At 42.5% G+C, this 72089-nt stretch overlaps 1 protein-coding gene across 1 annotated transcript; it reads right to left on the reverse strand.

Annotated features, from left to right (window-relative positions):
• Window positions 1-8087: 8087 nt before the first annotated feature.
• Window positions 8088-32300, reverse strand: LOC132400328 (uncharacterized). Its single transcript, XM_059981287.1, has 7 exons — window positions 31841-32300; window positions 22873-23008; window positions 18123-18301; window positions 16379-16554; window positions 15601-15745; window positions 13859-13998; window positions 8088-10200 (listed from the first exon to the last, which is right to left on the reverse strand). The coding sequence occupies exons 1-7, from the start codon at window positions 31893-31895 to the stop codon at window positions 9139-9141; spliced, it is 1893 nt and encodes a 630-aa protein (XP_059837270.1). The 5' UTR covers window positions 31896-32300; the 3' UTR covers window positions 8088-9138.
• Window positions 32301-72089: the final 39789 nt, after the last annotated feature.

Below are 72089 nucleotides of genomic sequence, written 5' to 3' on the forward strand. Positions count from 1 at the left end.
ACCAATTACTCCAAAAGACTGGTAGTCGAGTAAATACTGAAAGGCTTTTATTAACAGTAAGACAGATCCGCGTCCATACTGTATGTCTGTCCTGGACTGTGGGAGGAGCAGTGACACAATCACCTTTATCCAGGGGTCTGTGGGAGGAGCCACAGGAGCAGTCAGCAGAGGGGGCGTCCAGGCACGTCCAGACAGATAACCCAGATAACATGGTTTACCACAGAGCTCAGCTGGTAGTGAATCATTGCTGCCATTCATGCTATTGGGTTTCACTTTGTAGGAAGTAATGTCCTGCAAACCCTGCCAGAGTGGACGTGCATCTGATGTTGCCTCCAACCTCATTCAGATTTGTTCCTTAGCTCTTGAAATAGCCCTCCATAAGTCACACCCGGTTTTCTTGTACCGACCTGGGTCGTCAGATTTGAATGCCTCAGAACTAGCCCTTAGTAGACTATGGCCCTCCTGGTTCATCCACGGCTTTTGATTTGGCTATGTGTAATATGTTCTCAAAGGCACACACTCATCCACACAGGTTTTAATGAAGTCGGTAACAACTGTAGCATTCTCATTCAGACTCAGAAATGAATCTCTGAATACAGTCCAGTCCACTGCTTAAAAGCAGTCCTGTAAACACACCCCTTTTCCACACCTCCTTGGTCCTCACAACTGATGCTGCCGTCTTCAGTCTCTGTCTATACTGTCGGAGCAGAAATGCAGCCGCGTGATCAGACTTTCCGAAGTGTAGGGTGGGATAGCACAGTAAATGCTCTTGCTGGTGGTGTGACAGTGGTCAATGTGTTGGTTCCTCTGGTGCTACAAGTGATTTGTTGGTAAATAATTGTTCACAGCATTTAAAAATTTACAATAATGCTACGCTTCAAATCACATCAGTTGTAAGATGATTCACATCAGGCAGTGCCCAGCTGAACTTCCAGTGTGGTCTGAAATTATCCAAAAATGGTCACTGATGTTTTACTCTGGAAACAACAAATCAATTTTCAGCAAAAAGACAGTGAATAATGTAATATCATTTCTCAGTAATAATGTATAGACCACAGGCTTAAAATACCTACCAGGTGATTATTGCTTGATGCTTGTTTTTCATAGTGAAAATGACATAGGAATTTCTCTTGACAGTATAGTGTGACTCACTTTACGGAGGAATGAGTAGCAGACTGGTTTATCTAGTAATGCTCTCTCCTGCGGCCAGCAATTAATCCTGTCGCTTAAAACCATGGTTACAAAAATATTAGGGAAAATAACCTGTGTCAGTTGAACTGCTTCAGGCAGCTAGGGGTGTCCGTGGTTGGATATGAAGACAGATGTCCACAAACCTAAGAAGGCAAGGAGAGGTCTTTGTGACATTGTACTGGGAATTCTATGCAATTGCATTGCCATGGAGAAGCAGTGTTAGGGATAAATGACTGAATGTTGACCAGGAAAGTAGAAAAATATTCATACTTGAAATGCAGCCTGGGTAACAGGCAGCTATATGTAAAATATGACACTTGAATACTAAAGAAAGCTCAAAACTGCTGCAGTGTTCTTGGTCTAGGCATCTTTGGCTGCACCATTAATGGCTCTCCTCCAGGAAGAGTCTGAAGTAAGGATTCTCACTGATAGCAGAATATTCGGAGCCTCACAGACAAAATGCCAGAGGAACTCAGCAGGTCAGGCAGTATCTATGGAAACGAATGAACGGTCAACGTTTCAGGCCAAGTCTCTTCATTAGGGCTGGAAATTAAGGGGGAAAACACCAGAATAAAAAGGTGAGGGGGGATGCAGAGTGGATGGAGGACAAGCTAGAAGGTGATAGGTGAAGCCAGTTGGGTGGGAAAGGCAAAGGACTGGGGAAGAAGGAAACTGATAGGAGAGGAGAGCGGACCATGGACAAAAGCGAAGGAGTAGGGGACACAGGAAGAGGTGAAAAGGCAGGTCAGGAGAAAAGGTAAAGAGACCAAAGTGGGGAAATAGAAGAAGAGGGAGGGGGAAAAAAGAGGAAAAAAAATACCAGAAAGAGAAATCGAAGTTCATGCCATCAAAGTTCGAAGTTATTTTATTCTTAAAATACATATACGCCACCTTATGCAACCCTGAGATTCATTTTCTTGCAGGCATGCTCAATAAATGCATAATAGAATAATAACCATAATAGAATCAATGAAAGACCACATCAACCAGTGCCAACAAAAGACAGTAAACTGTGTAAATAAAATAAGTAAGAAATAATAATAATATTATTAAATAACTAAGCAATACATATAGGAAATTTCAGTGATGGGACAAGTGAATTTGAGTAAAGGTATCTCCACTGGTTCAAGAACCTGATGGTTGAAGGATATTATCTGTTCCTGAACTTGCTGGTGTGGGTCCTAAGACTCCTGTACTTTCTTCCTGATGACAGGAGAGAGAAGAGAGCACGATCTGGGTGGTGGCGGTCCCTGTTGCCGGATGCTGCTTTCCTGTGACATCACTCTGTGTATGTGCTCAATGATGGAAAGGACTTTACCTGTGATAGACAGGACCATGTCCTCTACATTTTGTAGGATTTTGTGTTCAAGGGCATTGGTGTTTCCATACCAGGCTGTGATGTAGCCAGTCAATATACTCTGCACCACACACCTATAGAAGTTTGTCAAAATTTTAGATGACATGTCAAATCTCTACTAACTCCTAAGGAAGTCGAGCTGCTGCCATGCTTTCTTCATAATTGCACTTACATGCTGGACGCAGGACAGGACCTCTGAAGTGATAACACCGAGAAATTTGAAGTTGCTGACCTCTCCAGCTCCGATCCCCCAATGAGGACTGGCTCATGGACATCTGACTTCCTGCTCCTGAAGTCAATAATCAACATTTTGACTTTGCTGACGTTGAGTGAGAGGTTGTTGTTGTGGCACCACTCAGCCAGATTTTTCAATTTCCGTTCTATATACTGATGCATCACCACCTTTGATTCAGCCTATGACAGCAGTGTTGTTGGCAAACTTGAAAATAGCATTGGAGCTGCGCTTAGCCACATAGTCATAAGTGTAACGTGGGCAGAGCAGGGAGCAAAGCTCACAACCTCGTGGTGCACCTGTGCTGATGGAGACTGTGGAATAAATTTTGTTGATTGGAGGCTACCTAGACAGAATATGAGATGTTGCTTCTCTACCCTGAGAGTGGCCTCATTGTGACAGAAGAGAAGGCCATGGACTGACATGTTGGAAAGGGAGAATATTCATATCTATTTGAAATGTCTCAGCAAGTGAAACTACCTGCGCCTAGTGCAGCAAGACCTAGACAACTTTCGGCATGAATTCGTAAGTATAAGTAACGTTCTAGCCAATGGCCTTCCTCAATAAGAGACTCTATGCAGTAGCCTATACCTTAGCATTGCTCAGTGCACGATTATCAACACTGAGGGGTGAGCGTTGAACAGAAATTGAACTGGACCTGGCTGACACATAAACACCTAACTCCCAGTGCAGCTGAGATTTGACATATGCACATCCCTGACACCCCAAAGTCATTCTCGTATCTTCACAGCACAGGTCAGGAGCGTGGTGGAATACTTTCTTCTTTGGGTGTGGCCACAACTCTTAAGAGATGCAGCACAGTCTAGGACAAAGTGGTCTGCTTGACTGGCACCCCGCCATCAATCACTCCATTCACTCTCTCCAAGAGACAAAGGCTGCAGTTTGTTCCATCTGCAGAATGATCCACAGCTATTCACCCAGACTACTCCAACAGCACCTCCCAAACCCACAACTTCCATAAGCAAGGGGGGCAAGAGAAGCAGAGCCATGGGATCATCCTGCAGGTGTCCTTCAAGCTTTGCATATCAACACTTAAAAATCTATCACTGCTCCTTTAAATCCTCAGGCTCACCACCTCAAAATACTGCGAGAGCATCTTCACCAGAAGTTACTGCAGTGACTGAAGATAAGGCTCCTACCACCTTCTCAAGGACAATCAGAGATTGTCAATAAATATTGACCAACTGGCAACAACCAGATCCAGGTACTGATTTTTAAAGAATTGCTTCCTTGTTTACCACTAACGTCTAACTTTTCAGGCCAAGACTAACCCTGTAGGCAGAATCCTACCCAAATTCATAGATTTTGATCTGTGATGGTATTTCAAACAATTTTCATTATTCAAAAAGGTAAATGACTTCCAACAGTGCAACCTGGATGTATTTAAGTGATTTTTAAAGTGGAAATGGTAGTTCTGAAACTATCTCAAGTGAGAAACTACCATGTGAACAATCCCCTTTCTGGTACATGAAAGCCCAATGGGCCTACCCTTAGCTTGTCTGGCTAGAAGGATGAACCTTACACAATGAGCACACAGTGTCATTATTAACAAGCACACTATCAAAAGGACAGGACCTGCACAAAAATGCACCCTAATGATAAACAGGACAATCTGTGGAATCTGCAGTCCATTGTGCCTGGTCTGAGCAGGAATCTCTGCCCATGCTTCTGAGGCTTGGACTGCCTCGAGCAGAATGTGCTGATATAGTGGTCAGCACAACCCCTTACAGCGGCAGCAATCAGCGATTGGGCTTTAGTCTCTGCCACCGTGCGGAAGGAGTTTGTTTGGTGTTCTCCCCGCGGGGTTCCTCTGGGCGCTCTAGTTTCCTCTCACATCTCAAAGATGTACAGGTTAGGGTTAGTACGTTGTGGGAATACGACATTAGTGCTGGACAATTGCGGGCTGTCCCCAGTATATCCTCAGACGATATTGGTTGTTAGCCCAAATGATGCATTTGTTTTTGCATTTGATGCGTGGTTTGATGTTTTGATAGACATGTGACAAATAAAGCTCATATTTCTTTCTACCTATAGCAGGCACTTCATGGCATGTTTCAAAACACCAGCACCGTCAGCTGTATTTATTGGCCCATCTCTGGCTTGAAAAGAATCCAAAATCAGCAACCTTTGCCAACACACCCAGCTTCAAAATGTAATTGCATTAGTTTGGTTTCACGAGCTAAACACTCTGATAAAGACTCTCTATTCCAATCTCTGTCATAGAACATGGTTATTAGCTGGAAAGAGGAAACAATTCAAAGATTTGTTCAAAGCCTCTTTAACTCCTAGGGATCCCTGATTATTGTCAGCTCGGAGAGGGAGGGGGCATTTGGGAAGAAACTGAGAGATGGTGATCCTCGTATAGGAGCAAACACAAACCCAGAGTAACTGCAGAAGAAGCACATTACCTCACTACTGCCCCACCAAAACCATCCTGCCTACTGCAGGTCTCATCAGCACTTCAAAACCCTCAAACCTGGAGCTGAAGCAAGTCATTCTTAAACTCGAGGCACTGCCTAAACAGTAGGGGTCCACTCAGGTTTTATCTGTCATTTTGCTCACCAAAATATGTTGGTTTCAATATTTTCCTCACTGTTTTGATTCTATAACCAGTATGTCATTTCTTTCTTTTTCAAAGTGCAGAAAAGGCAAATGGTGTCAAATATATCACCGAAGCAATTGTGATGTTTGAAAATGATATCACTAACACCAGAACATTTGTACATAACAATTAACTGATGAATTGCATACCTCAATATATTATCAAACCTTTACTCAGAATCAAAGATTTGCAAGAAAGGACACAATACAGTTCATTGTGTCTGCACCTGTCAAGGAAAACACACATTACCAGTCACCTCAAACAGTGAATAAATGCTTGGATATAAAAAAGTTTGCCCACTTCTAGCCTTGGGCAAATATAAAGTGGAATTCACGAGAATAAAGCAAAAAAAAGGCAGTTCACACAAAATGCTGGAGAAACACAGCGGGTCAGGCAGCATGAATAAAGAGTCAGTGATTCGGGCTGAGACACTTCACTGGGACTCGACCCAAAACTTTTATTCCCCTCCATCAATGTGCCTGACTTTCTGTATTCCCCCAGCATTTTGTACGTGTTGCTCAAGAGTTCCAGAATTTGCTGACTTTTGTGTTTATAAAGGCTGTTTTCCTGATCAGAGTTCATTGTTTTTATCAGTACCAATGAATTCATTGAAGTGGCTCCAGAGGAATCAGTTCAGTACTCTGTTAATTATTACTAAATGTTGCTGTTCTGATGAAGGGCTTTCTCTCTGATTGCCATATCCACTTCAGATATTAAATGACTATCAGATTTTATTTTTAAATTCCAATTTTACTAAATGTGGTCGATTATATTGGTAACATATTTTGCTGTTTACCCTTCTGTTAAATGGTATCTCTGCAAATGGATTTGTAGCACTTCCAACAAACTCTGGCTTTCAGTGGGTAGCTATTTGTACCTAGATTTTCAGAAGGCATTTGATAAGGTGCCACATAGGAGATTGGTGAGTAAAATCAGAGCTCATGGCATTGGGGGCAGGGTTTCAACATGGATAGAAAACTGGTTGGCAGATAGAAAGCAAAGGGTAGCAGTGAATGGGTGTTTCTCAGACTGGCTGGAGATGACTAGTGGGGTACCACAGGGCTCTGTATTAGGACCACAGCTCTTTACGATTTATGTCAATGATTTAGATGAGGGCATTGAAAATTATATCAGCAAGTTTGCTGACGATACTAAACTGGGTGGCAGTGTGACATGCGAAGAGGACGTTAGGAGAATACAGGGAGACTTGGATAGGCTGGGTGAGTGGGCAGATACTTGGCAGATGTCATTCAATGTGAATAAATGTGAAGTTATCCACTTTGGAAGCAGGAACAAGAGGGCAGAGTATTGGCTGAACGGTGTAGAGTTAGGTGAGGGAGAAATGCAAAGAGACCTAGGAGTCCTAGTTCACCAGTCAATGAAGGTGAATGAGCAAGTGCAACAGGCAGTGAAGAGGGCAAATGGAATGTTGGCCTTTGTTACAAGGGGAATTGAGTACAAGAGCAAGGATGTCCTTTTGCATTTGTACAGGGCCCTGGTGAGACCACACCTGGAATATTGTGTACAGTTTTGGTCTCCAGGTTTAAGGAAGGACATTCTGGCAATTGAGGAAGTGCAGCGTAGATTCACTAGGTTGATTCCTGGGATGGCAGGGCTGTCTTACACAGAGAGATTGGAGAGATTGGGCTTGTACACGCTGGAATTGAGGAGATTGAGAGGGGATCTGATTGAAACATTTAAGATAATTAAAGGATTTGATAGGATTGAGGCAGGAAATATGTTCCAGATGTTGGGAGAGTCTAGTACCAGAGGGCATGGATTGAGAATAAGAGGTCAGTTATTTAAAACAGAGTTGAGGAAGAGCTTCTTCTCCCAGAGAGTTGTGGAGGTGTGGAATGCACTGCCTCGGAAGACGGTAGAGGCCAATTCTCTGGATGCTTTCAAGAAGGAGCTAGATAGATATCTGATGGATAGGGGAATCAAGGGATATGGGGACAAGGCAGGGACTGGGTATTGATAGTGAATGATCAGCCATGATCTCAGAATGGCGGTGCAGACTCGAGGGGCCGAATGGTCTACTTCTGCACCTATTGTCTATTGTCTATTATTGTCTATTGCTCTCTGTGGCATGATGAATGCAGATCTCATTTAACCAAGGTTCTCCCTTCAAAAGAGAGTGCTGCCTTTCAGATTATTCTTTTTTGTTTGCCCTTTCTGGTCTACTTTAAATATCCAAAGGCTCAAAACGGAAGAGAGGACTCTGACATCCGAGCCATATATCACTCCATTACTAGTGTTGTGAAATACAACAGGCAAATGCTGTTATTAGTGGTATTAGAAGATGAATGTTTACATGACATTCATTCTTTCAGAACTTATTCAAAACAGAATCAATTTTAAATGAAAGGGTTAAGTGCTTCTTTCATATATAATAGTAAATGTCTAACATTCAATGTTATTTTTAACCTGAAAACAATCTTAGTTGTATCTTGGAATCCCTTGTGTCCAGGAAAAGTTCTGGACTGTTGTTTTAAGAGCTGTACCAATGTAGTTTGTGCTGATCATTAAGTGTTTTGCTATGTATGGCGAACCTCTCAATTGTGACACTAAGATTTGTTTAAAATTTAATGCGCATTATAAGTAGCATAGCCATCTTTTTTAATAAATGTTTTTACAATTGAATGAATTTCAAAAACAGCTTATAAAATATAAAACCTCTAAAATATTCTGCACATATAAAAATACTTTTCAACAGTTTTAATGTGATGCATTGTCTATATTGACACTGTCCGTTTGTGTAACATATTGGTCTAACGGCGTATTATAATGTAGGATTGATTTTCAAGTTTGAAAACGGAAAATATTCTCTCCTCCATAAGGGCAGTAAGCAAAAAGTCCTTGGATGTTGTTTCCCGGTGCAAGTGTACAGAGGTTAAACTCCAGTCTTCCATAGCATAAACCAACTCCCTTCCAACATCTTGTAATTAGAGGTTGTTTAAGTTAAAGGAGGAGGGGCACTCGCATCTGGAGCATCTTAAAGTGGCACATTTCCATCAATTTTACTTTTGTCCTGTTTCCCTGTTTTCTTACATTGCAACTACTTTTAATGCTTTTTTATTTCTGAAGCCATTTATTCTGCTCCATAACGATATTGGAAGGAATGTATTGCCTGATCTCCTTCCATATTCTGCTTCCAGTGAACTCCATGATATTTCTGTGCCAAAGGGTTTCCTCCAAGGCTGATGTTGGCAGTGCTGTGAACTGACAACTAAACATTTCCATTGTAATTGATTATGGTTACATCTTTCTGTTGCTTTGCACTTATGTCTGGGTAGAATGTTAGTTACTGATAATGATGGTGATTTGGCTTGTGTATTCAAAGCTCCCACTTTGGACGGTGTAACAAGGAGAGAGGTAACAGCTATACACATTTCCATTATGTTTGGGTTAGCATTGACATTAAAAAGCATCAGAAATGAAATGCAATAGGAAAAAGAAGCTCAATTTCACAGACTTCATCTCTGCTGACCAGCAGTTGTGACAATTTACATTGCATCTTCTTTCCCATGAGCCACCAGGTTCCTGACTTCTGGTGTGCCGTGTGTCCCAGGACTCGCCTAAGGGGTGGAAGAGGCTAAGGAGAAAACTGTTTGGTTACTCTTCCAGCCAAAGAAGTGAGATAGCAGTGAATGATGAACAACAACAGGACATAGAGGAGATATAGAGCGATGCAATATGTTGCAAGAAACACACGAGGCTCTTGTGTACACATTACTATACTTGTACGCACAGTCCCCAGTGTTCCTGGAAACTTGATAAACAGGTTTCTTCTTCAGTTTTTAAGTACACATCTTGAGAAGTTTTTGTACAGACAGAGGACAGAAAATCACTCTGTTGCTCTATAGTTTCTGACAGGAAACCACTTTCCTCCAAATCTCTCCTAACACATAATGCAGATAAGGTCAGTTTGCAATTATTGAGGCTCCAGTCATCTGGCTCCTCCATCTCTTTCTGATGTTTTTGATTCAGTCTGTTGGTATCTAATACAATGGGACAATGGTCACCAACATCCACTGGAGGCTGTCCAGCTGGCTGTAGTTGAAACTGCGACTTATAGTTAATGTGTTCTTGTTCCAGTGCCATTTTCGACAGACAAACTCTTCCCTGTTGAGCTTTGTAAGATCCGACTTTAGCCCAGTCAGTGTTGTTCCCCGAGGTCTTCATGTTCAGATCATGGGCAAGAGGTTGTAACAGGTAACTCATCTCCTGTGGACTCTCAGCCTCCCCGCTTGATGAATGGAGGCTTGGTTCATATTTTGGGTTCAGATGTGTATCTGTTGTGAGAAACCCATACTCAACATGGTCCTGCACCTCCTCATTGATTAGAATTGGTGATGGCATTTGAGATTTGTACCCTGCTTGTAGGGATTCACTTAACTGATGAATGTTCTGCAGCTCCTGTGAACAACTGGTGTTCTCCATTGCAATGTCTCCTTGCAAGATTTTCTTTTCATTTGAGAGACCGCTTTGCTTGGACTGATCAGACATGAACACAACACTCCCTTTGCCACCTGGATGGTTTTCTGTTGTTGGAGATCCAATGATTTGGGACTTGTAAGCATTTTTTTCATCTTTGGTTGCCAAGGAGGTGATCTCCCATTCATTAGTAGACTCATTGCTAAACTGCTTTGTTAAGGGAGTTTTGGAGTCATCAGCATCTTGACAACTGTGCACCGATGCTCTATTGCCACCATTTTCCAGAACCATAACATTAATGGTCAATGATTCAGGCAATAAAAACAGGAAAGTCTTCTTCGATGGGCAACCCTGTTGTAGCTGGGGAGAAAAAGCATAAAAGCATTAGTGGTTTCAAATGAAGCACTTAGTGTTCAATTATTTATTTTTTGTATCATTAGCAGTCACAATCTATACAAAAATATATTGTGCATTGCTTCATAAATATTGTTCATCATCAATTAAATGAAATTGTGTTGTCAGTTCTCTAGAGTCATCGAGCCATAGTTATACAAGCTCTCTAGGGTTTAAAATTCCTGCTGGAAGTTCTTCTGAGGAAAAATGTCTTCAAGTCCATATTAATAAATAATTCTTAAACACAAATGGAAGAATAGAACTTTTATGACTGAACTATGGCCACAACTTTTTTCTTTGTGTCCTTCCATAAAAGTTTCATTCACCTAGTCAACAGATCAAATATTACTACAGTTTCCCATAAATGAAGGTAATGATAGAAAAATGTGGGCTATTTCCAAAGTGACCCCAAGCATTTGAGTCTTTTAAATCAAGATTTTGAAGAAGAATATACAAGATTTGCTGCATGAACCAAAATTTTGATGGTAGTCATAAAGTTTTATAGAGGTCTAAAATATTGTTTCATATTCCTTTGATGGAAAATGTATTCTGATGAAGAAATTTTGATCTGAAACATTCATCCTGTTTCACTTTCCACAGTTGCTATCTGATCTGCTCCATTTTCTCTTTTTTATTTCTGATTTCCAGCATCTGTGTCAGGTTCAGACTGGCACACAGGAATGCTTCCTCATTTACTTAGAGAGAGGAGAATAACCACAGGGAACTACTGTAAGAATAAATTACTTTCTTTAATTGTGAGAGCATTTAAAGTACTTTGTGTTGCAATACTTGTTCATTATTTTTGGGAAAAGAACTTGTAGATAGGAATGATTAGAAATGCATTTTGATGGTTGTTCAAGTGTCAAGGTCCTCTTCCATTTCTTCCTAACCATTCAAAGTAGAACTCCCTTTTCCTCTCACCCATAGTTCGTGCTGTGGTTTCTACTGTTATTTTATAAATTCCTGCCACAACTCTCCTTCACCACAACAAGTTATTCCTCATTCACACTTGTTGCAGCTTTAGGCAAGAACTCCCAATTCCATACAGCTGCTGAGAGAATTCCCATGCATTCAATCCTAAACTGTATTCGACAAGACTGGGAAGTGGGGTGTGGAGTGTGGAGAAATTAAAGAGCATGAGTGCATACACTGACTAGAATTCATTGGTTTCCGCTGCTAATATTGAGAATAAAAGCACTGTGTGCCCACGCCGATATAGCCATCTTCTGCTGCTCTTCATCGATACCATCTTCCTTGGAAGGAGGAGAAGTATTGTTGCACTACCGGCTGGAGATGAAACTGCTCATGTTAGTCTTCGGCTTAACCACAGGTCAAATTTGACCCATCCAACACCACCATTCCATTCTTTGCTGGAAAGACTAATTCAGGCCTTGAATGGTAGTGAGGGAGGGCTGAACGTAGCACTTGTTCTGCTTGCAAGGATAAGTGCCAGGAGGGAGATCAGTGGTGAGGGATGAATGGGCAAGGGAGTTGCATAGGGAGTGACTCCTTCACTGTTCCCCATCCCCATTTCCCTCTCACCTTATCTCTTTGCCTGCCCATCACCTCCCTCTGGTCCTCCTCCCCTTTTTTCTTTGTCTCATGGCCTTCTGTCCTTTCCTTTCAGATTCCCCCTTCTCCATCCCTGTATTTGTCACCAATCGACTTCCCAACCCTTCCCGCTCCCAGTTTCACCTATCACCTGGGGTTTCTCTCTCGCCTCCCCCCACCTTTTAAATCTATTCCTCATCTTTACTTCTCCAGTCCTGCTGAAGGGTCTCGGCCCAAAATATTTCCATGGATGCTGCCTGGCCTGCTTGGATTTCCAGCATCTGCAGATTTTCTCTTGTTCGTTTATGGCGTTTGTTCATAGAGCTTAATGTAATCCAGAAATCTGAATTAATGATTTAGTGGCAATTTCAAATCCCTTCAAGGTAACTGGGGAAGTTTAATTCAATGATTAAAATCAATAGTACTGACTGTGAGTTACTAATATCTTTTAGGAATCTGTTAATCTTATCAGGTCTGCCTTGACCATAACTCCTAAGTCACAGCAGTATGGCTGAGTCTCAACTGTTCCCTCAGGAGGGCTAATGAGTCCCACTCGGCGGAGTACTGTGAGTGCTTGCCTCATCATGTTGAGCCAGAGAATCAAACTAATTTGGGAAACCCATTCTCCTGCTACTTCAGTTGCACTTCTGGCCTTCTTCATGGTGAGATTGCAGACACTGCAGCCAGTGGTGAATGTGGACTGAGTACCAGTTAATCAGACTACTTTGTCCTGTCCTGAGCTCCCTGAGTGTTGTTACAGCCACACTTATTCATGCAAGGGGTGAGCATCCCAACGTGCTCCTAACTTCTGCCTGTAGACAGTGGGAAGGTTTGGCGTGGTCGAGGGAAGAGGCGCTTGCCACAGGACGTCCAGCCTCTCGCCTGCTCCTGTAGCCACTCTACCTGTGTGGCTGGTTCACGTGCATTTCCAGTTGATAGTGAACCTCAGATTATTAATGCCAGGGGACTTGCTGATGATAATGGCATTGAATATCAAGAGAAGATGGTTAAACTCTCTCTTGTTGGAGATGATCATCATCTGGCACACATCATGCGTACTGTGTTACTTGCCGGTTACTAGGCTGTATTTAAATACTATCTGTTTGCCGAAGAAATGTGAATTGAAACGAACATTGCCCGATCATCGGAGAGTATCACGCCTTCATCAGTGAAGATCACTCATTCATCAGTGAAGATTACCCCTTAACTCCTCAATAAGGAAGCCAACTGAAGAAAGCAACTGACAATATTTGACAAAGTGCCTTTGATGTGGTGAGCTTCTTTGCTGCTTTAAACTCTTTTTTTCTGGCATGCTACTGAAAAAAATGACTCAAGTTCTCGTATCTTTCCAGACGCTCCTTCTCTATCTTGGATTAATCAAGAGCTAGGGGTTCCTAAGAGCTGATGAAGAATTCCAGCACAAGGGACCTTGGGTGAGATCTCATAAAAGCTCGATCCAAATTCAACAGTGCTTTCTTACTTTTGCACTCTCGTTCCCTTTCAATAAAGTGCAACCTAACATCTCTACTCCAATTTGCGTGCTGCACCTGTTACTTCCCAGAACTTCCTGTACCACCACACCCAGATCTCTCTGCACGCAAAATACTTACCAGTTCCTCATCATTTTAAAAAATGTTGTTTTTACCATTCTTCCCTTGAAAATGAATAACCTAGTATTTTCCTCATTATACTCAAAATGCCACCATCTTTCCCTTTTAAACCCTATGCTCCACGTTTTTCTACCTTTGAAAAAAAATCTCTGAATGTGTCTAATTGTAATCTACCTTTTACATAATATACAGTTGTTGCACATCACCTTGTCTATAAATGTTGTTGTCAAATAGATAAAATATCATATACTTAATTGGATTAAGAGTGCTGTAAATAAATGCAGCATTAACTGTTCTGTTAAATCTACAGTGAGCAGGTTATTTATATACTTGTTGCTACACGTAAACTGTAACACAAAACATACACAAAAACAATGCAACTGTTGTTACAAGCCCTGCAAAGACGGTTCATTTTTATAGCACTCATAAAAACAGTTGTGTTGCAACTGTCAAAAACTCCTTACCAGGTTTATGGGTCGCTTCTGATCACTGGCATTTATGTATTTGTACATAAAACAGCACACCGACACGAACAAAAAAATAAAGAAGAAGATCGGCAAAACACATCCTAGCAGAATAATTTTTACCATTTGTTTTGATGGATCTGTCAAATAAGGAAAATGAAAATGCATGATTAACTTCATTAAAAAAGTGTAAATGTTCAGTGGGTCATGCAGGTGAAAAGGACAGATTTATTATTTACAAATGAGGCTTTATACCTGAACTGGGAAAGATTGGAAATAAAATCCCAGAAAGGGAAAAATGGGAGGCTGAAAAAGTCCACAACCTAATCCAGTTCAATAAAGATTAAGTAACAACAGGGACGATGATGCAAAATGAAACAGGTACAGAAATGAAGAATTGATCGAATGAAAGTAAGAGCATGAGCAATATGTGAAATGGTTGAGCTGAATGCTGAGTCTTGCCTTGTCAGGAAATAAAGGGCTGTTGCTCCACTGACATTGAGTTATTGAAAGTGGTAACAGACAGAAAGTTCACAGTCGATGTGAAATTGAGAATTAAAGTTTTTTTGTTGACAATTAAAGTGACAGGTAATTGGAAATTTAGAATCATGTAAACTGAATAGAAGTTTCACAAAGCAGATGTTTGATCTGTTTCTGATGATTCCAGGGAAGAGGAGACCATGTCCCAAGTACTGAGTATAGACTTAGCAAATCTATCATGTAATATTTCTCCAGGTATGTCATTGAAATTTGATTTTTACCCGAAATGAAACATAACAATGAAAAAATACGAAAATCCACAAGGGCAGAAGTTTAGAGGCAAGATTGAAAAGATTCCAAAATGAGCAGAGTTCTTTATAACATAATAACGAACAATTAATTTGTACAAACCATTATCTGGAAGCAAACCAATGGAAAAGATATTGTGATAATTCACTAGAGTGACACCAAAGAATATGAGTTGCAGGGTTGGTGCAGGAACAGATAAAATCAATATATGATTTAAAGATTTTCAACATCGCTTAAAAATGTAATATTTTATAGAAAGACAGAAAACCTACAGCACAATACAGGCCCTTTGGCCCACAATGCTGTGCTGAATGTACTTACTTTAGAAATGACCTCAGGTTACCCATAGCCCTCTATTTTTCTAAGCTCCATGTACCTATCCAGGAGTCTCTTATAAGACCCCATTGTATCCACCTCCACCACCGTCACTGGCAGCCCATGCCATGAACTCACCACACTCTACATAAAAAACTTACCCCTGACATCTCCTCTGTACCTACTTCCAAGCACCTTAAAACTGTGCCCTCTCGTGTTAGCCATTTCAGCCCTGGGGAAAAGCCTCTGACTATCCACACAATCAATGCCTCTCCTCATTCTGTCAGCTACCCCAGTGCAATAGAGCTCTGTGTATAACCCTTGCTGGATTCCTATTGTTATCAACACCTTCTGGGCGATGTGTGGAACAGGTTGGCGAGGCCGTAACTAAGAAGCAGAGCCTCAGCTGAAAAATATGTACATGTAGTGGATGATTAGAATACAGACTGAATTATTGTAAAAGACAGTTTGTCCCTTTAAAGTAAATCTATTTAAAGGAAAGAATGGAAAAGGCAGGGCTAGACAGTTAGAAGAGTTAAGAACAATGAACTATTATTTCTGTGATTGAGTATGCAACAACTTTACACGATACAATAGAATAAATAATCTTGAGCTGGTAGATTTGTATAGTTTCTCACCTTTAGGTGTTGTTGTACATTGAATTTCAGAAGGATCACTTTTTTTACCGGTGGAATATTCCACTGACCAGGCTATTACACAATATGTAGTGTCATGTTCCAGTCCATCTACTGTCTTAATCCCACCGTTTTCAAGGAATATACCCTAAAAGAAGCATCAGATGTATAATGATTGTTCTAAAAATGGTAAATATTTCTGCACAAACCTAATTATCCAGATTAGCCAATGAAACAATGGTTTCTTTAAACTTTGTGTACTAATTATTTACATACATGTGGCTACCCCAGTACAATAGAACTCTATATAACCCCTGCTGGACTCCTGTTATCAACACCTTCAGGGGGATGAGTGGAACAGATTTGCTGTCTCCCATGGTTAGCACACTGTTCCTGATCTCACAGTCTTAACCAGATTTTACAGGTGTCCCCCGCTTTATGAATACTCACTTTACGCCACTTCGCCTTTACAAAAGACCTACATTAGTAACCTGTTTTCGCATTACAAAGAGGATTTTCACTTTTTCCCATATAAATTAATGGTTCTTTGCTTTATGCCATTTTGGCTTAAGAAAGGTTTCATAGGACCACTCTACCTTTGTAAAAGGAGGGACACAATTTCTCAAACAAGAGAAAATCTTCAGAAGCTGGAAATCCAAACAACACATACAAAATGCTGGAGGAACTCAGTAGGCCAGGCAGCATCAATACAATTTCTGTCCAATATTCAGATCAATTAAAATACAATTATCATAAAACATAAAATAAAAATTTCCCTTACCGACTTATTGGTCTTTCTGTCGATAACAAGCACTTCAAATTTTAAATCATGGAAAATCTGAGTGAGTGGAATAGAGTGAACATGATGGTTATCTTGCCATTTTTTGGAGGGTGTCAAAATGATTGAGATGGAACAAACCCCAGCTTCCAGTTTTACTTCTGGGGAAGTGAAGTTTGCTGAAAGTCAAACAAAAATTAACTCTAAGCACACATTTGTCATTTAGACATAACTCAGTTACAGATGCTTGAAGTAAGAATCTAAGAGAAGTTTGCCACTCATTAGCCCTGTTGGTTTATTTGCTAATTTGTGAAATAAGTTGATACGTCTGGAGTTTTATCCTCAGAACTATGAATTTGGCAAGAAGTTGTCAGAGGAAACCAGTATATTATTTCTATTTTCTGCTTTCTGCTTTACTGTGTTTAAAGTACAAAAAATGGTTGGCTGAGATATGACCACAATTAAACTCCAAACATGAAAAGTCATCATTAAGATTAACGTAGGATTGTAATGTGTGTGGTTGGTGGTTGGTGCAGGCTCAATGTGCCAAAAGGTCTGTTTCTGGGCTGTTCAACTCTGACTCTGTCAGAAATAAAAATGTTAAAATTCATGACTGATCTTGCTGAGCCAGAAAGGAGAATGTGCTTCCTTTGCAAAGACTCAAATTTTATGTAATGATGAATTTTCATTTGTTAATGCTTTGATTTTTCTAACATTTACTTTCCTACTAAAGCCCTATAAATAAAATGGGTTAGAAAACTACCCTTTGTTGTTTGCACTCAGTGGATAATATGGAAAAAAAATGTTGTGCTCAACTTTTGAATCAAACTTCTCACCAAGGAAACTCTGTGAAGCCAGCACTCTATGCTAGGTTAGTATAACTGACCAAAGATAAAATAACAGCTTTGAAGCTGCAGAGCAATTTGTTATGAACCCACGAGATCCATGTGTTTGCTTTTTGTTAGTAGGCAGCCATCGATCCCAGCAGATCATGGGTTTGTGCCTCTGCTGGACTGTGCCCTATGGCAGGAAGATTTGAAGAACCAGCTGTTGCCCATATGGAGTTTTGTGAGCAGTTTTGAGCCCTGTATCTAAGAAAGGATTTGCAGGTATTGGAGAGGGCCCAGAGGAGGTTCATGAGAGTGATCCAGGAATGAAATAGTTAATATATGAGGAGCATTTGATGGCTCTGTGCCTGTACTTGCCTTTAAAATTAATGTGAATATATCATTATAATGACCTTGGAGCCTTAAAGACAAAGAGCTTGTGATATTGACTGTTGAGGAGAGTACAGTACAGGAGCTTGGCCTTCGGGTCATGTCTGTGCTGACCATGACCACAATCTGAGCTAATTCCATCGCCTGCATGCACCCATCACTCTCTACGAAACAAAAACCAGGCTCATAAAGCTCTTAAACCACTGATCTGACCTAAAGCATTTGACCCTTTTCCATTCTGGGAAAAGGACTCTGACTATCTGACCCCCTCTTAGTTTTGGACATGACTGTCAGGTTACCCCTCCGGTTCTGATGTTCCAAAGAAAACAATTCAAGTTTATCCATCATCTCCTTATACAGTATCTAATACTCTCTCATCCAGGCAATATCCTGGTGAACCTCTTCTCTAGTCTCAAGGAACAATTTCAAAGTCTATACAAATATTTCTCTAATATAGACAAACATAAAACCGTCACATCAGTTTTTCATGATTTGTATTCATTGGGGCAAGGGTGAAATGATACACTTACTTTCCATTTCCGGGTTGAATCTTCCACTTCTGATCCAATTTGAAAAGCCAGCTTCTGAAACAGACCTTACCCTGGCATAATAATGTTCTTTGTAATCATCTGTTTCATTTGAAAGGTCACAGTATGTTCTTGTAATATTCTGGCATTCAGTTTTGATCTTCCAATCTGGTTCTCCGTACCTGATTTTTAAAAATGCACAATTAAAGCTCTTAGCAAACACTAACTTTGCAATATCTTGCCCTGTAAAAGGAGGTATTTGAATATGCTTGTCATCTGCAAATGAAATTACTGTACATACAACCCATAACATCTTTTCACAGGCTCACTGTCATGGTTGTCTTCACTTAATTGCTCCAGATTTGATGGGGGCTGGATCAAGTGGTGGGTGAAGATAAAGTCATTACAATAGACATTGCTTGTCAGAAGTATGCATGGGGATGCCTGATAGACAAGGACTGAGTCAGGATCAGGACAACAGTATACCAAGGTTTAAATGTCTAAGGAATCATGTTCTTTTCACGCTTCAAAAAAACCTTCACTTTCAATGAATTCCCTACGTAAAAAGATAGTGAACCCTGGAACTACTCTGAAAAGAAAGCATACCAGTTGATAAATTCTCCTTTTAGTGGTCAAGTTCAAAGTACATTTATTATCAAAGCAGTATACCATATACAACCTTGAGGTTAAACTTCTTGCAGGCACCCAGAAAAACAATACAGTAGCATCCAAGAAAAGCCACACACAACAAAGGCTGGTAAGCATCCAATATGCAAATAAGGACAGATCATGCAAATAGTAAAAAATGTAAACAAGTAATATATAGAATATGAGCGGCAGAGTCCTCACGGGTGTCTTAAAGAAAATGTGAAGTGCAAGATTAGCAAATGAGATCAAACTGTTATCAAATGTCGGAGCAGGCAATGAAGGGAACAATATTCCTTTCAAATGAATCCACCTGCCCTTCACCTTCCTCCCCCCCCCCCCCACCCCGGTGCACCCTTTCCTCCCCTTTCTCCCCTGGTCCACTGTCCTCTCTATCAGATCCCTCCTTCTCCATCCCCTTATCTTCATCTCCCTTCCCTCACTCACCTGACTTCACCTATCACTTTCTAACTAGTCCACCCTCCCCCCCACCACCTTCCTATTCTGGCATCTTCCCCCTTCCTGATGAAGGGTCTCAGCCTGAAACGTCGACTGTTGATTCCTTTCCATAGATGCTGCCTGACCTGCTGAGTTCCTGCTGCACTTTACGCATGTTAGTCTGTTTCAAATACCCACTCAGGAGAAAAGGAACAATTAACAGCATAAGGGTTTTTCCCTTGTTTTTTTTATATCATAATCAAGAAATAAAAAATCATGAACTAGTTCCAGAAACAAAAGAGGGAATTGTGACAAATGCAGTCACTGAACATTGTAATTAATCCAAAGCCATACACAAAATTTATAATTAGCACCTAATTTATAATTAGGAAGAATCTTGAATCTTCCAGTAAGGTGTTTTATTTCTTGCTGTCGAATACAGCTGACAGCTGGTCGTGGGGCAAATGCAATCAAAGAAAATGCTGGGTTAATACTGATTTGCACCGTAAGATATTGTAATATCTGTTATACATGCAGGACAAGGTAGTTGAACTCATATAACCAGTAATAAACAGTCTGCAGATGCTGGAAATCCAAAGTGACACACTGTATCTCGAGATAACCAGGTTGCCACACATCGTGCACTCTGCGGTAGTGTTCTATGAAATATCAATTTCTGGAATATGAAAACGGCAGAGATAATATATTGTCAATATTAAATGAAACAAGCTTAAAATCCACATCAGTGTGAATGAAAGGTGAATGTAAGGAAGCCTTGTAACAAATTTTTAATCCAATATATTAATTATATGAGGATTAATGAATTACAGTTTCTACCAGGTAAATTATAGACTACATCTCACTCCTTCTTATTAGATATTCAAACTATGCCACAGATGCGTCATGAATAAAATGACCAGGTCTATGTAACCACCCCCTTTTCACAGCTTTTCAATGATTTGATTGCTATAATACTTCTAAATCTCCAGCTTGCTGCCCTAAATAGATACTCGGCCTACCCTGTTTCACCATGCTTTGCTTTTATTGCCCCCACAGAACATTGAACCACGGGTTTCTAAAAGGCATTTTAATTCCATCCTCAGTACTGACTTGCTCATGTCATCACTCCTAGAGCCAATTTCTTTCGCAGTAACTGACTACACTGTGATGATATCTGGGAATTTATAAATACTTTGGAGTGAAACTGAACGGTTGTGGTTTAATGTTTTCAAATACTTATATTTTCTAATCGTATTTGAAACAAAAAGACATATTCATATCATTCAACCACAAAATGCTGAAGGAACTCAGTGGGTCAGGCAGAATCAATGGGGAACAGAAATAGAAACATGGAATCTACAGCACATTACAGACCCTTTGGCCCACAATGTTATGCCAACCATGTAACCTACTCCAGAAACTGCCTAGAATTTCCCTGCTGTATAGCCATCTATTTTTTTAAGCTCCACGTACCTATCTAAGAGTCTCTTAAAAGACCCTATCGTATCCACCTCTATCACCACCACTGCCAGCAGTGCATTCCCCACACCCACCACTCTCTGTGTGAAAAACTTACCCCTGACATCCCCCGTGTACCTGCTTCCAAGCACCTTAAACCTATGCTTATTTGTGTTAGCCATTTCAGCCCTGGGAAAAAGCCTCTGGCTATTCATATGATCAATGCCCCTCATCATCTTGTACACCTCTATCAGGTCACCTCTCATCCTCCATCGCTCCAAGGAGAAAAGGCCAAGTACACTCAACCTCAAAAGGTATGCTCCCCAATCCAGGCAACATCATTGTAAGGAATATTTATATCATATGTTTTTTAGACAGGATCTAAGTATTTTCTTTTGTATTGAATATAAATCTACTGCATGCTTTATTTTGTGAGATAACTGTTTATATTTGCCTCTCTAAAAGTTAACATGCACAGGATGAGTTATTTGGGAGATTAAGAAACCTATTTAAACAATAATTTAGATTAGGCCAGAAGAAATAATTCAGCTTTGCATACAAATTGATGCGCAAATAGATAACAAATGTATGTAAAGTGGAAAGTGTCTTTGTGCTACTTCAGTGTGGAAAATGTGGTTAGTATGAGAAGCTGCAGCTGCAAATACGTGGTTTTCTTCTCTGTGTTGTTTCACATTGCCCCAATGCGCTACTCTAAATATTAATTCCAATCACATCGTACCAATAAAACAGGAGTAACACAATTAAAATTAATGCTACTGATTAAGACAAGTTTCCCACCTTATAGAAGTTAAAAAGTACATGATTCAAAGATTAACTGACTTCAACAACACAGTAGTCTAAGGCTGCTTAATATAGATCACTAGAAGTCAAAACAGCCATTGTATAGTATTTTGAATATCACATAATAAGTATGAATTCTGTTTGCAAATATCACATGTACTGTGGTTACCAAAACATCTACATTTCGGAATGGGGTTGCTGAATTCAATTTTATGGAAGGGGACAGTAACTCTCACTTTTTTAGGGATTTTGTTGTTAAGTCATGGTACATATTAAATAATGCTCTGAGATTTTCTACACAACATTTCACAGTGATTTAGGAAACATTCTTAGAAAAATGAAGAGCCGGTCACATGTTGTAGCAGCATTCCTTCTAAAAATCGGTCCCTAATCATGAGACAAATATTTCTTCCTGATCCCTGTGACTAATCCAGCTATTTAAAATTGATCTGGGAAATTCCAAAATGTCACAAGGTGATGAATAAATTGCAGTTTAGTAGACAGAAAAAGAGATCACTAAAATACCTCATTTGGTAGGCTACCACAAGTGTGTCTTGATGACTGAGAGGAATATAAAGGATAGACCAGTAGTGGAATTGTATGCACATGGAAATGATAAAATATTATTTCTATATATATATATATATATATATATATATTTCATTTCTGATTAGCATAACAGCAAAATTGTTTTTAAAAAATCACTTCCTACCTGATTTTTTTTAAAATCCCTGCTCTTTATTATTATTGGGCCAATTGTTAGAATTGCCAGGAATTTTTCCATACAATACTTTAGTGGGAAAGGAAATCAGAAATGCTGGAATAATCATTAGATTGGACAGTGTCTTTCTTTCTTTCTTTTTCAATCTTTTTATTGAATTTCATATATAAAAAAAAACATAATATAATAATGAATAGGTTATAAGGACAGTGTCTATGGAGAGAGAAAGAGTTAAAGCTCCAGCTCAATTGTCTATTATCAGAACTCCAAACAATTAAAAGGCATGTCTTGAGGTGCAGAGAAGGGGAAAATTGTGGAGAGAACAAAGGATTAGGGTGCAGACCAAGAGAAAATGGATGACGCAGATTACTGTTGCCTGAGAGGAAGAAGAAGGTTTGCTGACAGCAATGAATCTGTCTCAAGGTGTAAGTAGAGAGAACACAGAGAAGGGGAAAAATCTCCAAGAATAAAAATTGGACCAGATCTGTGAGCTACAACATGCCCGGGTTGAAAGTAAATCTGAAATCAAAGAGACTGCTGGAAAAGTCCAATAGGCTGGGCATCATCTGTGGAGACAGAAAAACTGAGCTCCATCAAAATAGGCAAAGGGTTAACAAACCAAAAATGAAGTTGCTGGAACATTAAGTTCTAAAAAGCAATGTGAGGAGAGCGAACGAGAATAGAAATTACACTTTATAATGTACGCTGAACAGTTGCTTCCCAGACTCTCTCCTGGTAGGCCGCTCCCAGTGTAGGACATTCTGCAAGTTTACGGACAGGAAATGCACGTTTCTAGGTGCAGGAAGAGAGCTTTCCTTAGAATTCTCTGAAAAATAAAACCAAAAGGAACAATGTTAGACTGTATACAGCAGTCAAATAAAATTGCACAAAGATGATCAACATGCAAAATAAACCATAAAATCGTCTCTACTTTGGAAAGGTCGGGGAGGCTCTCCGGATGCTGACTGACCTGCTCAGTTCCTCTAGCAGCTTGGTTTTGCTCTGGATTTCAGCATCTGCATGTCCTGAACCTCAGTTTAACTGCCCAGCTCCACAATTCTATTGATGAAGCTCAAGTAGTGTTTCCCTTATTAATCACGTTCTCAACCTGCACAGCTACTGTAATGATGGATGCTCCCATGCTGCCACTTTGTTCTACAGCTGACCTCACTCTAGAATAGTGCCGTTTTGGTGATCAGATAAAGTCAACAGATCAATAGGTTGGTGTGCAGGGTCCTGTCACCAGCAGCAGTGTTTCAGATCCCAAGGGGGTGGGATCAGGTAAGTGGCAAATTCACAAGCCAACCTGTGACCTGTTTGATTCAATCTCCTTTAAGTAATGTTGAAGTAAGATACAGAAGCATTGCTAGCCATGCATGTGTGGATGAGAACTGACGAGCTGCCAGGCCTGACATGTACATAAGGTCAGTGGAAGTATGTGGTCAGTGCATAGAAAGTCCCTGTCAGGACTTCCCAGTCTCCACTCAGCCAACAGGAGTCACCTGGCACTCGTTTCCAACTCATCACCTGCAGCCTATTTAAACCCAGCTCTCATCCCCAGTCCTTGCTCCACTGCTCTGCATTTGGGTTAGTAGACCTTCATCAAGGTTGGATGAAATACTGGGGAAAAGCAGAACCTACTGTATGAAACCAGCAGCTTTTGAAAAAAGTGGGGAATATTAAAAGAAAATGGTAAAAATATTCAAAAATATGGGATAATAAATTTCATTTAGGTTCATCCTGACAATTCAATGTTGAGGCCCTGACTGTCTTTTATTAGATTTGCTGTTAATGCACTTTCAGCATCAAAGAGCTGTGCTGTGTAGTGAATAACGGCATCTACTGCAGCAGACAACACACGGAGTACAGTCAGAGACTCACTCACCACCCTGCTAATGAATAAAACATGAGATTCCCATTATGAATAGAAAATATGGAAAGCATCAACCCAGATTGTCTTGTCCATAGTATCAGTTTTAGCTGCAAACTGTAAATTAAACATGTTCTGAATTGTGAGGTTGGTTGCAGGATACAATGGCGATTGACAGTGACTTAGGGTCAGACAACATAAATACTTACTCAGCTATAGACAGTATTGTAAAGAGCAATAAAATTAAGAGTGATGAAAATCTATTCACAAAAGTCTGGATTTGAAGTTCCTTCCCCCTACATTGTATGTATGTTGCTCAGTAAAACCATGTCAATGCACACATTCTCACCAACATATCTCCAAACACATTACTGACTATCCTTTGAAATATGATAATAAATGGATACAAGTTCATCTGCATTCCTCCTGTACCTCCTGGGGTTTCATGTCAAACCTTAAACCTCAATGTGATAGCTAATTATTACTCCAAGATGAATTATGGACCCACCCTTCCACATTGTGGAGTCAGAGAGTGAAACGGTAGAGAAGAATGTACTCTGACCACCATGTCCATGGTGACTATGGAGTACCCGGCTGTACTAATCCCATTTTCCAGTTCCTGGATCATAGACTTCTGGAGTTTCAGGAGCTTGTCTAGGCATTTATTTACTGTTGAGAGAATCTCTGCCTCCAGTACCCACTCAGGCAAAGTGTTCCAGGAGCCAACCATTCTCCCGATGACTGGAGATTAAATCTTTACAGAACAGTCAGCATGGCACTCAGCATTAAAGAGAACTTGATCTGAAATTTCAGACAATGGTGTGCTTTGAAAATTAAACATGGACAAGTTGCTGTGACAGTGCTTTGAATTACTGGCTCTGGGTGTACAGGATTAACAAGATACGTACAGTACGTGCCTGTCAGTGGAGGTAGTGGGGGGGGGGGGGCTAATTGTGGATGGTAGTCATTGTATGAGGGGGGCGGTTTGAAGACTGTGCAGAAATAATGGAGCCAGTCTGAATCGGACGAATGGACTAAAATTTAGGGGCAGTCTCTATGTTGCAGTGTATGAGTTTCATCCAATTTTCTAAAATGATCACACACTCAAGTATAACAAAGAGAATACCTGCTTCAATACAATGACATTTTACATCAAGTCAAAAGCATTTAATTTAACATTTGGTGATTGCCAGAAGGATAGGCAGCATTAAAAAAAAGATGTCCTTAGCTAGCAATGAAATGTTTTTAAAATGCATAATACAATGCCTTTAGTGCCCTACAGGGCTTCTGCAAGTACTTCAAAGCTAACAAACAAACGTCACTTTACAATGCTCTTTCACAACACTTTAATGGCTTTTTCTCAGCCATTTAAGGTGTTGTCAAAAGGGAAACATTGCAGAAAAAGTATTCATCAAGGGTGTCATAATGCAATCAATTATGTGGTATTACACTGTGATCAGTTTTTTATCAAATTGGGAAATAACTTTATCCCGATATCAGAAAAATACATCAGATCTTCAGAAAGGAGTATCATCTATCACGGAGAGAACAAGTACATAAACATGTAATATCTGGGAAATTCAAAGGTTTCTGCTTTGTTTGAAATACGTTGACACCTGTAACTATCTGACTATTTTTCTATGTTCAGATATTCCCTGCTCAGACTTAAATTTGTGCTAGAAGAATGAGAAAGTTTGTGATAGGTTTTACTGATGGCGGAACTGAAAATGGTGGTAATCCTGAGGCCCGTGCAGCATCTGCAGAACGAGGGACTGGGTTAGCTTTTCTGGCTGACCTTTTCTTGGCTCTAATTGTGGTGGCAGGGTGGGGAAAGGTCAGAGAGGATATTTGTGACTAGGTGGAGTCAGAGGTTGTCCACGTGATGGATGAGCTATTGGTGTCATCTGATGAACGTTTGTGACTGACAGATGATCTGCCTGAGGGAAGACTAAATAGACAAAAATGAATGAGCACAATAAAGAGGGAAAACAAAGCTGGAAATGAGAGAAATAAAACAGTACAGATGCTGGGCAAAGGAGAATACCCAACAGATCAGACCACATCCGCGGCAACATTTAAAATGGAATTAAGTCCATTGACTTTACTTCAGAACCAGACAGCAGCCGATATCCACTATCTATTCCAAGCTCACAGACTCCAACAGCACCTTGTCCACATCTCTGCCAACTCACAGATGCCCTAACATTACTCTAGTTTCTCAGGCTCCATCAGAGTTGACCGTATGACTTTCCTCAGCAGTGCTTCCAAAATGTTTTGGAAATAGAACTAGGGGAGATTACCTCAAAATCTGGTGAGTAAATTTAGCTTGGAAATTAGGAAAAGCTGCTTTTCAGAAGGTAGTGAATCTGTGGAATTATTTGCTTAGGAAAGCATTTGCATAACAGACATTTGCATATCAGGGGAATGAAGGGGTTAGGGAAAAGGCAGGTAGGAGGAGCTGAGTCCATGGCCAAGCCAACCAGGAGTTTATTGAATGACCTACTGCTGCTCCTGTTTATTCTGTTCTTATGATTTTTGTTTCCTTATGTCTTTCTTTCTCCTTGACGATGGCTTCCCCTCTACAATAGTTGACAGGACCTGCTCTCTTTCTTGTGTTTCAGCTGTCACCACTCTTCTCCTAAGACAGAGCAGCACACACAAAATGCTGGAGGAACTGAGCAGGTGAGGCAGCCTCTATGGAGGGGAATAAACAGTCATCATTTCAGGGTCCCTTTCACCATCCCATCAGCTTCCTAATTCAATAGCACATTGGAACACAGAGGGAAATTGGAATAACCCAGACAGGCGTCACAGCTGCATGGATGAGCTGGGGTGGACAGGCCCACCCACATCTGTGATTTGATGCAAATCTTTTCAGGTTGAAGTTGGACTACAGCAGTGTTGTTGTCTGTTAACTATGAACCACAGTAGCAGCAAGCCAAAGATAAAGGTAAATAAAATAGTTGGATCACACTTCACCTGTAACCCAACCAATATTCCAAAGTCCTCCTCATCAACGCCCAGGGATTGTTACTTAAATTGCAATAAAGTTATATTTCACAGCAATTTATAAAGTTAGAGCCTGACAGATTGTTCCAACTGCCTTGGCAGATTCTTCTATAGAAGTGGTTTGCTATGACCCTCATCTGGACAGTGTCTTTACAAGATAGGTCGCCCCAGCCATTATCAATACTCTTCAGAGATTGTCAGTAGTCACATAACCAGAATTTGTGATATGCACTCGCTGTTCCTATGACCATCCACACCTGCTCCCACTGCTTCACGTGACCCCATCCCAGATGGCCACTGGATCAGTTCAGAGCTCTGCAGTCCTGCATCCATCTGTGAATAAATGAAAGGTAACAGGCTTCAAGTGCATTCATAACCTGCATGAACACACCAACCCAAAGGATAAGGCTGAATCTGCAACCATCCTCAGCAGGGTGATAGGTGGATAATCCTCTCAAAGTTCTCATCAGCCCAAGTGTCAGTTGTCAGCCAATTAGACTCACTCCAGAGCACAGGACATAGCAAAGGCTACTGAAGCTACTGTACATAGGGACAACAAAATGTCATGCGGTCTCTCTTCACATCTGGGATGAGTGCTTGCTTCCGCAGGACAATATAAACTATCTACAGGCCGGGGTGAATCAGAAGAGTGGGAAGCTGCTGCAGAGGCATGATACCTGCTGATGTCTAGAAATTCTTTACCTTGTTATTCCACATTTTTACAATATTTACCTTTTTGTAATATTCACCTTTCTACTTAAATTTGAATTCCATTCATTGCTCCACCACTATCTGCATCGACTTTATTAAACTGGTTCATCTCCATTCTTTGAAGGTGCATCATCATTCAGGGCTTGGTTTAGCTTTTGCTTTATGAATACAAAAACTACGCAGCTTATTGATCAAGTATTAAGCATGAAAATATTAATTAAGCTAAACAGGAATGCAAAATGCCAACAATACTGAAAATCTGCCATCTAAAATCAGAAAAATACCACAAATATTCAGCCAGCCATTCGGAGTTAATATTTTAGAGTGATGAACTGGTCCTGAAAAATTATCAGCCTTAAATGTTATCACTTAATTCTTCACAAATGTTTTCTGGACTTGCTGAGAAAGAACTACTTTCTATAAATGTGATATAAAACAGGACATCTTTCACGAGCCCAAAACATGGGTGCATTATATCACATGCAAACAAGCATTATTTTAATGTGATTTGTCTCTTCCAGTGGCAGTATTTATTATACAACCTTGATAAAATTTAACCCTTCTGAATCTCTGCCGCCCATGCCTTACCGCAGATATCCAGTTCATTCCTCATGCTCTGTTCACAAATCAAATGGTCAGGTGCAGTGAACCTGCCACGTCAGTCAATAAGGCAATGTGTGATCCAATACTGACAGTCACACAACTTTCCTGTCTGGTTTCTTTACCTTTAATTCCAAAAATCACACTTACTGTACATACCCATGACCTACAGATTTTTTTGGGCAGTGAATTCCAGAGATTTAGGGAACTGAGAAAAGAAGTTCCTCAAAGGTCTTAAGCTTGTGATTTTTAACTTTTCAGCAGGAGTAACATCTTCACTGCCTCTGCCTATCATTCCCTCTGAATGTTCCTCTTCGTCTGAACTCCAGACCGAAGAAGCTCACTCCACTGAACCTTTCCTAAAATGGCACCCAGGAATTAGTTTAGTGAACCTTTGCTATATCATATCCTAAACAAGAGTACCCATCCCCAAATATACAGTGACTTTCCCCCCAGTATCCCAGGCTTGGGCCCACCAAGCCCTCACATTTTCGTATTCCTCTCTCTATTATATTCCACTGGTCTCACAGTTTTGTATTCCTCTATATCTCTATAACTCTGATTGAACAACACTTAATGAAGGATAAGAACATAAGAAGATAAGAGGTAGGAGCAGGAGTAGGCCAATCGGCCCCTCAAGCCTGCTCCGCCATTCAACAAGATCATGGCTGATCCAATCTTAACTCTAGTTTTCACCGAATCCCACAAGGCAACAGTGCCAACCAATAGGTCACCATGCCACCCATTTTATTTTATTATTCATCCCGCCCAAACCCATGTGATAACCCGGGGGGAAAAAAAACGATTTGCCAATTGAGGAGAAAAAATCTGGAAAATTCCTCTCCGACCCATCCAGGCTATCGAAAACTGGCCCAGGAGATCACATGGCTGATCTAAGCCTAGCCTCATGTCCACTTACCTGCTCGCTCACCGTATCCCCTAATACCATTTTTATCCAGGAAAATGTCTATCTCCGTTTTGAATTTATTGAGTGTAGTAGCTTCCACAGCTCTGGGGCAGTAAATTCCACAGCCCCACTACCCTCTAAGTGAAGAAATTTCTCCTCATGTCAGTCCTGGAACGGCATCCCTTTATTTTAAGATTATGGCCCCTAGTCTTAGTTTCACCCATCATTGGGAACATTCTCCCCGCATCCACCCAATCAAGCCCCTTCACAATCTTATATGTTTCAATAAGATCGCCTCTCATTCTTCGGAACTTCAATGAGTAGAGTCCCAATCTACTCAACCTCTCATCATATATCAACCCACCCATCCCCGGAATTAACCTAGTGAACCTTCTCTGCACTGCCTCGAGAGCCAGTATGTCCTTTCTTAAATATGGACACCAGAACTGCACGCAGTACTCCAGGTGTGGCCTCACCAATACCCGGTACAACTGCAGTAAAACCTCCCTTCATTAAATCTGCTTCATTAAACTCCTTTGGCTTTTTGCTGGGTTATTTAACATGTCAGCATTCTTTTGCAAGAACCTTGTCATCCTTAAAATTAATTTTGCCTTCTTTACTTATAAACTTGGATATATTACACACTGGCCCTCCATCTATTCCTTTCCCTTCCATTGATGTAAAAGAGATGTCAAGCCTGATCATTGAGGATATACAGAATGGCTCAGGATTCACAGATTACTTGAGTGAAGAAATAGAGATTCACAATCCTGGGAGAAGTAATTTCTCAACCCCACTAACCTTCAGCTTGTGCTTTGGGAAGTGTTTTAATACAAAATAATAGTTTAGATCTGTACAAAACTCATAGTCCAGCTGGCAATAATAATTTCTGTTTTCCTATATGATGTGAATGCAAGGACAGAATTCCCAGCACTAGGGCCCTAATTACACTTTGTTAACTCCAATCAGCAGTTCTTATTAATCCATGGTCTGCCACTGCAATAGATCTTCAGGTAGGGAGAGGTGACAATCCAAGGATGTTTTCAAAGCCTCCCTGAGGCTTTATTCCTGTATTATCACTGTAAGCAGAGAAAGAGCACTCAAAGACAGCACTGAAAGTCCATCTGTCAGAAGTATGTAAAATAACACAGCAGCACACCATCTTGCAAACTACCCATCTGCCACAATGGCCTTGCTAGCCAAAGACTCTGCCAAAGGCAGAGGAAGTAACTCCAGCTTGTGAGTCTCCCAAAGTAGAAAAGAGGAATATTCATAAGAAATGAGAGCAAATGTTACAGAACAAATAAACTGATCTACAGTACTTCATACAAAAACAATGGCAAGAAGATAAAATACCTACAAAAGTGAAAAAGTAATAGTAGATTAAAAAGTAAATGTGAAGCAGACTCGACGGGCCAAATGGCCTAATGCTGCTCCTATACCATATAGTCTTATGAGCATTAGCATAATGCACTGACCATCAACAACCAAAGGGGTGAGGAAAACTTATAAAAGTTTATTAGTGAGGGAGCTGAGAGCAGAGGGCTGGTAGCCCAAGTAATAAAATGTCCAAAAATGCAATTACAGGCAAATAAAGGCAATGAAGTGATAAGTATTGCATAGTAGACATGATTAGGAAGTAAATATTTCTGTGTACCTGTATAAGTTTTCTGTGAAGGCAAAAGAAGTGGAAATAGTGGAGTAACTGCAACATTGATAAAGGAAGCACAGAAATCAGGAAAAAACGCAATTCCAGGGAAAAAGTCTTAAACTTCTGGCAAGAGTGATGAGATGAACTTTCAGTAGTGATGGGATAAGTACCTGCTGAAAGCAATGGTTAAGACTGGAGATTTTAATGTTCAAATGGATTAAGAAAACATAAAAATAGTTTGAAATTCTTCTACATTACACTATGTTCCTGCCCACAGCGTGAGGGAATTCAATCGAAAATGTGATTTGTGAGCTCTTAACGAAGAAGGCAGTTGCTGCCATCAGTGACTGTCCTGCATGGAGATGTCACCAAGCTGCCACTGGAATCAGCGATTTCTTTCCTTGAAACTTTACTGAATCCAGATGAAGCTTTACAACCGTCTAATGGTTTTGTAATTATCATTAACGATTTAATCCCAGGTTTATTTAATACTGAATTTAAATTTCCCAATTCATGTGTTATTATCAATGCAGAAGAATAAAAGATGCCGGCACCTCAGATTTCTAATCCAGTTCTCTGATCTGAAACATTAACTCGGCTTCTCTTTCGCAGATACAGCGTCTTCCCTTTCCAGTTTCTGTAGTTTATCCATTTCAATCCTATTGAGCAAACCAGTCTAGCTTCTCCCTGCGATTGTTGTGTCCAAACCCCAGTAATGTTACAGAACAAGCGGCATCATTCTATTATAGCCGCTGTTAGGCAGCCACGACAGGACAACATGACAAGAGAAATATGCTTTTACAACCAAACGGGGTTTAACGAACGGCGAATCGGAATTATTCCCCGAGAGAGTTGCAAAATAAACATGGGTAACAAGTAAAGGGTAGGGGGAGTGACACGTCAGTCTTACCTGCTTCAGCCTGAAGAATGAGTACAGCCACGAGGAAAAGCTCCATGAGGAACATTATTCATATGTGTCCACAAATACACCGGGCATCCGATGAGTGTTACAATATTCAGTGGCGGCGGCTGCTACCGCCACAACCCAGCCAGAGAGAGAGAGAGAACGTGCTGAGCAGGTGAGGGAAATGAAACTTACAGCTGGACCGGCGGCGCCGAGGTGGAACCGCGCTTCATCCACGCACACTCGCAAGGCTTCGCCCCTCAGGGCGCAGAAACAACGTGCCTTCCTGATCTGGCAACAAGTGCCCAGCGAGAGCGCACGAGGGTAAATTTGTGGCTTTACGTTTAAAGGTGAAGTTAGTGAATGCAACAGGGCAGGTGTTGTTTTGCAGCTAATTTGCATATGCCCAAACCCAGTCCGGTGAAAGGCTACTCTCCTACCCCTGTGGCATGACAAGTTCGGCAGTACTGGGGAATAAAAACCAGACGCTGCAAATCTGAAAGGAAATAGAAAATGTTGGAAAAACTTCAGGCGGCATTGATGGAAAGTGAAAGGATAAATATTTCTGTACTGCTTCCATACTCTCTTTTATTGGCTTTATCTACAGGGACACGGGCAGCTTCTGAAAGGTTTCTTTAGTGTGGGACTTCTCTTCCTGAAAAGATCACTCTGCACCAACAACAATCCGGAAACAAGCTACTTCTGGGAGCATGCACATAGGCAAAGGGGTAGTTGGATCATATCTAATGCAGTGTCAATACTAGTAGTTTCATGCGAAGGATCACTGGGGATCCGAGTCACCCCAACCACAAACCGTTCCAGCTGCTACCATCCAGGAAACGGTACTGCAGCATAAAAGCCAGGACCAACAGGCTCCAGGACACCTTCCACCAGGTCATCAGACTGATTAATTCATGCTGATGCTACTGTATTTCTGTGTTATATTGACTGTCCTGTTGTACATACTATTTATTATAAATTACTATAATTGCACATTGCACATTTGACAGGAGACGTAGAGATTTTTACTCGTCATGTATGTGAAGGATGAGTCAATTTAATTCAACTCATGATGGAGTGAGGATTATGACGGGCAGTAAACTCTGTGATTCTATTTTCCCGCCAGCTTACTGCAGTCTAACCACTTCACTCTATTGTAGGATAGTCAGCAAGAAGCCAAAAATGTAAGTAGGTGAAGCTCAAGGAGTCTGAGATTTGCTGACAAACTGGATTTAAAATTGACCTGGTGATAGGAATGAAAGGGTAGTGACCGATGGACAGAAACTGTAAAATATAGTGTACCTTTCTAACTCTGACTCAACCCTCTCTTTTCCTTCAGTCCTGCTTAAGGACCTCGGCGCAAACGGCGACTGTACTTAGATGCTGCCGGCTGCTGAGTTCCTCCAGCATTTTGTGTGTCTTCCTTGGATTTCCAGCATCTTTCTTGTTTGTGTACCATAGGGATCAGTGCTGGGGCCTTTACTGCTGGTAACGTATACTTTCCTATAAACGACTAGAATGACGATGTAGATGGTATGGTGAGTTTGCAGACAACACAAAAATTTGTTCAGATAGCAAAGAACATTGTCTCAGAATACAGCTGCAAAGTTAGATGGCATAGTGGCAGAAGTGTAAATGGCAGGGAGACATTAGGAGCTTTGATATTCAGAGTCCTGGGGTACAAATCAATAGCTGGCTGGAAGTGTGGATGTAGTTGGAGAGGATAATGAAAACAGATTTAGTACTGTGTGTATGCCTGTCTTCATAGGCCAAAGCATTACCTATAAAAGTTAGGATATCACCTTGTAGTTGTACAAAGCATCAGTTACATCACACTTAAAAGTATTATGTACAGCATAAAAGTGCAGAAGAGTTTCAAAAGGATTCTGCCTGAACATAGAACATAGAAATCTACGGCTTACAGGCCCTTCAGCCCACAATGTAACCTACTCTAGAAACTGCCTAGAATTTCCCTACCACATAGCCCTCTATTTTTCTAAACTCCACCTACCTATCTAAGAGACTTTTAAAAGACCCTATTGTATTCACCTCTACCACCATCACTGGCAGTGCATTCCACGCACTCACCACTCTGTGTGAAAAACTTATCTCTGACATCCCCTCTGTACCTACTTCCAAGCACCTTAAAACTATACCCCCTCATGTTAGCCATTTCAGCCCTGGGAAAAAGCCTCTGGCTATCCACATGATCAATGCCTCTCATCATCTTATACACCTCTATCAGGCCACCTCTCATCCTCTGTCACTCCAAGGAGAGAAGGCCAAGTTCACTCCACTCATTCTCTTAAGACATGCTCTCCAATCCAGGCAACATGCTTGTAAATCTCCTCTGCACTCTCTCTATAGTATCCACATCCTTCCTGTAATGATGTGACCAGATCTGAACACAGTACTCCACGTGGGGGTCTAACTAAGGTCTTTTATAGCTTTAACATTACTCATGGCTCTTGAACTCACTCCCATGTTGATGAATGCCATCACACCATACACCTTAACAACGCTGTCAACCTGCACAGCAGCTTTCAATGTTCTATGAATATGGAGCCCAAGACCTCTCTGATCCTCCACACTGGCAAGAGTCTTATCATTAATATTATATTCTGTCTTCAAAGTTGACCTTCCAAAATGAACCACATATCTGCCTCTTCTCAACACAGTTCTGCATCCTATTGATGTCCAGCTATAACCTCTGACAACCCTCCAGACTACCGACAACACCCCCAACCTTTGTATCATCAGCAAACTTACTAACCCACTCTTCTACTTCCTCATCCGGGTCATTTATAAAATCACAAAGAGGAGGGGTCCCAGAACAGATCCCTGCGGAACTCACTGGTCACCAACCTCCATGGAGAATATGAACCATCCACACCCACCTTTTGCCTTCTGTGGGCAAGCTCATTATTGATCCACAAAGCAAGATCTCCTTGGATCCCGTGCCTCCCTTACTTTCAGAATGAACCTTGCATGGGGAAACTTATCAAGTGACTAACTGAAATCCATATACACTACATCCACTGCTCTACCTTCATTAATGTGTTTTGTTACATCCTCAAAGAATTCAATCAGGCTCCTAAGGCACAATCTGCCTTTGACAAAACCATACTGAATATTCCTAATCAGATGATGTCTCTTTAAATGCTCATAAATCCTGCCTCTCAGATCTTCTCCAACAACTTACCCACCACTGAGTAAGACTCATTGCTCTATAATTTCCTGGGTTATCTCTATTCCTGTTCTTGATCAAGGGAACAACGTTTGCAGCCTTCCAATCCTTTGGTACCTCTCCCATCCCTATGCAAAGATCATTGCCTGAGGCTCAGCAACCTTCTCCCCTGCTTCCCACAGCAGCCTGGGGTATATCTCATCTGGTACCGTTGACTTATCTAAATTAATGCTTTTCAAAAGCTGCAGCACATCCTCTTTCTTGATGTCTATATACACAAGCATTTCTCTGTAAGTCATCCCCACAATTGCCAAGGTCTTTTTCATTAAGTATCATTAAGCAAAGTATCACTAAGTACCTCCGCTACCTCCTCCAACTCCATGTACACGTTTCCACTCTCGCTCCTGATTGGTCCTATTCTCACACGGCTCATCCTCTTGCTCTTCACATACTTGTAGAATGCCTTGGGTTTTCCTTAATCCTACTCACCAAAGCCTTCTGATGGCCCCTTCAAGCTCTCTTAATTTCGTCCTTGGGCTCCTCCCTGACATCCTTGTAATTTTCTAGAGCTCGAACAGTACATAATTTCTTGAACCTTTCGTAAGTTTTTCTTTTAACTAGATTTTCTACATCCTTTGTACACCATAGTTCTTTTACCCAACCATCCTTTCCTTGCCTCAATGGAACGTACCTATGCAGAATGCCATGCAAATGTTCCCTGAGTATTTGCTACATTTCCCTGAGAACATCTGCTCCCAATTTATGTTCCCAAGTTCCTGCCTGGTAGCATCATAATTCCCCCACCCCAATTAAATGTTTTCCCAAATTGTCTTCTCCTATCCCTCTCCAGCTCTGTGGTGAAGGAGATAGAGCTGTGATCGCTACCTCCGAAATGCTCTCCCAAGAGATCTGACACAAGACCAGAATTGAGATATAAAGAGAGATGGGATAGTGTGGGTTAATTGCAGGAGGCTAAGGGCTTTATGGACATTTAGAAAATTATGATGGACATATATTGGCTAGATAAGTCTTTTTTCCCAGGCAGGGTTCTAGTCTAAACTAGAGGGAATGTGAGAGGGGTGGCACTTAAAGGAGATCTGAGAGGTAACTTGTATAACAGGGTATGAATGATTCTGTTGAGAAGAGGTGAGTCATGTTCAGCAATTCTGCAGAACAGCAGAGGAAACAGCATTGAACAATGAGTAGAAAAGTGTGCCTGTAATACTTGCTCAGATGATATCAACACCCAGAAGCACAATCAACTAATCACAACATTAAGGAATTGCATTTTCTGCATTCTTCCCTAACTTTAGTTTGCTTCCAGCGTACTCCAGCCTAGACATTCTACCATTGCATAACATGCCCGAGGGCACGATGGAGAAACGTTCTCACGGCACTCATTGTGATCTTGCACTGTTGATTGGAAGATTTTACAACTTATTCTGCATTGTTGCTGTTTTACTTTATTTTAGGAGAAAGATATGCTCTGCATAAACAAGACAAGCTTTTCACTGGATCTGGGTACATGTGACAATAATAAACCAATACCAGTAACACAAGATTTACGAAGAAGGTAGAACATTTAAACTGCCAAGTTGTGCAAAGCTACAAACCAAGTGCTGGTAAATGGGGTTAATATAGTGACAAGGGACCTAGACAAGGATGGTTAGGACCCAAGTGTTGGAGTATCCAAGACTAGAAGTGGGACATGATATGAGACTGAAAGGAGGACAGGTTCTAAACTAGCTGCTAGAGGAGAATCCAAAGTAGACCTGATGACTGAACACCGAACCCTGAACCAGCTGCTCTGTAAGTATTAAAGTCCTGGCGCCCATTAGCAGTGTGGGCCTAAATCTTTAAAGGGGTCGCGTCAGCTATCCATGTTTCGGGGAGTCAGAGCATCTAAACCCCAGAAGCTGCGTATTGTAACAGGACCTCCTCCCCTCCGGCTGATTCCTGGCTCTCTGGCTGCTCAGTGTGAGGATGATGGTAGGTATGGGTGAGGGATGTCCCTTTCAGGAGCCCAGCACTGTTCCTCAGGTCCAAATCCTTCCCAGTGCACAAACGGCCGGAACAGTTGGTGAATCCAGAGTTCTTTTTATGGTGAAGACCTGTTCCCCATCGACAAACCTGGGTGGCTGCGGGGCTGATGGTGGTTGGGCTAATGGGCTGGTGCTCATAGGTTTTAATTTGGAAATGTGGAAAGTGGGATTGATCTTGAAGGTCTTGGTAAGCTGCAAGGTGTAAGCCACAGGGTTTACTTTCTTGAGAACCTTGACAGGTCCAATAAACTTGGGCACCAATTTCCTAGACTCCACCTGGAGAGGTAAATCCTGAGTAGACAGCCAGACCAGTTGCCCAGGCTGCAAAGCTGGTCCCTGTGTTCTCTTGTGGTCAACCTTCATTTCAGTCTTCCGGGTAGAGGCCTGCCCTAGTCCGTTTCTCCCTGCAGTATCAGAGGAGATCTTCAGCCACAGGAACCTCATCCCCAGCCTCCTGCTCAGGGAAGAGTGGCGGGGAATACCCAGCCTGGCATTCAAACAGGATCGTCCCTTGTGTTGAATGCTGTAAAGGGTTGTGGGCGACCTCTGCCCACATCAAATGGTCACACCACTCATCTGGTTTTTCTGAGGCCAGGCATCCCAGGGTTCATTCCATATCCTGGTTCACATGCTCCATCTGGCCAGTGGACTGTGGGTGAAACCCAGAGGAAAGACTCGCTGTAGCCCCAATCAGAAAACAGAGTGCCTTCCAAAAATGTGATGTAAATTGTGGACCTTGATCTGACATAATGCCTGCCAGATATCCATAGATCCTGAAGACTTGATGCAGGACGATCTCAGCTGCCTCCACTGCTGACAGTAATTTGTCCAACGCAATGAACTTGCAGGCTTTCAAAAAAGGATTTACAATTACCATGATGATGGTCTTCCATCTGGAAGGTGGAAGACCTGAGACAAAGTTGGTGGAGATGTGTGGCCATAGTCTGTCCAGAACAGGGAGAAGGTGAAGGAGCCCTCGAGGTTGGGGGCGGGTCTCCCTGTGCCAGGTGCACACTTCGCATGCCTGCACGTACTGTTGGGCCTCTTTAGCCATTCCAGGCCACCAGGGTCTTCTCTTAATGAACTCATGGTTCTGGCAACCCCAGGGTGAGTGTTCATTCTAGACACGTGTCCCCATTGAAGTAGCTTAGACCTGATGGAACTTGAACTGAACAGATGGGCCTTGGGAACAAGTACATCGATTCCCCAATGAATGGCCGTTAGCATCTTAGCTTGCGGCAAAACGTTGCTAGGCTGCTTCCTTCTTTCGGGTTCGTCAAACTGACGAGTCAAAGCATCCAGTTCTTGGCTCTTTGACCCCGGTCAATAGGTCAGAACAAAATTGAACAGTTCAGGAAAAGAGACCACCTGGCCTGCCTGGAATTCAGTCTTCTGGCCTCCTGAACATAGCCTTGTTCTTGTGGTGTGTCCATTATAATAGAAGGGTTCTTGGCCCCCTCAAGCCAGTGACACCATTCCTCCAATGCCAGCAGTCTAGTTCTGATGTCATAGTTCACCTCTGCTGGGGATGGCAGCCTGGAGAAGGATGCCCACGGGTGCAGCTTATTGTCCGAAGATGTCCGTTGAGACAACACTGCAACCACTCTGACATCCAATGCGTCCACCTCCACAATGAAGGGGAGGTCCGGGTGAGGTGAAAGCAAAGTGAGAGTTGTTGTGAACTGCTGTTTGAGTTCTGTGAAAGCAGCATCCATTTCAGTAGTCCCAACAAAAGGGCTTGTAGATCTCTGTCAGCAGATCAGCCACTGAGCTGAAGCTCCTGATGCACTTTCTGTAAAAGTTGGCAAGTTCCAGGAATCGTTGGACTTGTCTGACTGCCTGTGTCTTAGTAAGGTGCATCTTGAGATTAGCATTAGAGATGGTTAAACCCAAAAATGAAACACTGGTTATGTGAAATTAGGGCTCCTCCAGCTTGACATAAAGTCCATGATCCAGGAGAGGCTGAGTGGAGTAATGATGGAGCTAAACAGCGACTCCTTTGCTTGCATCTTCGGAAACAGCTCTATTTCCATCCTTAATATCTCTATTTTTCCTTTTCAAGGTTCTTTTGAAGACCCTGACCTGGAGTTACACACTGACTTTAGTTCTTTGTGGGAATGGGACCCACTCTCGGGGTTTCAGAACCGGCCGTTGTTCAACACTCCTAGGGTTTGGCCTAAGGGTCCGGCTCAGATTTGGAAGCCTAGGATCTCAGATCTCTGGAGACGGGCGGATCGGGGGTTGGAGTCACGGCAGGGGACCCGTGTGTCATCAGTGGAGTCGGGATCTCTGCTGTGTGCCTGAAGATCCAAGATATTTGAGATCTCCAGGCACAGAGCTTGAAAAAAGTGACATAACAGACTTTTAACATCGCAAACTAGTGAGTTGTTTGTCATGTCTAGCCACTTGCTGGGAAAACGGAAACACCTCCTTCTCCCTTATTAGGGAGAGAGAGAATCTGCGGTATGTCATAAACTGAAACGCAGAGTCTTTGGGGTAACTGTAAGTCTGTGTCTTTACTGTTGCTTTGCTCACACTTGAGTGCTCGGTGGTGGGTGCCGATGCTTTTTTTTTGACGGTGGGGAGGAGGGGGGGATTGTTGCTTGCTACCACTTACACGCGGGAAGGAGGGGACCTGGGGAGGACTTTGGGGTTCTAACATTTAACTGTCATTCTTTGGGGATACTTCTCTGTTTTCATGGATGGTTGCAAAGAAAAAGCATTTCAGGACATTAAACTGGACCTTTGAAACCTTTAATCTAGAAGACTTTTTAAGATATTGCTGATGTGAGCGATGTGCTCCTCCATGGACTTGGAGAGAATTAGGATGTCATCCAAGTAGATGAAGATGTACTTATGGAGAGCAACCTGGAGCATATCGTTGATAAAGGCCTGGAAAATGTCTGGTATGTTTGCAAGGCCAAAGGGCATGACTGGGTACCATTGTGTGTGTGTGTGTGCCTGTGTGTTTATCACATGTTTACTCAGTACCTGTGGAACTAGAGCCGAAATAAGTGACGTTCAACCTCAAGAGTTGCCTAAGAAGGAGAAGTAGAAGCAGCATGCAGCAAGTTTCCTTCGACAGCGGAGTGATAACGCCCTGAAGATACCATTTCAATTATGTTTAATGAAGTACGAACATCGGTCAGGTTGTATGGGATTACACCCAGTTTTCTTCAGAATAGAGGCCGTGATCATTTCCAGCCATGTGACAGGTTCTTTTATTCATAAAGCAACAACCATTCAGGGTTTATCTTAAATTTTCAAATTTTCATCCAAATTTGACACCTGTGACAGTATGTTTACACTGGAAAACAGTTTGTGACTATAGTAAGAAGAAGAAGTCATTGCAGATTAATAATTATACAATCATATGGAAACAGACCTTGTCACTCAATGCACTTTGAACACGTGTGCCTATAAAACGATTTTTTTTTAGATATATTGTTGACATAATGGTATTGAGTTTCATTGGGGTAAAAGTCCATCTTAACCAAACTGGTGTGTGGAGCAGTGTGCACAGCAGGCTGTATTATCTGACTGTTGTAAATGGTGTACGTGCTGGTATTCACCAAACCTTTCAGAATCAGGTTTATTATCACTGGCATGTGTCACAAAATTTATTAACTTAGCAGCAGCAGTTCAAGGTGATACATGATAATATAAAGAGACAAGAATAAATAGGTAAATCAATTACAGTGAGTATATATGTATAGACTTAAAATAGTGAAAAGCAGAAGTAATTTTTCTTTTAAAAGTGAGGTAGTGTTCACAGGTTCAATGTTCATTCAGGAATCGGATGACAGAGGGGAAGAAGCTGTTCCTGAATCGCTGAGTGTATCTCCTTCCTGATGGTAACAGTGAGAAAAGAGAGTGTCCAGGCTGAAGGGGGTCTTTAATAGTGGATGTCACCTTTCTGAGATTCCGCCCCTTGAAGATGTCTTGGATCCAAAATGGAACTGGCTAATTTCACAACTTTCTGCATCTTCTTTCGACCCTGTGCAGTCGTTTCCCCCCACCCCATACCAGAGAGTCACACAGCCTGTCAGAGTATCCTCCACGGTACATCTATAGAAGTTTTCGAGTGTTTTAGGTGACAAACTAAATCTTTTCAGACTCACAGGAATTTGAAATATAGTCGTTGTCTTGCCTTCTTCATAATTGCATCGATATGCTGGGACCAGGTTAGATCCTCAGAGATCTTGACACCCAGGAACATGAAACTACTCACTCTCTCCACTTCTGATTCCTCTGTGAGAATTGGTTTGTGTTCCCTTGTCTTACCGTTCCTGAAGTCCACAATCAGCTGTTTCATCTTACTGACGTTGAGTGCCAGGTTGTTGCTGCAGCACCACTCCACTAGCTAATTGGTATAGAGAACGTAGAGCAGTGGGCTATGCACCCTCCCCTGAGGAAAGCCAGTGTTGATCACCAGTGAGGAGGAGATATTACTACCAATCTACACAGATTGTGGTCTTCTGATTAGAAAATCAAGGATCCAATTGCACAGGGAGGTACAGAGGCTTAGGGTCTGTAACTTATTGATCAGGAATGTGGCAATGATAGTGTTAAATGCTGAGCCAAAGAACAACATCCTGATTTGGGTGTTTGTATTGTTAAGGTGCTCTAAGGCCACGTGAAGAGCCATTGAGATTGCATCTGCCGTTGACCTGTTGTGGTGACAGGCAAATTGCAGTGGGTCCAGGTCCTTGCTGAGGCAGGAGTTCAGTCTAGTCATAACCAACCACTCAAAGCATTTCATCACTGTACATGTGAGTGCTATGAGATGATAGTCATTAAGGCAGCTCACACTAAGTCACTGGTATGATTGTTGCCCTTTTGAAGCAGGTGACAACTTCCGCCCGTAGCAGTGAGAGGTTAAAAATGTCATTAAATACTCCCGCCAGTTGGTTGGTACAAGTCTTCAGAGCCTTACCAGGTACTCCACTGAGGTCTGGCACCTTGCAAGGGTTCACCCTCCTTAAAGACAGACTGACATCGGCCTCCAAAACAGAGATCATACGGTCACTGGGTGCAGCAAGAATCTTCACAACTGTAGTTACATTTTCCCTTTCAAAGTGGGCATAAAAGGCGTTGAGCAAACAAGGAAATCTGCAGATGCTGATAGTAGTGAAGCATCGCTGCCATTCATCGTACTGGGTTTCGCTTTGTAGGAACGAATGGCCTACAAACCCTGACAGAGTTGGTGTGCATCTGATGTTGCCTCCAGCCTCGCCTCATCTCTTCACTCTGGAAATAGCCCTCTGAGTCATACCTGGTTGTCTTGTACAGACCTGGGTCACCAGACTTGAATGCCACAGATCGAGTCCTCAGCAGACGACGTACCTCCTGGTTCATCCATGGCTTTTGATTTGGGTATGCACATCAAGTTTTCATAGGCACGCACTCATCCAGACAGGTTTTAATGAAGTTGGTAACAACTGTGACATGCTCATCCAGGTTTGAAGGTGAATCCCTGAATACAGTCTAGTCCTCCGATTCAAAGCAATCCTGCAGGCGCTCCTGTGCTTCCCTTGTCCAAACCTTCTTGGTCCTCACTACTGGTGCTGCAGTCTTCAGTCTCTGCCTGTACTCAGGGAGTAGAAGTACCGCCAGGTGATCAGAATTCCGGAAGTGAGGCTGTGGAATGGCACGGTAGGCTCTCTTGATGGTGGTGTAGCAATGGTCCAGTGTGTTGATGCCTCTGATACTATAAGTGATTTGTTGATGGTAATTACTTAGTGACTTTTTCAGGCTGGCCCGGTGAAAATCCCCCCAAATAATGGTGAAGGCATCAGGGTGTGCTGTATCCTGCAGGTAAATCCCATTGCTCACATCATCCAGAGTCTGATTGACATTGGCCTGGGGTGGAATGTACACCACTACCAAAATGGTCGCTGAAATCTCCCACCGCAGGTAAAATGGATAACACTTTACTGCAAGATATTCCAGGTCTGGTGAGCAGAATTGGGACAGCACTGATACATTTGTGCACCAAGAGGAGTTGATCATGGGGCATACTCCTCCACCTCTGCTTTTGAGACTTGGCAATCCTTTCCTGACAGTGTATTCATCAATCTGAATCGGCGTGCCTGGTACGGGAGGGGTTAACTAGGATTCTGTGAAACAAAGGACGCACGCGGTCCTAATGTCCCTCTGATACAGCACCTTCGATTTTATTTGCTACAGACTGTACAGTTGCCAGCAAGATAGTTGGTACTGGGAGTCATAAACCCTGTTTTCTTAAACACACACCGGTCACTGATTGGCAGCCACGCGTCCAATGAGGAGTACTGCAAGAAGTACGACCACAATCGGCATGGTTTCCATCGGTTTTATTCAATCACATCAAGACATCTTTATTAACCGAACAGCCTTTAGATTTGAAGTGCAACTGCTCACCAGCTGCTGGGCTTCCTCCTTCATGACCATTCACCCACAAGTTTCTCAGGTCAGGGAGAGACGGATCTCTCGGCCCTTGCTCTGGCAAGAAACTTCTGCTGAGAACAACACAGGCCCTGAACTACCAGGTATCAAGACATTGAGTGAGAGGCTGTTGTTGTGGCACCACTCAGCCAGACTTTCAATCTCCCTCCTCTATGCTGATTCATCGCCATTTTGATTTGGGCTACGACGATGGCGTCAGCTCCTGATGTCCGGGAAGACTCTTCCACTGGTCAGTTCCTCCCTGAGAATCCCCTCCCCATCTCTTTATATGGGCTCTCTCCCCTTCATACTCTCAGCCTTCCGGCAGGACCTCAAGTGAAATGTCAGCTCTCCCCCTGTCTCATCAGATTCTGATTGATCTGCTGAGTTCTGCCAGTAAGTTGCTTTTCTGTTCATCACATTCAGACCCGTTTTCCGGCACGTTGATGGTGTGGTTTCCTACAAGACTACAAAATACAACCTCTCCCTTGTGCAGCTTGTGCAGCCAGTTTCCAGCCTGCTCTTCCTTTCAAATGTCAGTGTTACCTGGATCACTGCTGGCAGAGACTTCCCCTGACATCAGGGCAGGCAGGCTCCATGGAAACTGGATATGCCCCGTGGGGGACTGGATGAAGAAAGTGTCGGGGTGAGTGTACTGGCTGCTCAGTCTAGGCATGATGCGAACATGGCAAGCTTTAAATCAGGACAAACACCACCCACAATGAAACTCCTCATGGCTAAAGGCTCATCAGCAGTTGCCCTCCAGAAGCCGAGACAATTGTTGAACAGGCCTTGAGTTGCAATGCTACATCCTCCTTGGCCTTCTTGGGGAGGTTAATTATAAACAGGCTACAAAGCCACAGAGATCTGAGGTAAATTTACACATTGTGTCATGAAAAAGAAAATTAATCAATGCTGATGGCCTACCCCAGCTGCAAGCCTGGCAATATCCTTTTGCTGATATCCCTTTTCTCCCTAAATGTCCTAATTTTCTTTTCTTGAAATCAAGAATACTTCTTTAAGAACCAAATGCTCATTTGTGGTTGCTGTATGGGCTCCATTCTTAGCAGTCTTCCTAGGGCACTACAAACCAGGGGCGATGTGAAAGGCTTGTTCTAAATTAGGATAGGATGAAAACTTTCACATTATCAGGCAGGTAGATCCTTGTCAGTAACACTGCCAAGCTGAGTAAAATCCTCTGGGATTAGGTATGGACCAATAACCTCCAATTTAGTAGCAAGACTGTTGGTGCTCAGCTGGGGATATTAACTTTTACATCTTTACCTGTTTATGCTTGAGAAACACTTCAGCAGTATATTTGCATGGTGTACTGCCAAAATCCTGTTAATAGCTTCAGAAATCAATAGGAATTGTACTGGCTAAAGTTATCCATTATTCTTAAGTTTGGAAATATCATTAGTACCTTTCATTTTCAGTAGCTGTTCGGATTAAATTTAATGCAGTAAGGATTCAATGCTAACCTATTCAAAGATGGTTACAGAATTTTGCGGTTTGTGCCAAGTTTTAAACATGCTAGGAAACATTTTTTTAAAACTTCTGAAAGAAATTATTGAAGCATTTCCTGAAGGTAATTCTTGCCTAACCACTTTTTGAGTATATACTATATGGGTAAAGAGCCTGATAGCCCCTATCAGAGAAATTTCAAAACAAGCAGGATGAAAATGATAATTTCACAATGCACTAGATGTTTTACAGATAACCAGATTTAGGAATGATAATCTGAAGAACATCGCCCAATTCATTCTTCTCAGAGCCAATTAGTCTGTTTAATTTTATTTTTACAATTCAGTGACTTAAAAAAACATGATTTCTTTTTGTCTCATGCTAGCCGCAAGACAACCTGGTACTAGAATACAGTACTTTTCTACTTCCTGTTCCTCATTCATATGCAGAACAAAAGTCTTTGCTGAAAACCAAAAAAAACCTATTCTGTGCAAAAAGGAACTCAGCTTGAGTTGGTTGTTTTTCCACGAGATGTATCTTCTCAGTGATCTTTTAAAAAAAATGATTCCATTGTGTCGTGAGAAATGTTCAGCATACTTTATAAACTCTAAAATATACAAAACCTGCAACCACTGGTTGCCTGATATGACTAAATTAGAACAGTCTTATAGAATATGAACATTGGCTTTGCATTCAAATCAATGGTAATTATGTGAAACAGAAGTTGGCCATTTATCTCCTTAAGCATGTTTACCATTCAGCAAGGCTGAGGATGAATTGTGATCCACGTCCATTTGCCTGCCCTTGCCCCAAAGCTCTTTATGTATTTAGGTGAAAGAAATCGATCATTCATAGATTTAAAATTAACCAAGGATCAATCACTACTTGAGCAAGTACATTCCAATTTTTTTGCCTTCTTAATCTTATGGTGTGAAAGTTGTGGTTTTGATATTTTTAGGCCATTTCTCTTAATAATTCCCAAATTGCAGAAATCAACTTCTTCTAATGTTCTGAAGATTTTTTTATTAATTCACCTCACAACCCTCTCAACCTTGGGAAGTATTCTCAGTTTCTGCAATCTATTCCCATAATCCCTGGAATCCCGACCTTGTGTGTGTTGCGTTGTGGATAAATCTACATTGTACGTGACCTGAGATCAGAATATCAACCCTGTTCTGCACGATATTAACCAATGGTTTGAAGGGAGTGGGGGATAGGTGATAAAGTGTCCTGGGAAAGAGACAGAGAGGTGAGGGAGAATTTTGATATCAGGGAATAGAGACTAGGGATGGTGGAGTTTGTAAGAGCTGGTCAAAAGGGGACTGACTCAGTGAGTCAGTCGGCATCTGTAGAGTGTAAAACATAGTTAATATTTCAGGGCAGAGACCATTAATCAGAACTAGAAAAGAGATACAAATTTCTCCTGTAAGTTTCTGTTAGTTATCACTATATTACTAGATCTGGTAAAAGGTCATCCACCCAAAATATCAACTCTGTTTCTCTTTCTACAGATGCTGTCTGACCTGTTGAGTAATCCCAGCATTTTCTATCTTAATTTCAATTTTCAGTCCAATGGCCCATGTGAGTGGTTTCACCGCTCCTTAAAGGCTGCTCTGAGGGCTTCCCTGACGGGTGAGTGTTGGCCTGATCGTCTCCCATGGGTCCTGCTGAGGCTCAGAACAGCTCCAAAAGAGGACCTGCAGTCATCCCCGGCAGAGTTGGTATACAGCAGCCATTCCAAGTGCCAAGTGATTTCATTCTGGTCGGTCTCTCAACAGTGTTCCACCCTCCTCAGTAAACTCAATTCCCTTTCACCTGTTCCTACCTCCCATCACAGCATCCAGCACTCTTGGGTTCCAGTTGACCTACATTCCGCCAATTTTGTTTCTGTCCACCATGACACACACCAACATCCTCACGATGGCCCATTCCATGTTTTGGATTGGAGGGAAAATGCTTTTATTCATAGATAGGAGGGGTAAACCTGAATGTATTGTGGTAGATCACCTTAAACCGGCCCACCAGGATTTGGAGTATTCTGCTGGCATCACATCATAACCATGAGCGTGTCAACACACCTCTGGTTGATCCAGAGGCACCTGCTGTTCCTCCATCCATGGAACACAGGGAGGCTGGGAGGCTGGTCCGGGCTCCAGACAGGCTCACGGTGTGGGTTTGTGTGAATTCTGGGGGGAGGAGGATCTAAGTAGGGTAATGTAATTGGGAGAAATGTACATAATTCGCAACCACCGACACTGAGCTGGGGTTTCTCTTTAAAAAGCTGGTCTGACTTGATGACATTATTACATAAAAAAATAATAGCACTCGTGTGTGTAGGTTTTGGAATTCAATAAAATGTGTTATGGGTTTCATTAAACATAAAATGCCTCATTTCGTTTTATTTGCAAAAACCTACAACATCACTCAGTGATCACTGTGTGCTAGTGCTCATCAGTAAAAGTTCTACTACATTAACTTCCACTTACGTCCTCCAAGCATTAAATTCTAGGCACACTTGATAAACGCCATTTAGAACACAAAGTACACTGCAGATGCTGGGGTCAAAGCAACACGCACAACAAGCTGGAGGAACTCAGCAGGTCGAGCAGCATCCGTGGAAATGAGCAGTCAATGTTTCAGGCCGAGACCCTTCGTCAGGACTCAGCCATTTAGACTTGGATGTGGAAACAAAATCTAACAGCAAATCTGACAATCCGCAGATAAGATGGAGGCTCCATTGCCTGTTGCAGTGGCATTGATTTGGTAAAGGCTGCTGGAGAATGTCTTATCCATCTTCAGTATCGTCATTCGATCAATTGCACCTTTCTGAATGGGCCAGCAGACTAACAGACCTCTGTTCAAATGACAACTCCAGATGGAGCTGTACCTCAGGAATACACTGTCCCAGTTTGCCAATCAGGCCGAACGTTTGCATTCTGGAATCTTCAGCCTCTGACTTGGGGGAAAGGTGCTTCCATTCAACTTTGTTAATTAATCTTCAGTTTGAAAAGTTGTCAAAAACTAAATGACATGAATGCCCATTCAGAATCCAATCACTTCTCCTTCTAATTAACCAAAAGTGAATTGGAATTTAGTATCAAAATTTCTTAAATAAATTAAAAATACTGTAAGTTTAATTCTCATGCTGTCTATGTGAAGAACATAGACCGACTAGTGGTTAGTAAATTGATAAGTTAGGTTTTCATTGTTATTTGCACTGAGGTACAGTGAAGGACATGTTCTGTATACTGTCCATACAGATTAATTCATTACACAGTGCATTGAGGTCATACAGGCTAAAACAATCACAGAATGCCGAAGAGTGAAACAACTAACGACATACTGCAGTTCAGGTAGACAACAAGATGCAAGGTCATAACGAGATAGATTGTGAGATCAAGAGTCAATCTGATCGTACTAGGATCAAGGGACTGATAAAAGTGGGAGGGAAGCTGTCCTTGAGTCTGGTGGTACGTGCTTTCAGGCTCTTGCCTGATGGGAGCGGTGAGAAAGGAGAATATCTGGGGTGGATGGGTTCTTTGAATATGTTGGTTGCTTTACTGAGGCAGTGAGTCGTCTAAGGGGAGGCTGGTTTCCGGGACGTGCTTGGCTGTGTTCACAACTCACTGCAGTTTCTTGTGGTCACGGGCAGAGTAGTTGCTATACTAAAGTTCAAAGTAAATTTATTATCAAAGTACATATATGTCACCACATACAACCCTGAAAGAAATACAAGAAACACAATAGATTCAATGAAAAACCACACATAATGAGACAGAAAAATAACCAGTGTGCAAAAGACAACATACTGTGCAAATAAAAAACAAGAATTATAATAAAAATAAATGAACAGTAAATATCTAGAACACGAGAGGAAGAGTCCTTGAAAGTGAGTCCACAGGTTGTAGGAACATTTCAGTGTTGGGTGAGTGAAGTGAGCCTGATGGCTAAGGGGTAATACAGTAACTGTTCCTGAAGCTGGCGGTCTGAGTCTTCTTGATGGCAGCAGAAGGAACCTGAAGATCAATGCTGCTTTCCTATGACAGCGCTCCATGGTAAGGAGGCCTTTACCCATGATGAACTGGGCCATAACCACTACTTTCTGTAGGGTTTTCCATTCAAGGGCATTGCTTTTTTCAAACAAGGCTTTGATACAACCAATCAATATATTCTCCACTACACATCTATAGAAGTTTGTCAAAGTTATAGATGACATGCTGGAACTTCTAAGAAAGTAGAGGTGCTGCTGTGCTTTCTGTGTAATGGACACAGGGCAATTCCTCTGAACTGATAACACTGAGGAATTTAAAGTTGCTGACCCTAATGACAAATGACTCATGCAAGTCCATTTTCCTTCTCCTGAATCAATAATCAGCTCCTTGGTCTTGATGATATTGAGTAAGAGGCTGTTACATAAAAACATAGAAAAACCTACAACACAGTACAGGCCCTTCAGCCCACAATGCTGTGCCGAACATGTAATTGCAAAGGGTTACCCATAGCCCTAATCTCCATGTACCTATCCAAGAGTCTATTAAAAGACCCTATCGTGTCTGCCTCCATCACTGTTGCTGGCAGCCCATTCTGTTGCCGTAACACCACTCAGCCAGATTTTCAATCTCCCTCTTATGTGTTGATTCATCACCACCTCTGACTTGGCCTACGACATCAGTGTTGTCAGCAAACTTGAATATGGCGTTGGAGCAGAGCTTAGCCTCACAGTCACAAATATAAAGTGAGTAGAGTGGGCAGGGGGCTAAGCACACAGCCTTGAGGTGTGCCTGTGCTGATGGAGATCGTGGAGGAGATGATGTTGCCAATCCAAACTGACTGGTATGCAAGTGAGGAAATTGAGGATCCAGTTGCACAAGGAGGTATTGAAGCCCAGGTTTTGAAGCTTACTGATTAGTTGTGAGGGGATGATAGAGTTGAATGCTGAGCTGTAGTTAATGAAGAGAATCCTGATGTATGAATCTTCACTGTTCTGATGTTCCATGTTTGAGTGAAGAGCCAATGAAATGGGATCTGCTGTTATGAAGGTAGGCAAATTGGAGGAGATCCAAGACACTCCTTAGGCAAGAGTTGTTACGTTGCATCACCAACTTCTCGAAACACTTCATCACTGTGCATGTAAATGCTACTAGATGATAGTCATTGAGGCACATTACCACGTTATTCTTAGGCACCAGTATAACTGAAGCCTGTTCAAAGCAGGTGGCTACCTTAAACTGCAGAAGCAAGAAATTAAAGATATCTATGAACTCTGCAACCAGTTGATCAGCACAGGTCTGTGGTTCTCAGCCAGGTACCCATCTGGGCCAACGCTTTCTGTGGGTTCACCCTCCTGAAGGAAACTCAGAGACTGAAATCACAGGGTCATTGGGGGCAGTGGGAGTTCTTGATAGTTTCTCCATGTTTTCACGGTCGAAACAAACATTAAAGGCCTTGAGCTCATCTGGGAGTGAAGCTTTGTTGTCACCCATATCACTTGCTTTCAATTTGTAGGAGGTGATAGCATTCAAGCCCTGCCACAGCTGTCCAGCTTCTTTCAGTGATTCAAGTTGGTGTGGAATTGCCACTTTGCATGTGACATGGCTTTACAGAGATCGTACCTGGACCACGTGTATTATACTCAGTTTCCAGACCCTGAATGCCACTGATCTGACCCTCAGAAAATTGTGGATCTCATGGTCATCTACGACACACTTTTATATGATTGTTTTCATAAAGTCCATGAAAAGCATAATGAATTAATTCAGATCCTCTGATGAGTCCTTGTACACAGCCCACTGCACCAACTCCAAGCAATCCTGCAGCCGCTTCTCTACCTCCTGCAGCCACCTCTTTGTTGTCCTTATCTTTGGAGCTTTGTTCTTTAGCCTCTGCCTGTATGCAGCTAAGAGGACAGCCAAGTGACCAGATTTCCTGAAATGCAGTCTAGACATGGAACGGTAGGCACTCCAAGCTGTTCTGTGTCAGGATCGGGTGCACTCCTCGGTGCATCGGTAAATGTTCTGTGTCAGGATAGGATGCACTCCTCAGTGCATCGGTAAATGTTCTGTGTCAGGATAGGATGCACTCCTCAGTGCATCGGTAAATGTTCTGTGTCAGGATAGGATGCACTCCTCAGTGCATCGGTAAATGTTCTGTGTCAGGATAGGATGCACTCCTCAGTGCATCGGTAAATGTTCTGTGTCAGGATAGGATGCACTCCTCAGTGCATCGGTAAATGTTCTGTGTCAGGATAGGATGCACTCCTCAGTGCATCGGTAAATGTTCTGTGTCAGGATAGGATGCACTCCTCAGTGCATCGGTAAATGTTCTGTGTCAGGATAGGATGCACTCCTCAGTGCATCGGTAAATGTTCTGTGTCAGGATAGGATGCACTCCTCAGTGCATCGGTAAATGTTCTGTGTCAGGATCGGATGCACTCCTCAGTGCATCGGTAAATGTTCTGTGTCAGGATAGGATGCACTCCTCAGTGCATCGGTAAATGTTCTGTGTCAGGATAGGATGCACTCCTCAGTGCATCGGTAAATGTTCTGTGTCAGGATAGGATGCACTCCTCAGTGCATCGGTAAATGTTCTGTGTCAGGATAGGATGCACTCCTCAGTGCATCGGTAAAAATCGGTGAGGGTCAAAGGGGACATGCGAAACTTGCATTGGTTGTTAACACAACTGACGCATTGCACGGTAGCTTTCAATGTACATGTGATAAGTAAATTTAATCCAATCTATTGTAGATAGGAACCTCAAGATGAGGCAGGGAAAGGTTAAAATATCTGGTAAATACCCCCAGCAGCTGATATACAGACACGGCCAGGGACACGTCCTGTGGTTTGCCGTCTGAAAAACTGATCTCACGACTGTGGGTTCAGGTGTTGGGGCAGGTGATGACATTCCAGTTCACTTCAATTCAGGACATGCGTAGATTGCAGTAAGTTCATTGGGAAGGGATGTGCTACCTGACTCCGTTTGATAAGTCATTGTGGCATTTAAGCTGACGACTTGCCTTGGACTGGTATTGTCACGGCATCACTTACAGCTTTACCGAAGTTGTACTTTGATTTCTTGTGAAGGTTAGGGTCACCTGATTTGAATGCCACAGCCCCAGACTTTAGTAAGGAGTGTTCATCCGTGGTTTCCAGCTTGGGAATATTCAAATTGTCCTCCTTGCTACACAGACTTTCACACACTTACTGTGACGGCAATGGTGTACCCATTTTTTGATTATTTATTTATTTTGAGAGTCAGTTTGGTAACAGGCCCACATTGCCCAATTACACCCATGAGACCAGTTAAGCTACTAGCCCACAAATCTTTGGAATGTGGGAGGAAACCAGAGCACCCGGAGGAAACACATGTGGCCATGGGGAGGGCATACTAACACTCTACAGTCAGCGGCGGAACTGAACATAGGCCTCTGGTGCTGTAATTGTATTACGATAACCACTACACACCTCTCTGCACCCACCCTGCCCAGATAGGCTGAGGAATGAACCTTTGAACACGGAGCAGTCTACTGACTCAGAGCAGTCACCTGGAGATTCCTGTTTTTCCTCAGTCCAGCACTGTACGACCTTTTGGACCGGATCCATGACCCACATACAACACCACCGGCTGAAGGTCTACGAACGTCCTGACAGGATGGCCGGATGCTCGCTGGCCATACACTATTTTACGGGACCTGCAAAGAACAGGCTACTTTAGATTTGGTCTTATATAATGAGGAAGGATTAATGAGTGATCTTGTGGTTAAGGATCCTCAGAGGAAGTAGAGACCACAATGTGATAGAATCTCAGATCCAGCTTTAAGGTGAACACCTCGGGTAGAAAACCACCGTTTTTAACCTAAATAAGGGCAATTACAATGGTATGAAAGTGGAATTGTCTAAAGTACTGTAGGTTATGTAACTAAACTGAGAGATAGGTCAGTGGAGGAACAGTGGCAGATATTTGAATGTAACGCTTGGCAGAAATTTATCCCAACTAGGAGGAGACAATCCATGAAAAAAAAGGTTAACAAAGAAAGCCAAGGATACAGTTAAGTTGAAAAGTAGGGTTTCTAAAGTAACAAGGGCCAAAGGATTGGGAAATGTTCCGAAATCAGCAACAAAACCTAAGAGGTCATTAGGAGAGAAATGATTTTCAGAGAAAACTTGCAAATAACGTCAAGATAAACAGTAGAAGTGAGACCTTTAAAGAGTGAGGCTGTGGAGTTAATATCAGGAAACAAAAATGTTTGTTCCATTAACACGATAAAATCTGCAGATGCTGGAAATCCAAGCAACACACACAAAATGCTGGAGGAGCTCAGCAGGCCAGGCAGCATCTATGGAAAAGAGTAAACGGTTGATGTTTCAGGCTGAGACCCTTCACCAGGAGTGAATTCAGAGCAAGAAGGTGTGGAAGGTGAGGAAGAAGTACAAGGTGGTCAGTGATAAGAAACCAGAAGAGAGCAGGGGTGAAGAAAAGAGCTGGGAAGTTGATTGGTGAAAGACATAAAGGGCTGGAGGATGGGGAATCTTATAGGAGAGGACAGAAGACCATGGAAGAAAAAGAAGGGGGAGGAACACCAGAGGGAGGTGATGGGCAGGTAAGGAGAGAAGGTGAGAGAGGGAAATGGGAAAGGGGGTATGGTGAACTTTTCCTATGTTACATCAACGACTGCATTTGTTGCTTCTGTTGGGTAAGCCAGGCTGTCTTTGCTGTTACCCTAAGGCTGGACTGTTCTCTTCCCTTCTCCTTCTTTCTGTGGTCCTTGGCTGGAGCCTTGTCTGTGTTCTTGCCTATTCTCGCTGTCAAGTTCTACTGTTGGAGCAAGACTGGGGCCTTCCTGTGTCCAGAATAGGAACCATCTTTTGTTGTTTGGAACTGTCTGTGTCCTCACCTTCTCTAGGTAGGTCTGGCTGTTGGCTGCTACTTCACCAAGCACTTATGCCCTGTCCGGCAGAAAAAGCAGGACCTCCCAGTGGCCATCCATTTCAATTCTACTTTCCATTCCCATTCCAACAAGCCAGCCCATGGCCTCCTCTACTGTGTAATGAGGCCACACTCAGGTTGAAGGACCATTCACCATTCCCCACTTTTTCCCTCTCATGCTATCTCCTCACCTGCCCAACACCTCCCTCTGGTGCTCCTCATTCATTCATGGCATGTTATCCTCTCCTATCAGATTCCCCCTTCTCCAGTCCTTCAACTCTTTCTCCATTCAACTTCCCAGCTCTTACTTTACCTCTTCCCCTCTCCCAGTTATACCTATCACCTACCACCCTGTACTCGTTCCTCCCCTCCCTTCACCTTCTTGCTCTGACTTCTCCTTTTCCCCAGTCCTGATGAAGGGTCTCAGCCCAAAACTTGAACCGTTCTCCTTTCCATAAATGCTGTCTGACCTGTTGGGCTCCTCCAGCATTTTGTGTGTGTTGCATGTTTCGTGTATTAATGAGTGGACAGTGGGCTAGATAAATGCCATAAAAAGCTTGAAATGTGGGAATTATCAATTGAGATACATCTAGTTATGTATTGCCTCAAATTAATGAATAACGTGTGCTAGAAAATCATTTGTCCTCAAGGTTGCCTACCCCTGGAATAAAACGTAAGAAAAACTCGTGGATTAAATGGCAAACAGGTTACCAGGACCCAATAGTCTGGACTCAAAAAAATTAATTATCTTCATTGGTTGAAGTTCTTCAAAACGCACTGAATCACCGATGGATTGGAAAACAGTAAATGCTTCCTTTGTTCATTGCAGTCTGGCCAAGTTCAAATGTATTGAAGGCAAACTGCTGGAGTCAGAAGAAATAGCTAATCATTTAGGAAATTATAATATAATCAAATCAAGTCAACATAGCTTCATGCAAGGGAAATAATAGCTGACAAGTTAAAGTACTTTGAGGGTGTAACTGAGGGGGGACAGAGGGAACCCGTGCGCTGTATTTGGACTTCCAAAGATGTGTGTTGATGCACGAGTTAAGTGCTCATGGTAGTGTAATGCCCTGGTTCACATCTATACTGAGATGCTGCAGATATTTCATTTAGCGGCTCCGGAAGAGCTGTTGTTCTGCTTTCAACCTGTTTGAGTTACTGTTGAAGGTGAGGGATGATGTGGAATATGTGACTTCCAATTAGTGGGAGGTTTTCTCAGTGAGGGACAATAAGGTTGGGCTTGGGGGCTTTTGCTCGAGAGGAGATGAAGAGAAATGGTCGTAATATATGATCCGGTGGGAGACTCGTTAGTTCAAGATGGATTGTGAGTGACTTTCGGAAGATAGCGTGTGCTTGCACATTGACCGAGGGCCCAGCACGTGAGTGACAAAAGTTCAAGATGAGCTCCAACTTGTGCATATTTGTCGGTTTAATTAGAATGGGCCCATTTCTTGTTATTCATTACTAACCTTTCAGCTGAGGAAACCAAGGTGGTTTGTTAGAGGAACATGTACCAAAAACTGGTTGTCACATAAAATACAAAGTCAGGATTAACGGGACTCATTGAGGTTGGAAGGATGTAACTAGTGGAATAACCCAGGGATCAGCTTTTGCTTCTCAATTATTCTGTTCATATTAATGACTGGGTAAGGTGGCAGAATATAAGGATTTCAAGTTTGCCAATGGCACAAAAATAGGTGGAAGAGTAAGGTGTGATGTTATGACTCTGTAATGGAATATAGATAGATTGAATGAGTAGATGAAACTTGGTAAATGGAGTTTAATGTGGGAAGTGTGAAGCCATGCAACTTGGTGAGAACCAAAAGGCAGACTATAATCTAATTGGAAGAAGACTGCAAATGAGCAGAGTTCAGAAAGATCCAGATATTTCAGTGTGTGAATCACAAAACGTTAGCAGGCAAGGGCAGCAAGTACTTAAAAGAGCAAAGGGAAGTTTAAAGGCCTTTATTGTAAAGGGATTAGAGTTTAGAAATGCAGAAGTATTCTTACCTAAGAAAAGATGTGGTAGCTTTGGAAGCAGTCCAAGATTCACCAGATTCATAGCTGGGATGTGAGAATTGTCTTATCAAGAGAGGCCAAACAGGATGGTCTGTATTTTTGAACTCTAAAAGAATGAGGGTGATTTATTGAAAATTCTGAGATCCAAAGAGCTGTGTTGAGAAGCTTTCATTAACAGGAGAATCTTGAAAGAGGAGGTGTCATTTTAAAATGAGGGATCAGTCATTTAAAACTGGGCACAAAGAAATTTCTAGCAGAGGGCAGTGATTCTCTGGAATTCCTTGCATTAGAGGCTAAATTCAAAGAATTCAAGTGAATGTAAATGTTTAAAGAGGCAGGGGTATGCTGCAGGGGTCTGGGGAAAGGGCAGTGGCAAGCCTTGGGGTAGTTTAGGCATGTTCACATTGACTGGGGGCCCAGTGGACCTACTCCTGTTCTAATTTCTTGAGTTTCTTGTTTCTCACAGCAATAATAGAGTTGCTATGGAGTGTGAAACCTTCAACTCTACTTCATGAGATTAGGGCAATTTGAATTAACCTGTGAAGTTTTATGGGTTGTTTCAGATATGTCCAGGACACTTGACTCTGGTAACAAGGATGAAATTGGTGGAACATCAGTTGTAAACTCCAGGCATTTGGAATTCAAATCTGCAAATGTCAAGTGCTGTTGAATATAATAAATATGAATTAACATCAAAGGCAAAAAAAATAACAATTTGTCAAAAGAAACAAATTACTTCATTAGTATATTAGAAAATAGGCACTAATGTTATGCTAATATATTTGTGACATGTAAAAGGGCTTACAACTCCAAACCCGACTGTGAAAGGAGGCGGGTTGGGTGTGGGGCTAGCAAACCCATCCCATTAAAACCCAGAGCTTCATTATTGCCAACAGAAGCTCTAAAGACCTCGTTCCTGGGAGAGGAAGGGTCCTTCACCATGAAGACGTTTGAGGTTGTATGGTGAAATCGTGACCAACCTTCAGCCTACTGGCTAGTGGCTGTCAGCGGCCTACACCCCGTAGGGTTGATCAGTCTAAGAAGAAGTGGATCGGTCACATTAAGAAAATTTGTACAGGTTCATGCTTGTAAGTGTTAATGCCAACACAGAACACCCACCAGTAACACCCAATATAGACAGATTAAGATAGCAATTTGCAGACAATGTTAGTTTGGTTTTTTTTGGTAATTTTTTTTTATTGAAGTTCATCATCAAACAAACATTTCCATAAGATGTATTTCAGACATTGTACATATATATCACATAATCATATATATCACAAATCTCCACGTAGTATTTATCTGAGGTAAACACTTATAGAAAAGACAATGTTAGTTTGTTGCCAGTTTTGTCATTTTAGAACTCAAAGCTTCAGCTAATTCCTCCTCTAACCTTGGACACCTGGGGCATTTGCAGCTGGAAAGCCCCTGTTGGTGTAATGTAATAAAACCAGGGTTGGTTGGTTGCTGACTGATTACTATTGGCCATTGCTTTCGATGTACAATGACCATGAACTTGATGAATTGGGCTCCTAGTAGGTGAGGGTTTACACTTTGTCTTTCACTTTTGCATTAGGGATGTGCTCTAAGCAGTCAACACAAGTAGAGCTGCAGAGGTGGGAGAAGCAGAAAGTGGAGTCAGCTGAGTAGGGTGCAGGTGGTGAAGGAAGCAAAGTCCAACAATCAAAGGGGCATATAATAGCATGGAAATGGATCACTCAGTCTGCACCGACCACTTTGAAAGCAGAGTGCTGGTGGCTGTATGCATGTTATTTCGTGTAAATTATGTTATATCTGCTCTAAAACAAAAATCTAGTTGCTAGCCTTGTGAAACAGCCCTGGATTTGGAAAGCTTTCATTTCAACTTCACCATCTGATATAGGCAGAGGCAAACTGGCTCGGGTGGTGATGGCGTGGGAGTGCGAGGAAGACAAATGCTTTCACGCTGACAGATGACAGCAGTTGGAGCATGCTTTATGATTAACTCATTGCGTGCACTGGCTGGCAGTTCTGTCTCTGTCCTGCTCTCCCGACCTTGAACATCCAGTGGTCAAATGTCATCCATTTTATCTGCCAAGGGAGTTTTCCACTATCGTCCATTCCGCCTCAGGCCAATGTCAGGCGGGCACAGGAGGAGCAGTCACAGAACCGCACACAGTGATGCCTTCCCTACCATTGCGGGGGATTTCAACCAAGCCAACTTGAAGTCTCTGACCAACTATCACCCACATTTCACCTGTGGGACCAGAGGAGTCTACACACTTGACCACTGTTACACCACCATCAAGAATGCTTACCATGACCTGGCATGCCCACACTTTGGAAGGCGGTATCTCTACTCCCAGCCGACAGAGACTAAAGACCACAGCACCAGTGGTGAGGCCAAAGAAGGTATGGTCAAGGGAGGAGGAGGAATGCTTTGAGTTGATGAACTGTATTCAGGGATTTATCTCCGAATCTGAATGAATAATCCACAGTTGTCACCGACTTCATTAGGACCTTTATGGATGAGTGTGTGCCTTTGAGAGCGTACTGGACATACCCAAACAAAAAACTGTAGGTGAACCAGGAGATTTGTAATCTGCTGAGGGCTAGTTCTGTGGCATTCAGAGATGCAGAACTATACAAGAAGTCCATGTATAACCTACGGAAGGCTATTTTAAGAGGCAAGAAAGCAATTCCGATAGAAGTTAGAGACAGAGTTGGATGCACATCAGCTCTGGTGGGGTTCGCAGGCCATTATTTCTTATGAGGTGAAACCTAAGCTTAGGAGAACAATGGCACCTAACGGCAACTCCTTTGCTTGCATCTTTGGAAACAGCTCTATTTCTACCTTTATTTTCCCTATTTTTCCCTTTCAGGGTTCTTTTGAAGACCCTGACCTGGAGTTACACGCTGACTTCAGTTCTTTGCGGGAATGGGACCCGCTCTCGGGGTTTCACGACTGGCCGCTATTTGATATGCCAAGGACACAGCTAGAAGACTAGCGCACCTTCAGGGTTCTGGGATTTCATGGCTCTGGAGGCAAGTGGACTCAAGATTGGTGCCTCTGATGTGTCATGAGAGACGGAAGATCGAAAGCAGTGAGCTGGCTGTGTGACCAGAGACCCGAGTTCTTTGGGCACAGAGCTTGGAAGAAGCGACACAACAGACTTTTAACATTGTAAATCAGCAAGTTGTTTGTTACGTCTCCCCTCTTGCTGTGAAACGGGGACACCTCTTTCTCCCTTAAGGGGGAGAGAGCCTGTAGTATGTCAAATTACCATGTGAACGAGTAGTCTTCGGGGTACTGTGTCTTTATTGATGCTTTGCTGCATGCTCGAGTGCTTGGTGGGGGGCACCAATGCATTTTTGCTGGTGAGGGAGAGGAGGGGTCAGTGCCTTGCTGCTGTTTGTGTGTGGGAGGGGAGTTGGGGGGGGGCTTTGGGGTTCTAACATCCAACTGTCACTCATTCTTTGGGGCACTTCTCTGTTTTCGTAGATGGTTGCAAAGAAAAAGAATTTCAGGATGTATATTGTATACATTTCTCTGACATTAAGTTTACCTTTGAACCATCATGTATGTCTGATCCTTCACTCCCAGATGAGCTCAATGCCTTCTATGCACACTTTGAAAGGGAGAATAAAGCTACAGCTGTGTGGATCTCTGGGATCTCTGTCTGCGAGGCCGACATCAGAACATCGGTAAACCCTTGCAAGGCATCAGGCCCTGATGGTGTACCGGGACAAAAAAGACACGTACGTTCGAATGCTGTTCATAGACTACATTTCAGCATTCATCCCTCAGAAACTGATTGGAAAGCTGAGCCTACTGGGCCTGAACACCTCCCTCTGCAACTGGATCCTGGTCTTCCTGACTGGGAGATCTCAGTCAGTCTGGATTGGGAGCAGCATCTCCAACACCATCACACTGAGCACGGGGGCTCCCCAGGGTTGCGTGCTCAGTCCACTGTTGTTCACTCTGCTGACCCACGACTGTGCTGCAACACACAGCTCGAACCATATCATCAAGTTCACTGATGACACAACCGTGGTGGGTCTCATCAGCAAGAACAACAAGTCAGCTTACAGAGATGAGGTGCAGCAGCTAACAGACTGGTGCAGAGTCAATAACCTGTCTCTGAATGTGCATAAAACAAAAGAGATGGTTGTTGACTTCAGGAGGGCACAGAGCGACCACTCCCCACTAAACATCGACGGCTCCTCGGTAGAGATCATTAAGAGCACCAAATTTCTTGGTGTTCACCTGGCAGAGAACCTCACCTGGTCCCTCAACAACAGCTCCATAGCAAAGAAAGCCCAGCAGCGTCTCTACTTTCTGCGAAGGCTGAGGGAAGTCCATCTCCCAGCCCCCATCCTCATCACATTCTACAGGGGTTTTATTGAGAGCATCCTGAGCAGCTGCATCACTGCCTGGTTCGGAAATTGCACCATCTCGGATCGCAAGACCCTGCAGCGGATAGTGAGGTCAGCTGAGAAGATCATCGGGGTCTCTCTTCCTGCCATCACGGACATTTACACTACACGTTGCATCTGCAAAGCAAACAGTGTTATGAAGGACCCCATGCACCCCTCATACAAACTCTTCTCCCTCCTGCCGTCTGGGAAAAGGCTCTGAAGCATTCAAGCTCTCACGACCAGACTGTGTAATAGTTTCTTCCCCCAAGCTATCAGACTCCTCAATACCCAGAGCCTGGACTGACACCTTACTGCCCTATTGTCCTGTTAATTATTTATTGTAATGCCTGCACTATTCTGTGCACTTTATGCTGTCCTGGGTAGGTCTGTAGTCTAGTGTAGTTTTTTTTTTCTGTTTTTTTTTACGTAGTTCAGTCTAGTTTTTGTACTGTGTCATGTAACACCATGGTCCTGAAAAACGTTGTCTCATTTTTACTATGTACTGTACCAGCAGTTATGGTCAAAATGACAATAAAAGTGACTTGACTTGGCAGGGCTCTGAAAACCTGTGCCAACCAACTGGCCGGAGTTTTCAAGGATCTCTTCAATGTCTCACTGCTGGAGTCGGAGGTTCCCAGCTGAATCAATAGGGCAACAATCATACCAGTGCTCAGGAAGAGCAGGGTGAGCAGCCTCAATAACTATTGCCTAGTTGTACTCACATCTACCGTGTGCTTTGGGAGGTTGGTCATGGCAATAACCAGCTCCTGCCTAAAGTAGGTCCTAGACCCACCACAATTTGCCTGTCGCCAGAGCAGGCTACCATATCAGATTTGTTGTTTACAGCTCAACGTTCACTATCACCATCATTAACCAGCAAAGCCTGAGCCTCTGCAAATGGATGCTTGGCGACCTCTTCGGAAGGCCACAGACAGTGGGGATCAGAAGTAACATCTGCTCCACCCTCCGGAACGGTGTCTTGGCACTGCTGCAGGTCGGATGATGTGACGTAAGCAACTTTGCACGTTGGTATCCATCGCCCTGCCGGCAGTGGTGTGAGCTTGTGTGACTATCACTGAGCTTCCATGCTGGTCACCCGAATGAGCACAACGGGTTTCCTACAGGCAGAAACAGTGCAATTTGTAGCAGGGAATACGATAAAATAGCAAGAGCAGAGGAATAAAACCAAGACTTCAGTCCTCTCTTCATTTGAAGAGACACAACTATCCTTCCAAGAATGACAAGGTTCTGATGAAGTTGAGGAAATAGAGAAATCAGGTTTTAGTAAGAAATAAGTACCTGAAGAAACTAATGGCATTGAAAGCCAATAAAACCCAAGGCCTGATATTTGCATCTCAAACTACAAAAAGGGTAGAGGTAGAAATAATGGATGCATTGGTTATCGTTATCCAGTATGCCATTGATTATGGAATAGTTCCCACAAAATGGAAGGTGGAAAATGGTGCCCAGCTTTCTAAAGAAGGGAGGGAGAGAGAAAACAAGAAACTGCTGGCCATTAAACCTAACATGAGGAGTGGACAAAATATCCAAGGAAACAGCATAGGATGACAGAACAGAAAACAGAAGGTAGGAAGCTACAGAACTTGTGACCTGAGACCCAAATGCTGAATATTTTTGAGGAGGTGTGCTGCTAGACAGAAATAAACATCCAGTGAAGTGGGGAGAGGGCAGAAATATGGTGTAGAGGTGGTGGTCAGCCATGAATAAATTGAAGAGCAGAACAGGCACCAGGAGTTGAACAGCCACCACCTGCTCCTATTTTCTATGTTTCCATTGCAGCACCCTGACACAATTCAGTTCATTTGCTGTGACGTTTGCTCATTTGTCATCTTGTACTACATCGTAATGGATGTAAAATTAGATGAAGATTAAAGACAAGGTTGACTTTATCTGTCACATGTATATGAAACATCAAAGCATACGGTGAAATGGGTTGTGTATGTCAATGACCAACACAGTCCGAGGATGTGCTGAGGGTTTCACCATGCTTTTGGTGTCAATTTAGCTTGTTCATACCCTAACCTGTACGTCTTTGGACTGGGAGAAACCGGAACAGTGAAGGGAAATCCCCACAGTGATGGGCCAAATGTACAAACTCCTTACAGACAGTGGTGCAGTTGAGCCCAGGTCACTGTCGCTGTGGAGCATTACTCCAGCCAGCACGCTATCATACCATTCTCTAGCCAACTGTGCTGTTCTTTATCACTTAAAAATCGCTATCTCTATCTTACGGTTTCTAAAACAATCAAGGCAAAATATCAAAATACATTGGATTGCCATTAGAAAATTTTACTAGATCATTTCAATTTTCCAGAAACCTAGTTAATTCCATCTCTGTTGGGGAGTGGGGGAAGGAATTTTCTCACATTGATTAACTAATAGCTTAGATTAGGAACCTGTTTTGGGCTTAGTGAATGCTCTGATATTGTCTGTTCATGCGAGCAAGATGAGGGATGAACGTTTGGACTACAGATGACATATTTCTTGTCATCATTTACATAATAGACAAAGCTATATCAACTATGATATAATCAAAGAATGGCAGGGAGGGAGGGGGACCATCAGGCCCATTGTGCCTGTGACAGAAATGTGGGTGTAAAGGGGGAGGAGGAAGATTTACTGGGATGTGAGGTGCAACTTTTCCACACAGAGGGTGGTGGTAACCCTCTGCCAGAGGTGGGTACACCTGTAGCACTGAAGAGACATTTGGACAGGTATGTGGAAAGAAAAGATTTAAAGATGTATGAAACAAACACAAGCAAATGGGGCCAACTGAGATGGGCAGCTTGGATGGTGCAAGCGAGTTGGATGGAGCTCTGACTCTCTCTCTCTCTCTCTCTCTCTACGGACAGTCATTCTGGCTACTGAGCGTACTAGGGGAAATTTACAAAGATGGAAACCAGGCATTGAAACATCAGTTTTCAAACAGATCACAGTGCTCGGTTATCCCATGGCCGCTGCTTGTGATCCCAGCTCATTTCTGCAAAGCTAATGTCCGTTAAGATTAATTGCATTGATACTAACAATTCTGTTTTTAGAGGTTCTGTGAGTCTCTATAGAGGCATTAAATAAAAATATAATTGAATTACTTGTTGGACTTTGGATGTTGGTGAATTATATCCTGAGAATTCGAGGTATGATTAACGATAGGGCATGGGCAATGATATTCCCTAACACTTCCGTCTGATTGCGTAGACTGCACAATGTGGATACATGAAGCTTTAATTATGAGCATGTGCTTGCTTAACTTGGGTAAGGTAAAGGGTTAAATTATAGACTTAAGCTATATTAAAATCAATAAGTCACAAGAGGAAGGTGTTTTGTATAATATTAGATGTGCTATCATACTGAGCCATAAACTGTTAGCCAATCCACGATTGAACAAGAGCAGGGAGAGCAGCAGATAGATTGACGAATTGCAGGAGAATGTAGGATCTGCAAACAGTAGTTCAGTCATAGATATACAGCATGGGAACAGGTTCTTCAGCCTAACTCGTGCTCATTTGACCCACATCCCCGCAAAACTTTCCTATCCATCTAAATGTCTTTGAACTATTGTCATTGTACCTGCCTCGACCACTTCCCCCGGTAGCTTGTTCTGTATCTTCAACATACTGTCAAAAAAGTCCCTTTTAACTCTGCCCCCACCGTATGTCCTCTAGTTATAGACTCCCCTGTCCGGAGAAAAAGACTGATCATCCACCTTTCTCACGCACCTCATGATGTATATACCACTATAAAGCCGCTGCTAAATCTCTACATTGCAAGAAAATCTTTCCTAGCCTATCCAGTCTCTCCTTTTAACTCAAGCTGTCCAATTCCAGCAATATCCTTGTGAATCTTTTCAGCACCTTCTCTAACTTAATGACTTCCTTCTTATAACTAAGTGACCAGAACTCTCACAATATCCCAAGTGCAATCTCACCAACATCTTTTGTATCTGTAATATGACATCCCAACTCTCGTCGGATTCCTAAGTCCTTTTACCACTAATAGCTGATTTTTTTTTATCTCTAGCTGCCATTTTTTTTCCTTTGGCGAGCACTCTCCAGCTCACACCGATGACCCCTTGTCCCATCTTCAACCCTCCTTCTTTCCTGGACATTCTGATCTTCTGCCTGCTCTGTGTCTTTTTTTTTGCTAGCTGCCAATTTTTTCTACCAGTCAGCTCTTTATTTTCCCATCTCCCCATTTCCCCCTCTTCCAGTTTCACCTATCACCTGCTACCTTGTACTACTTCCTCCCTCTCCCCACCTTCTCCCTTCCCTTTCCAGACCTGATGGAGGGTCTTGGGCCGAAACGTTGACTATTTACTCTTTTCTACAGACTCAGCTGCCTGGCCTGCTGAGTTCTTCCAGCATTTTGTGTGTGTTGCTTTGGATTTCCAGCACCTGCAGATATTCAGGGCCCTGAACGATTGAGGCCAGACTGTCTCCCTGTGTCACTGCTCTCAGGCGACCATATACTGTACTCCTCAGGCTCTGCAGGGTCCTGCCATTTATTGTGTACGTCTGCCCTGACTTAACTTCCCTAAGTCTACACAGGCCTTTCCCATCTTACAAACGCTCAACTTGTGTATAGTCCATACACTTGAACAAAGCTCCTGAGAGACAAACAGTATGGCTTTGCTGGCTGCTGCTGAATGACAGGCATCTTCTATCATGTGGGAACTCTGTTGTAACCTGGGTAATACCTGTATATAACTGTATTTTAAACTCCCAATATTAACTGGGATCATTTTAGTATGAAAGGTTTAGAAGAGGTGGAACTTTTAGGGGGGTTTTTAAGCACTTTGTTGCCCTACCAGTCAAGATGCAGTACTGGACCTAATCTTAGAGAATGTCATAGAGTACTACAGTATGGAAACAGACCCTTTGGCCCATCTAGTCCATGCTGACCACAACATCCTCCTTGCTGTGGGTGGATGGGAGGATGAATTAAGAAGCTGGGACGGGATAGGAGGAAGAAGTAAAGGGTTGAAGGGGGAATATAACAGGAGAAGACAGCGGACTGTGGAAGAAAGGGAAGGAGGAAAGGAACCAAAAGAAGGTGAGGAGAAAAGAAGAGGTGAGAGAGTAATGAGGAATGGTAAAGGGGGGTGGGGAGAGAAATGACCAGATATGAGAGAAATCCATGTTCATGCCATCAGGTTGGAGGCTACTGAGATGGAATTTGAGGTGTCACTCCTGCAACCTGAGTTTAGCCTCATCATGGCTGTAGAGGAGGCCACAAACAAAAATTCTAGAATAGGAAGTTGAATTGAAGTCGATAGCCACCTCCTCACCTCATAATCCTTCAAGCCTCTCCCTCCATGTACCTATCAAAATGCCACCTAAATGTTGCAACTATACACGTGGTTCAGCAGCTCATTCCAGATGCTCACTACCTCTGAGTGAAGAGGTTTCCTCTCAGGTCTCTTAAATCTTTTGTCCTGCATCTATGCCCCCTAGGTCTGCACTCCCCCAAACTAGGGAAAAGACCATGATCATCAAAACTGCTTATGATTTATAAACTTCTGTGAGGTCACCCTCATTCACTTCCACTTCAAGAAATAAAGATCCAGCATGGCCAACCTCTTCCTATAAGTCAAGCCCTCCAGTCTGGGCAGATTCCTTGTAAATCTCCTCTGCAGCTTGACGATGTCCCATAAAGGAAAGTGACCAAAACTGTGTGGTCTCACCAACAACTTCAACATAATGTTCATACTGCTGAACCCAGTGATGAAGGCCAGTGTTCTAAGTGCCTTCTTCACCACTCTGTCTACTTGCAGAGACACTTTCAATAAACTGTGAACTTGCTCGCAGGTCCTCCTGTTCCACAGCACGTGTCAGTTCCCTACCACTCATTTTGTAAGCCCTGTGTCAGCTTGAATAGCTTCATCTATCCCTTTAGTTACCTCTTTGAAATCAGACGTGACCTCCCACACACAAAACTATGCTGACTATTCCTGATCAAGCCTTGACTATCCAAGTGATGATAGAATTCCCTCCAGTAACTTCCTTACAACTGAAATCACACACAACAGACTACTCCCTGGGTAATTCTTGCTGCCCTTCTTGAACAATGGAACAACATTAGCCACCCTACAGTCTTCTGGAACTACAGTAATGCCAAGAAATATTCTGTAAAAGGAAATAATGTGAAGACAAAAAAATAATAATTTCAGGTGAAACAGAGGAGATCTGAGACAGACTGGAAGGCAAAACAGATTAAATAATGATGATATAAGGCAAAAGGTAATGGGGCAAACAAAGAAACATCTAATGGGTCTGGAGGAGTGATGAGGGCTATGAACTGCCAGATGGAAAGATCTACTGATACTTCTTGAGCTAATGATGAGCTGCCTTGAAGAAGAGTGGAAGAATGAGGCCCTCTCTTTCTCTCACTACTCTTCTACTTCATTTATTTCACTGCACCATCCCTCCATATTTCAGCTTGCCTCACGTGTTTTCCTGTACTCTCTCTCTTTCCCTCCCTTGCTCTGTCTCTGTCTTTGTCTCCCTCTCTGAATGTGACTCTGGTTCATCGGAGGCTGGCTCAGTCAACCACACAAGGAGCAATCGGGGAGCGAAGGTAATTCAAATCCCAGGCTCTCCCTGCTTGGATTTTCCTGACTTCATGCTCCTCCTGTATTGCAGTGGCATTGAAATGGTTTCTGCACAGAAGCTCCGAGCCAAAGAAGTAGATGTAGAGACAGAAGAAGGAATCATTTTCAATGTTCAAAGTACATATATATCTCTCCATAGACAACCCTGGGATTCATTTTCTTGCAACTATTCTCAGTAAGTCCAAGAACCATAATGAAATGCCTCACCAACAGGGTGGACAACCAGTGTGCAAAAGATAACAAGCTGTGCAAATACAAAAGGAAAGAAAAAAGTGAAATAATTATAATAATTACATAAGCAATAAGTATCAAGAACATGAGACGAAAAGTCCTTGAAAGTGAGTCCATAGGTTGTTGGAACAGTTCAGTGATGGTGCAAGTGAAATTGACTGGTTATCCCCTCTAGTTGAAAGGCCTGATGATTGAGGAGTAATAACTGTTCCTGAATCTGGTGGTGTGAGACCTGAGGCTCCTGTACCTTCCTGCTGATGGCAGCAGCAAGAAGAGAGCATGGCCTGGCTGGTGGGAGTCCCTGATGATAGATGCTGCTTTCCTGCAAAGATGCTCTGTGTAGATGTGGGGAGGGCTTTACCCATGATGCACTGGACCATAGCCACTACTTTTTGTAGGATTTTCTTTCAAGGGCATTGCTGTTCCCACACCAGGCTGTGATACTCTCCACCACACATTTATAGAAGTTTAAAGAGCAAACACAAGGAAATCTGCAGGTGCTGGAAATTCAAACAACAACACACACAAAATGCTGGTAGAGCACAGCAGGTCAGGCAGCATCTATAGGGAGAAGTGCTGTCGACGTTTCGGTTAGTCCTGACGAAGGGTCTCGGCCCGAAACATCGACAGTACTTCTCCCTATAGATGCTGCCTGGCCTGCTGTGTTCCACCAGCATTTTGTGTGTGTTGTTCATAGAAGTTTGTCAAGCTTTTAGATATCATGCCAGATCTTTGCAAACTCCTAAGGAAGCAGAGGCACTGCAGTGCTTTCTTCATATTTGTGCTTGTATCCTGGGTCCTCTGAAATAATAACACAGAGGAATTTAAAGTTGCTGAACCTCTCCACATCTGATCTTCTGACAAAGACTGGTGCGTGGGCAGCTGGTTTCTTCCTGAAATCAACGATCAGCTCCTTAGTCTTGCTGACATTGAGTAAGCGGTTGTTGTTATGACACCAGTCAGACAGATTTTCAATCTCCCTTTGTCACCACCTGTAATTTGGCCTACAACAGTGAAATCATCAACAAACTTGAATATGGCACTGGATCTGTACTTAGCCACACTGTCATAAGTATAAAGCTGTGATGCAGCCAGTCAATATGCTCTATCAAAGTTCCTGAGGTCACCACATCACTGAAACCAGTCTATGGAGATCTATCACTCAACTGTTCCAACAATCTATGGATTCTGTCAACTCTTCTCACTGCCTTGGCAAAGCAGCCAGCACAATCAATGGACGCATCCACTCCGAACATTCTCTCTTTTACCTCGTCCCTTTGGGCAGAAGACACAAAAGCCTGAAGGCACATACCACCAGGCTGAGGAACAACTTCTACACCACTGTTAGAAGTTCACTAATACGATAAAATGGACTTTTGACCTCACAAGCCACCTCGTTATAACCTGCACCCTACTGTCCACCAGCTCTGCACTTTCTCTGTAACTGGAACAATTTATGCTGCATTCTGCTATTGTTTCCCCTTCAACTATATTAACGCACCATTGCAAAGAAACGATCTGTATGAACAGCATGCAAGAAAGGTTTCTCACTGCACCTCAGAACATGTGACAACAATGAACTAATTTACCAACTTGGCAAATGACCATCTTCAGCTCTTGGTTCCGCCTGCTGGTTAGTTATGTAATTACAGGCACAACAAATTAATCTCCAAGTACTGGAAACCATGGAGGAATGGGCCATCAGTTTCCATCCCACCCTGTCAGCAGGTTGTTAGGTGTAGTCTCTCCATCATCTTGTTAAATGTCCGTGCCTAACGCTCCAGCATCTGCTCTCCACCAATCACTCTCTCTTCCCTTCCCTCTGTTTATCCCTTTTTACCTTTCTCTAAATATGAATCTGGTTCATCTCGGTCATCTGCCTAGAGGATAAGGTGAGCCAACCCCAGCCAATACAGGATGCACCTATCTTGCTTTCTTTCCCCCGTTTACTGTACAGAATTGCATTAAAGAAAGAATTATTTGATTGTATATGAATAGTGTGTGTAACCAAGCAACTTCACCATGGGCCACTTACTTATTAGGATGGCCAAGGAAGATGAAGCTGCTCAACAATCTGGAATTGGGGCAATGCTGAGATATTGGGGTTAAGGAGGCAACAAAGATAGAATGGATCTGAAAGGTTTTGGATGTTCCTTGAGTGAGATGTGAGAAATTTGGGTGACCTCCAGTCTCCCTGATAACATCTGCATGAATTGCATTGAGCAGCAGCTCCTTAGAGACTGTATTAAAGAAGGGAAAAGAATTAAAGAATTCTGTGGATGTGAAAGAGGCACCTGGATGGTATGTTGCCTCCAGATCTTTAGCTCAGGAATGGCTCAGATCAGGTCCACGGCATTCTAAAGGGGGGAGGGTGATCAGCCAGAAATTGTGGTGCATTTTAGTACTAACAACATAGGTAGGAAAAGAGAGGAGGTCCTGAAGAGAGAACATAGGGAGTTAGAGAGCAAGCTGAAAAGCAGGGCCTCCAGGGCAGTAATCTCTGGATTGCTGCCTGTGCCATGCGGCAGTAAGAGTAAGAAAAAGATGATTTGGCAGATGATTGTGTGGCTGAAGAATTGGTGCAGGGGACAGGGGTCCATGTTTCTGGGTCATTGGGATTTCTGCTGGGGAAGGTATGACCTGTACAAGAAGGAGGGGTTATACCTGAACCCGAGAGGGGATCAATATCTTTGTGGACAGGTTTCCCAGAGCTGTTGGGGAGGATTTAAATTGGGCAAGGGGATGGGAAACAGAGTGACAGGATGAGGATAGGGTAGTTAGTGTACAAGATGCAGGATGTAGTGAGGCTGAGAGGAAGGACAGACAGATGACAGGGCAAAATTACAGTCAGTGGGACGAGTTAAATTGTAACATGCGACTTCAAAGCCAAACTCAATGCGCCTATGTCATTAGAAGAAATATCTACTGCAATTTCTGCACTGTCCTCAGGGAAATCTTCTGGACCTGATGGGTTCCCTGTAGAATTTTATAAATCATTCTCTTCTCTTCTTTCTCCTCAGTTACTTTCAGTATTATCTGACTCGTTTAGTTACGGCAAATTGCCACCCTCTTTCAGTGAGGCATCTATTATTCTTCTTTTAAAAAAGGGCAAAGACCCAACAGTGTTCCTCGTATAGGCCGATCTCTCTGCTCAATGTTGATGTAAAGATCTTAGCTAAAGTTTTGGCTCATAGATTAGAAACTGTCATTCCCTCCATTATCTCTGATGACCAAACAGGCTTTATTAAAAACCATTTCCCTTTTTTTAACATTCGGCATTTATTTAATATCTTATACTCACCTCCAACTGGGATTCCTGAATGTGTTATTTCCCTCGATGCGGAGAAAGCATTTGATCGTATAGAGTGGAACTACCTTGTTGCAGTTTTAGAAAAATTTGACCTTGGCCGAAGTTTCATTTCTTGGATCCAATTGCTGTACCTGTGTCCTACTGCCTCTGTTTTAACCAATTTTCAGAAATCCCAAGTATTTAATTTCAAACGTGGCACCTGCCAGGGATGCCCCTTAAGTCCCTTTCTCTTTGATTTGGCTATGGAACCTCTGGCGATAGCATTTCGAAACTGCCCTGAATTGACTGGGATTTGGAGAGGGGGTGTTGAGCATAAAGTTTCTCTCTATGCTGATGACTTATTACTCTTTCTCTCAAATCCGTCTACATCCTTACCTCTAATGTTTTCACTTCTTGACCAGTTTAGCCAGATCTCTGGCTATAAACTTAATTTACATAAGAGTGAACTTCTCCCAATTAATAAAGAAGCACAAGAACTAACATTTCATGATCTCCCTTTTAAAGTAGTCCATAATCAATTTACTTATCTTGGAATTACAGTCACAAGGAAGTTTAAAGATCTCTTTCGTGATAACTTTGCCAACCTTTCATATGCTATAAAACAGAGTCTGGTACAATGGTCACCTCTATCTATGTCTTTGGTCGGTCGTATTAATGTTGTTAAAATGTATGTTCTCCCCAAATTTTTATACCTATTTCAATCTATCCCAATTTTTATTCCTAAATCTTTTTTTGATTCCTTTGACTCTATTATTTTGTCATATCTGTGGCAAAATAAGCGCTCTCGAATTAATAAAATCCATCTCCAAAAATCTAAAAAAGAGGGTGGCATGGCTTTACCTAACTTTCGTTTATATTATTGGGCAGCTAATATACATTGTGCTACCTTCTGGTCTTTCTTCCATGGCCAACCCGAGTGCCCTAACTGGGTGGTGATGGAGCTGAGCTCCACTAAAGAATTATCTGTCTCTGCACTTCTTGGCTCTGCACTCCCTAGTAATCTGCCCAGATCAATAGCTAATCCTCTTGTTAGACACACTTTGCGTATATGGGCTCAGATCAGGAAATGCTATGGTTTCCAGGGGTTTTCCGTTTCCAGCCCTGTTGCTCATAATCACCTTTTTTTACCTACTGCATATGATTCAGCATTCCAGGTTTGGTATAGGAAGGGCATTAGACATTTTGAAGATCTTTTCATTGATAATCGCTTCGCTTCTTTTCAGCAGCTCTCTGTTAAGTTCAATCTGCCCAATGCTCATTTTTTCAGATATCTCCAAATCCGACACTTTATTGCTCCTTTAGTTCCTAACTTCCCTGAAATGCCTGCGAAAAATGCTATGGACCTATTTCTTTCCATGAATCCACTAGGTAAAGGCTTAATATCAATCATCCGAGATAAACTAGCAGCCTTACGACAGGACCCCATGGATAAAATCAAAATGGCCTGGGAGCAGGATTTAAATATCTCCTTATCTGAGGAGAGCTGGGATTCAGTTCTCAAATCGGTTAACTCAACCTCTCTTTGTGCTCGCCACTGCCTCTTACAGTTTAATATTGTTCATAGAGCCCATTTGTCTAAATCTAAACTATCTCGATTCTACCCTAGCGTTAGTCCGCTCTGTGA

This window comes from Hypanus sabinus, chromosome 10 (assembly GCF_030144855.1).
Source record: "Hypanus sabinus isolate sHypSab1 chromosome 10, sHypSab1.hap1, whole genome shotgun sequence".
Taxonomy (NCBI): Eukaryota; Metazoa; Chordata; class Chondrichthyes; order Myliobatiformes; family Dasyatidae; genus Hypanus; species Hypanus sabinus.

What these genes read in the sequence shown, in the direction of transcription:
- LOC132400328 (XM_059981287.1), bottom strand. Translation starts at nt 31,895, where the DNA reads ATGTTCCTCATGGAGCTTTTCCTCGTGGCTGTACTCATTCTTCAGGCT. An exon ending in ACAGAAAGACCAATAAGTCG is followed by an intron (nt 15,746 to 16,378) that starts GTAAGGGAAATT and finishes TGCTTCTTTTAG; the next exon opens with GGTATATTCCTTGAAAACGG. An exon ending in ATGTACAACAACACCTAAAG is followed by an intron (nt 13,999 to 15,600) that starts GTGAGAAACTAT and finishes CTTATTTGACAG; the next exon opens with ATCCATCAAAACAAATGGTA.